Genomic DNA, 72089 nt, shown 5'->3' with positions numbered 1-72089 from the left:
TGACGATTTGATGGCAATATTGACTGCAGCTTATATTTTCTTTCATTCTTGCAGTAACTTGAATTCTTTTCCTTTTTAGTTTAATATTTCAAGTCAGTCTGTGTTTTAATCCCTTCTTCTCCAATTAAATTGATATCATGGAACCTTTAATGGCCATTCTACAGTTAAAGCTGTATTGAGGTAAAAAGTATGTAAGCATAGGCATGGTGTTACATTTAATGTAAAACATCCTAGAACCAATCAACATGTTGCATTAATGGACAGAAGTCCTTAATTTGATAAGACTGGTAGGATACTCAGAAGAATCTTGGTTCTCTAACTGTGGTGGGTTGGCCCAAGCCAGCAGCCAAGTGCCCACACAGCTGCTCACTCACTCCTCCACCTGCACCAGGACAGGCAAGAAAATGGGAAGAACAGGAGAGAGAAAACTCTTGGGTCAAACTAAAGACAAGGAGATCACTCAGTAGTTGCTCTCATGGACAAAGAAGACTGGACTTGGAGAACTTAGCTTACGTTATTGTCAGTTAACATAAACATTAAGTTATTGTTTCACATACTAGGAAACAAAGAGACAATCATTTAGACAGTTGGCAAAACACCTTTCCTCCCCCTTTCCAGGATCATCTTCACTTCAGACACCCCTCCTTCCCTGGTGTTATTGCTGCAGGTTACACTTGCTTCCTTCAGCTAGGCATAATGGTTTCTCTCCGCTGACCCTTCCTTATCACCCTTTTCCTATGCTCCAGCATGGGTCCTCCATGGGTGATGGTCGTTTTGGTGTGTGCTTGCTCTGCCATGGAGCACGTCCGCCTCCTCTGGCCTCGCTGCTTCCTCTGTTGTTTCTCACTATTTTTTCCCCTCCTTATCTCTCTCGCTGGTGTTTTCTTAAATATGTTATAACAGAGGTGCCACAAGCTTTGCTGATGGGCTTGGCTGTATCCTGTGGTGGATCCATTTTGGAGTGAGCTGGAACCTTCTGTATCTGACATGGGGCAGCTCCTGACCTCTTACAGAGAGGCCACCCTTGCAGACCACCCCACGCTACCAAAGCTTTGCAATTTACACCCAAAACATTAGTATTTTTCCGAGCTGAAATGAAAAGTTGTCTGGTATAGACAGGTACATAATAGTTGTAGTTAACAACATAGATGTCAATGACAGTGGTTCTTCTTTGGATTTCTGAAGCACTGTCCAGGAAAAGGACGTGAAAGTTACAGATCCCTGCAAAACGTATCAGAATAGATCAGCTAGTGTCCTGCTTAGTAGGCTTCTCACATTGTAAAAAGAAGGTTGATAAGATAGCTGCAGTCTTCATAAACTTTGTACCTCACATATTTATCACAAGGACAGAGACAATATTTTCTGGTAGACCACAGAAAGTTATTTTTCTTCATTTGGAATGCTTTATTTCACCACTTAAAAGAAAATAGTAGTCAGGTAAGCAGGCTGGCTAATCAATATAATTTCTCACATACATGCTTACTGCTACTGACTGATGTAATGGGAAACAGTGCACTAAGCCCACTGGGAGCAGAGATGGAGGTGATAGTTATGTAGCATTGAAATGTGGGATGAGTAATTATAAAAGCAGAACTCAAACCAAGACTTTTTTTCAGGGCACGTATGGTGAAAGAAGAAAGCAAGGGATGCCTTGGAAATATGGATACTGAATAACTCCTTTGGGGCAGCTGAGCATGTAAGCATGAACAGGGGACATGAACAAGAAAAGTGAACAAAATGGAAAGAAACTAAGGCATTTGCATATATTTTTCTTTATCATCCAATAGAGTCTTATGAGGAACCTATTGCTCATAAGAGTACGTCTGTTGCCCCATTTCCAGGAAATACCAGTCACTTCAACATAAAATAACAGATAACTGCCAGTACTTAATCTCACACACATGGATTCTGCATGGGAACTATTCTAGCATTGATCAAAACCAGATCAAAGTACTCAATTTTCTCTGACTTTAAAAAAAAAAGGTAATTTTTTATGCATTCCAATGTCTAGAATAGCATTTCTTTTCCAGAAGAGGAAAAAAAAAAAAGAAAAAAAGAAAAATATGTTAGCAGTAGCCCTTTGCTTTGAAAATATATGACAAGCACCTACACATCATCTCCAAAACTTGATACTTTGTTTTCCTGCTGAGAAGTGGAGAAATTTGATTACCAAGCATTTAAGAATTATAGCACCAATTCATTGTTCTGTGAAGAAATTGACAATGATGGTTCTTATGGCATATAGGCAGTATAATTAAACATCAATTTATGTTACTCCATGGAATATATGAAATATATAAAAATGTAAAAGTCTACAGAAGTTTCACAGCTAATCAAGAATGTATTATTCACACAGAGCACAGGAGATGACAAAGAAGAATGCCTCTGTATGTTCACTGATGTATAGTTTTATTTACTTGATAGATGATGAGGTTCTTTCCATCTATCTTCTTAATCTGTATTTAGCTAGTTTCAAAGGAAAAGTTTTAAATTATAGATTGTAATCGTATGTTGGCATGATACAGTACTGCGTATCAATTCACTTTATGGAGCTGTTATGAAGTTAACCTACATACGACACTGACTGTGTGAATATTAAAACTCTGATTAAAAAATGTTGACCTGATTCTTTCTTTCTAGCTCATATTCTACCAGTCTTACAGTAATGTAAATCAACTTAAACGAATGGATTTCAACTAGCCTAAGACTGAGATAAGTATTTAGAACTGCTTCTGATACATACGCAAGGAGTGACTTTTCTAGTATGGCTTATTTTGGAAAATATTAGCAGAGTATAACTCATATAATACAGAACAAAGGCAACTCTTTGATTATATATATGTATACTCTCTATATACACATTATATATATACACTTTCACTTGCCTTGTGAACTGATATGAAAGATTTGAATCAATACATTGCATTGATTTAATGATTGCAAAAATTTTCTAAATATCTGCATTTGTAAATGGTAGATGGCTGTAAAGAGAGAGGAAATTAATTTCCATATAGTTTTTGAGAAGAGAACGGCTTTTGCTGTTCTTCAAAGAAAGCTGTTCTAAGGAACCCTTTAGGTGTTCATAAATCTTCAGCTTGCAGTCCTGCTGCAAACAGCAAGGTGTCTGTGCAGTTACAGCTTCTATACTGAGCCTTATGTGAGCCATTTCAGAGAAGATAAAGAGCTCCAGGTGATTCCACAACAGGGCTGCATATTACCCTTCTGTGCAGTCTCAGCTATAGCTGCCTTCAATTTCCACCTGCCCTTGGGGCAGATGGGTTCAGAGCTCTTCTATCTGCCTTTTCTTCTCAGCATTCCCATTACAATGCCTTACTAAGGACAGATGGAAATAGTTTGGACGGTCAGAGTGTGCTGATAAATGTTCTGTCTAAGACTTCAGATATCATATATTCCAAGAGCTTCCTGTGCAATCTGCTCCAAAGTGTCCTGAATGGATTGAAGGGTGTAAACAGTCGCTGCATTTAGACACAAATCCAATCTTAATTCCATTCAATGAATGGCCTTAGACTGCTACTACATTAGACTGCTACTTCAGATGTGAATCCACAGACTACTCCTTTGTTCCCCTTACAAGATAGGCACAAAATGTTAGGACTAAGAATGGAGTTAAACAATAAACTTGGTAAGTAATGACCATAAATTCAATATCTGACAAAACTGTGTTTACTTCCTTCATTAAAATATTAGAAATCTCATAGTATCAAGAAGAATGCCGAAGGGCTAATCATATTGTATTCTTCATTAAACCAAAATTTTCCATGTGTTTAATGACTGAAATGTTGTTGTACAGCCATAGATAACTTTCCATTTATGATTCTGATTCCATATTTGTAAAAATGGAAAAAACCCCACCCAACCCAGATAAAAGAATTTCCATGTTAGTATAAATAAATACATGTAAATTGTATTTATGTATACACATATATATGTTTATATTTGTGTGCTCTTCTCTATTCATATAATTTTATGTAAACAATAAATTATATGCATATTTATGAATAGCTGACATTGCATCGTGGAAAGACATGAGGAATGTTTTAAAATATTTGCATATTCTCTTTTTGCGTATGTGTGCATGATATCTCTTTCTATATATAGTGTGTGTGTATGTTTGAAATCTTTCCTTTGTACGCCTTAGAAATGCAATGACTACATGACTGAAAACTACTGCTTTGTTTATTGAACCTTGGCACTGCAGGGCTATATCTAACTGCATTATTCAAAAAAGAACTATAATACTTTTTTGTTTCTAGTTTCCAGTGAAACAGAAATTTATTAAAGTGCAGATCTGGGAAACTGAAAGTTCTGTCTAGAGGCTAAGGCAGCATGAGTTGAAAATATTTTTTTAAAAAACATACTTTTTTCTGGTTTGATTTCCATATAAATTTCTAATTTGCTAGTTTTTATTTGTTCTTCATCAAGAGCTGTAATTTTTACCAAACCAACCTTCATGTATGTCTACAAATCACAGCGCAAATTCACTGCATCTAAGATTGAAGTGCATTTGAATCTAGGTCTCCAAAGACCTTGATAGTGTTTACCTACTAGAACCAAACTTTGATATTTTAAAAGGTCATATTCTTCAGTGGTATCAGTTTCCCTCCGATTGACAATGTGGGAAGATCTAGTTGGTGTTTTTGCATCATGACAGTTTCCATATGTGGAAATATATAAAGGAGGATTAGACAGGACCTAGGAGACTGATAGTGTTTGTTAACTCAATATTGTGACTAAATCTGTATTTCAAAGGCTTTGTGGGGGAGAATAAGCTGAGGTAAGGAGGTGAGAGAGTCAAATTTACCCCCTTTAATTATGATTCCCTTCATCCTTATTAGAATCCTAACTTCTGTTGTTGATCTTTTTTCTATCAAATCTAGGATTTTGATACTACACATTTTAACACCGTCACCCCGTATGGCCATCTTTCTACCTCTGACTGACATTTGTACTGTACACAGTGCAAATTGCTTGGTGTATATTTTGAAAATCAATGTCAAAAGAACAACCATGCCATTGATGTGTGTATTCTTACACCCTGTGGCTCCTGGAATTGTTTAGAAAAACCTTCAAGCAACCTCCAAATACTGATTTGACAATCCTTAACTTTGATACAACTTACATGTTTCATGCCTGCTTGTTTTACAGATGTTATCTTACTCACCTTGATTTGGGTGTGAAAATACACATTTAAAGGATCTGGTTCATAAAAAGTAGTAGAAAACTAACAGAAACAGAAACATGGGAAAGCTGAATGATTTATTCACAGTCTGTGGCTTTTCTGCTATGATTGCTATGATTGCTAAACCGGCATATCAATAGGGAAATCCATTATTTTGTGGGGCAGGGAAGGATATAGACATACATGTATTGCTGAACTATTTTGCTCTAATGTTTAGGATTCTGGTTAGCTATTGTGATAAAAATAGAGCAAGGCACAGTGTCTTTGCTTCATTAGTCCTTCAGCAGACCTTACTTTCAGTTTTTCGACTCCCTCAGTTTGCTTTGTGATCTTTCCCAGGTTTCACTTTTGACTGCCTTGCATGAGAGAGGTTCGCTAGGGAACATTTTAAAAAGACACCAGTGGCAATTTCAATAAAGACAATCTCTCTGCCAGCCTTCCCCATCTCAGGCAGTATTTGCAAAAGCAGGAGTCTCAATTTAGGTTACTAAAACCACATATCAACATTTGCTTAATTTCTAAAGAATGTTTATTAGACATTTTTTTTGCCCTTTTTTCTTCTCATCAACTTATCATCAGACTTGACACGCATAGTACAGGAAATATTTTTCAAGAATAGTACTTGAAGAATCTTATAAATCAGGATCATTCTTATGCTTCAGTTGGTTCCTTAATGGCTGAATTGGGAGCTACTGTGCAGATCTTTTCTAGCTTTTTTATTATTAAAAAATGTTTATTTTCCTTTGCCTAGTCAAACTAAACTTTGTGTTCTTGCACTGTTGTATAGTAGTGGAAATTTCCAGGTTCCAATGCCCATACAGTTTAATGTTGAAGTGCTTTCTTACCTCCCTACAATCTCAAAATCTGTTAAGACAGTGAAGCTGGCTAGGAAACTTTGGTGTAGAGCCTCGTAGATTTTGGTGTAGAGAGCTACTGACAATATTTGTTAGAAGTTAAGCTTTGTGTGGCCATTCATATATGTTTCCATTATTTTGCCTCATGGGATTCCTCAAAGGGAATATGTAAATATTTCCTTGGCTTTTTTGTTTTGATTAGAGCAGTATCTCACAAAACAATTTTTATTTTAGGGCAGTGTAATAATGACAGGCCTTAATACATGAGCGTACTACATTTAACTCCTATTTGAAGTTCCTGACAAAATATGTAGCTACTTATCACTGAACCCTTTAGTGTGAACACATCTCTAACACACTGTTAATGTTAACAGATCTATATTTGGAATCCCCAAATCCTTAAGCTGATAATTTTCTGTATACTAAGTTTATAGAGTATAAATTGTTCAGTGAATTTGCATTTTTCCTCCATTAGTACTAGCATCACCAAGAAGAATGCCTTGCTTGAACTTAATGAAGATTCTTTTTCTCCTTTGTCAATTACACCTCTTGATTTATTAGCAGCAGTGAGAAATTATTCCTCAGAAGAACACATTTTTTCCTGTAAAGGAATATAAAGTAGTATTTTAAAAAAGTAAACAAAACACAGCACGTGCTTATGTCCAGCATTAACTATAACTTCATTTCCAATACTAGAAGACACTGAGTTTTCTTCTTTTCAAAAAGTTATTTATTTAAAGGGAGCTTGGGAAGAAGGAATTCATTTCAGTGACTAGAGTCAGCAGCATTAGCCATCTGAGCACAGGTTACATACAATTATATCTGGCTGAAGCCAGGATAAAAAAGATGTGATCTCCCTAATATTTCTTTACTATTTATATTTATCACTTTATTATATATTACTTTGTGATTATAACCATATTGAATTCTATGAATTCTGGAATGTGAAACAGGTTCATTTACTTGTAAAGATTTTGCAAATGAAACGAGATGGCTTGTTTCCTTAGGCTGGAAAAGACCTGTACTAGTCAACATGTCTGCAAAAGACGTATACGCTGTCATTTGAGAGTTCAAACTCTAATTGTCACAATGGGTTTTACAATCCATTGTAGTGGAGATGCATAAGGAGAGGAACCTACTGTTCAGTTATTTGAAAAAAGGAAAAAACTACACAAAAAGGACTTCATGTCCTCCATGATCAGTGTTGGTTTTTAAATGCGTAAAGTAAATACAGGGTTTTGGTTTTTTACAGCTGAAGCAACTTGGCTGCAAGTAAAATTAATAGCATAAAACAAATGAATTGAAAATAAAAATGATAACTTGGATAACACATTACTGAGGGAAAATCATGGAATAGTTTGGGTTGGAAGGGACCTTTAGAGGTCATCTTGTCCAACTCCCCTGCAGTGAGCAGGGACACCTTTAACTAGACCAGGTTGTTCAGGGCCCCATCAACCTGACCTTGAATGTTTCCAGGGATGGGTGGGGCATCTACTGTCTCACTGGGTGACATATTCCTGTGTCTCAACACCCTCATCATAAAAAAATTATTCCTTATGTCCAATCTAAATCTACCCTCTTTTAGTTTAAAACCATTACCCCTTCTATTGTAACAGGCCCTACTAAAAAGTTTGTCCCCATCTTTCTTATAAGCCCCCTTTAAGTATAGAAAGGCCACAATAAGGTCTCCCCGCAGCCTTCTCTTCTCCAGACCAAATAACCACAACTCTCTCAGCCTTCCTTCATAAGGCAGGTGTACCATCCTTCCAATCATTTTTCTGGCCCTCCTCTGGACCCACTCTGATGGGTCCATGTCTTTCCTGTGCTGAGGGCTCCAGAGCTGGATGCAGTAACCCAGGTGGGGTCTCACCAGGGCAGGGTAGGGGGATAGAATCACCTCCGTTGACCTGTTGGCCATGCTTCTTTTGATGCAGCCCAGGATACGATTGGATTTCTGGGCTGCAGGTGCACGTTGTCAGCTCATACCTGATCTTTCATCTACTAGTACCCCCAAGTCCTTCTTGGCAGGACCGCTCTCAATCCCTTCACACACACACCCAGCCTGTAGACCGGTGGTTGTCCTGACCCAGGTGCAGGACCCTGCACTTAGCCTTGTTGAACCTCATGAGTTTCACACGTGTCCACTTCTTGAGCTTGTCTCTGGATGGCATTCCATCCCTCAGGCATGTCAACTCCACCACTCAGCTTGGTGTCATCTGCAAAATTGCTGAGGGTGCACTCAATCCCACTGTCTATATCACTGATTAAGATATTAAACAGTACTTGTCCCCATATGGACACCTGAGGGACACAACTTGTCACTGATCTCCATCTGGACGTTGAGCCATTGACCACTATCCTCTGGATGTGACCATCCAACCAATTCCTCATCCACCAAACAGCCTACCCATCAAAACCATACCTCTCCTATTTAGAGAGAAGGATGTTGTGGGGACTGTGTTAAAAGCCTTACAGAAGTCCAGACAGATGACATCCATAGCTCTTCCCTTGTCCACTGATGTAGTCACTCCGTCATAGAAGGCCACTAGGTTGGTCAGACAAGTCTTACCCTTGGTGAAGCCATGCTGGCTGCCTCAAATCACCTCCCTGTCCTCCATGTGCCTTAGAATATCTTCTAGGAGAATCTGTTCCAAGATCTTCCCAGGCACAGAGGTCAGGCTGACAGGACAGTCATTTCCAGGGTCCTGCTTCTATTCTTTTTAAACGTACGCACAATATTTCCCTTCTTCCAGGACCCAGGGACTTCACCTGACTGCCATGACTTTTTGAATGTCAAGGTGAGTATCTTGGCAAACACATCAGCCAATTCCCCCAGGACTCTGGGGTGCATCTCATCAGTTCCCATAGATTTGTGTATGTTCAGGTTCCTCGGGTGGTCAAGAGCCCGATCTTCTCTTACAGTGGGAGGGACTTTGCTCCCCCAGTTCCTGTCCTGCAGTCTGTCCACTCAAGGTGTGGGAAGAGAGGTTGCCAGTGAAGACTGAGGCAAAGAAGTTGTTGAATACCTCAGCCTTCTCCTCATCTGTTAGCAGTTTGCCAGTTCATCAAGGGGGTTACACTTTCTTTGACCTTTCAAGAGATAAAATTTATTTGAAGAGCAAGAAAATAGAACAATTAGAGCATTAAAACCAGTGAAAAATCATATATATATAAAATCTCTCATTAAGAACATACAAATACTGATAAGATAAAGGTTGGTATCACTGGTACTAGTCTCATTAACTGTAAATGTTGTGGGGTACAGTGGACTGTAGAAAGCTTTTTGGATATTTTGGTGACAGCCTGAACTGACCTTGTCCAGATGATTAATTTCTGGAAGAGTAGTAGAGAAATGAACTAGTAGCAAGGATTAAAGAGATGAAATTGCTGTGTAAGGTGAGATTTTATATATAAGTTTTGTGTCGTCGCACCCAATGGAACAAAGCCAGAAACATTCTGTGCAATTCCAAATCCCCTGTGGATTTTGAAGCTTAAATCCTCCTATTTTGGCCTGCTGTACAAAGTGTTGTCACAAGTAAAAGGTTTCAGAGAAACATATCTTAATTTCTCTGATCAGGTTATAATAATATTGCTAGAAAGAAGCTTTATGAATGAAAAGACAGAAAACATGAACCTCTCCTACCACAGGAAATGAAGTAGTGGGTATTTATGAGCACAATGATTATAAAGGTCATCAAAGATGTAGTGCATATATGTAATGACAAAAACCCTCACACCCATATTGTATCCATCCAGTATGGCTCTAATAAGGTAATTGTATATAAACACTGAAATTATGTAAGGCTCTATATTATTCTGTAACCGATGAATTGATTAAAAGTGCAGGCCCATTTAAAGCATTCTTAATGTTATCTTTTCTAGAGCACATTTTTCAAGCTCAGCTGTCAAGAACACTTGGTAGATAGATAGATATTTTAATCACGGCTGTTAATCTTGCTCGATGATCTTGAGAGCAATTGACTAGAGTCTGTTGCTAATGCTCATCAGTTATGCTTTCAGCTTACACCAGATACACTAGAGTGTAACAGTCCTGAAAGTATCTGCAAGAACAGTTATTATTTCCTACATGGAGGACAAAGTTATGAGATTTGTTCTGTAGAGGGAGAAAAGTCTAAATTAGGGAGATTTTAAATGGAGGACCAGCATCACCATTAGCATGCATATTAGACCTGGTTAAAAACTCTGATACCTTTAGGTAGCAGAATGGACAAAATTTATATTATTTTTGGAGAATTTACATAATTTTTTGGTTTATTTTAAGATTTTATTTTTTACTTTCATCTAGATCTATAAGACATTTATTTTGAAACGCATCTGTCAAATATGTTTGTGTCTCTTTTATTTAATATTTTATATTTCAGCATTTATTTTCAAAAATTTAATTTTCAAAATTTATTTCAAAGTATTGTTATCTATAAATTTCTTCACCGAAAAGGTTGTCAAGCATTGGAACAGGCTGCCCAAGGAAGTGTTTGATTCACCAGCCCTGGAGGTATTTAAAAGATGTGTAGATGTGGTGCTTAGAGACATGGTTTAGTCTTGGACTTGGCAGTATTAGGTTTACAGACTTGATGATCTTAAAGGCCTTTTCCAACCTAAATGATTCTATGATTCTATGATATAAAACAAGAAAATAATTTTATAAATGCATATTTGCATATCAGTTGTAGGGAGGGTGATTCTCTAACTAAAAGTGTAGATTTTTGATACGCACAGTGGATTTACTGGTTTATAAATTAGGATGCCAAGCAGAGAGCTAGGAGAATGAATGTACATTTGGGTTATATACATATATCTGTAGGTATATAGGAGTGTGAGTGTGTTTACATCTACTTATATTTATGCATTTACTTGTTCAAAATAATGTTAAATATTCTTATACTTCATTTATATAAATGGTCCACAATTTACATAAAATACAAAAGAAAAGACATTCTTAATTTTTGCAGAATAACATGAAAGATTTTTCAAAAACATGAAAACCAGTATATATAGTTAATTAGAAAGTCCTGTGAACATTTAATTAATGTTAAAAGTTAAAAGCATTTGGAGTCAGCTCTTTTCAGTTCCTAGACGCTAGGAAGGACCAGCTGTTGATGGCCCACTGAATTATGTTCTTCATAAATCTCACACCGAGAATAATGGCTTTCTGCAGGTCACTCCCAAGTTGTTATCATTAAGCTTCTGTCTGAAACAGAATTAAAAAAGGGTAGAGAATTAAATAGAGTTAACAAAAAGAAAGACTTCAGATACTTTGATGGTTTGTCATTTAAAGACAATATTTGGAAATGGCACTGATCATAAAATCAGTAAGTTAGAGTTAGAAAAAGAATAATAGCTCTTATAATAAGCTCCCAACAAAGCTCTGAAACAGAAGAATTGGTGCTCAGTGGATGCATCCTGAGGAGACAATTTACACTCTCTTCTGTAAGTGGCCACAGGGGTAACTGACACTTCTAGAAGGCTTGTGAAGCCTTGAAGCTTCCTAAGATTTCCATACACAAAACAAGTTGAGCTTAGAGGAAGTTAATCTTGGTGGTCTATAAGCCATTTCCATAGCTTACTTGTTTTGCTGTAAAGAACTATCAGTTACAAACACCAACTCTCATTTCAAATAACTACTAAGGAAAACCATGGATGTCACAAAATGTTATATCCACTTCCAAAAGCAATATTTCTAATAGCTAAAGGTTCTTCAGTTAAGGAATAAATATAGTGTAAGAATAAAAATTTAAAAAGACCAGTGGTGGAAATGGAGAAAGTGTCTGCAAAGATGATTTTAAGTAAACTGATGTCAGTTGTTTTTACCAGTGTAACATTCTGTGGAGAAGGAAGTATGTGGTGCAGCTTATTCCATGTTCTTCCTTACATGAAACAGAGTGTCTGTTTGATAATTCCCTGCAGCAAGCTTACAGGAATAGGTAGTGATACGCAAAATTATTCCCAAACCTGTTCTGATAGAGACCTGTGAGATCTCTTGTTGGTTCTTAAAGGTGGATAGGAGTAAGCAATTTGGGGAAGGGATAGATTGGGCAAGTACTATATGGACTTAGCTGCCTCCTTGAACAGTCTATTCTGGTGCGAATCACTCAGGAAGGATGACAAGCCTCTCTCACTGACCAAACTTCCAGTGAGAGGGCAGAGAGGAATTTGAATTCACCTTTTGTCAGGTTAAATATCATTCTTCTTTGCATGCAGTCTTGTAAAATAAATTTAAAAAAATATCTGCTATAATTGAAAATAACAGACCTGCTACTAGTCCTGCATGGGAGTACCCAGGGAAGTGTATCTCCAGCATACATGTATGCAAAGTCAGAACTAGTTATAATGCAGATAGCACATTGTGCAGCTGAACACCCATCTCTCTGTCAAATGACTGGGAACATTCATATCATGCTGACTGACTAATGCAGGAGTAAAAGCTCTCTAGGTTCTCTGGTAAATCCAAGCAGTTCTTTGCTTCAATAATCCAAAGTAGCAAGGCAGTCTGGTTTGCACTATATAATCAGTTTTTACACTGAAATATTGTGTTTTTTCTTGTTCTCTTATTTTTTCTTCATAAAAAAATGAATAGGTATAAGGTACATTACAGATAATGCCCTAAGATCTAGAGGAGAAAAACAAACAAACAAATTCCCCCCCAAAAAAAACCCACACAAAACAATCAAACAAACAACAAAATAAAACTAAAAAAAACCAACCAACCAAGCGAACAAAGAAAAAACCAGAGAGAAAAGAGGAGAAGAAAAAGAACTGGATGATAATACCCTATGGTTATAAATTCTTCTAACCTTGAGAATCCTATAGCATTACGCCAAAGGCAGTACTTTCTCCTCAGGTAAGGAATATGGGAGTGAAAGCTGGCTGACATTCTTCTGCTACTGGAGCACAGCAGTGTCTACTGTGTCTTTTACTGCAGGAAGAAACTGAGGCCATTTTAAAAATTACGGTGAAGAACAAGTGAAGATAATGTACAGCAGTTTCCCAGTATTTGATTCGTCAAGGACCTTTCATGGGAAGGTGCTTCCAATGTTGCTAAAAATGCAAGGCAGAAGTGGAAGAAAGGAAAACAAGCACTGATAAAAACATAACCCCAAATAAACCATAGCTTTTGAAGGAGCTTAGGTGATCTTGTCTTATTTAGTTGAAAGACACTTCAAAGATCATGGTTCTCCCTAGCTATACATTGAGGGTTGAAAGTGATGCTGAATCAAAGTCAGGGATTTCCAAGGGTCCAAAATGATTTCCTGCAAAGTCTAGGACTTTCTTGGAGATTTTATCTTGAAGTGCTGGATCCTGTTTGGCTGAGAAGATTTGACGAGCTGGTAACTCAGGTGCAGCTGGATCTGTGGAGATAGTAATCATAATCATTAAGAAATCAGTTATTGTAATGGTGTAACAGCAAAACTTTTCTCATGGTATGACAGAAATGTGCAAGAATAAAGAGACAATGGAACTCCAGTGCATTATGTTTTGAAACATTACACAGACAAGTGGCTTTTAAAATGTCTCCCATTGAAAGTAATGGATCTGATTTGCTTTCAAGCTCTGTTGTGGAGGGCAGGAATCAATAATGCTCCTTTCTCTTAAATCAAGACTGTTTCTACTTTCTAGTATTCCTTTCAGTATTGCCCATAATTTTATTACTCCACGCTTTTCTCACAGGCTTCAGTAATTGACTGGCAAAACTACAGCATTTAGGAAAGTTTTTTGCACTTGGAATCAGGAGACACAGAGTTCCTAAGCTCATTTCATTTGTGACTCTTGAAAGCTTACAGTCAAGTCATGTCTCTTCAGCATGAAGCTCCAAGGAATTGCACAGTAAAGCTCAAAGAGCAGAGGAAAACTAAAAGAGATAGAAAAAGCAAGGGGGACTAGAAGAGGATACAGGCAACACAGAAGCAACAGACAGCATAAGCTTCAAAAGGTAAGACATGGAATCTCGTGGTACATAGGAAAATCAAAAAAGAAAATAAAAGGTAACATTTTGGTGCTCACCTAACCTTCAAAAGGCAGCCTACAGAGGCACTGAAAAGAATGCTTGCAGCTATGCCCACCTCTGAGATTTCATCTTGTGTGAAAGGTGTAGATTGAGATGAATAATAAGATTGTCCTTTCAGGACCAAGACTCTGCCTATCAATCAGTTAAAAAAAAAAAAAACAAAAACCCAAAAAAACCCCACAACCAAACAACAACAAAAGAGCAAAACAAAACCAAAACAACAATAAGGAAAACTTAACAATCCCATGGCTATCATTGATTCAGTTAAACACATAATTAGCTTTTTTCTTTAATGTTTCAGGCAGCTTCGCTTGTCTGACTGTTCCTATTTTGCTGTCAGACACTCAGCTGTCTTTAATACATAGTGTCCCCAGGACACCTATCCTTTACCCAGAATATACCCAGGATACCTGTCCTTTGGAACATTTAGCCTTTACAGTGTATCTTCCTTTCTGTTGTGGAAAATGAAACTTGCTCCTTTCTGCATGTTGCCATAATATGTTCTGATCAGTAGAATTCATATGTCATTTTCATTTTCAACAGTAGCAGGGCACAGAAAGGTACACAGCTGGTGCCAGGAAACCAGTTTCCCCTTACTGTTCTCTGATGGGAGCTTATTAGTGACATTGTGCACTCTTCAACTGAGCCACTGAATTACAAGGTGCGTGTAGAGCCCAGTTCTTCTCCCAGTGTCATCAATGACAAAACACCCAGATTATACTGAAACCTGTGTAAAAAAATTTGGCAGTATCAGGACCTTGCCTTTTTAGATTTCACTTTCCTCTTTCTGAATCACTTGTATAATGCAAAAAAATAAAAATAGTAGCCAAAACCTGGACAAGAAATATATGAAGAATGTAGTATAATGCTTTTTATGCGACAAGAACAGCTATGTGAAGCTTCAGATGGGGTTATGGTCAAGGGCTAGGACCACTAGGGCTGCCATTAGATGGCTTTTCAAATGTGCTCGGAGCTAGACTGTCCCTCTGACATCATGAGTCCAGAGTTGCCCCATCAATAAGTACACACTTTCAGAGCATTTTCAGTCAAAATAGGAAAGAAATTAGGGGACAAAGAGAAGACAGAAAGGCAAGAAACCAAGCTGTGACCTGAAGTTAAAGGAACAACATCTAAGAAATCTCATAAATGATAGATTAGGACTGATTTCTTGTTATATTTCCCTTAAATAGAACTGAGCTACAAAAATGCCCTTGATTTTGCTCTTAACACTGTGAAGGTCTTTCCAGTGCACGTTGTACCTCAGCAGTGTTAAAATGTTACAAACAATGTGACTAGTTTCTAATTTAAATAGAAGTCTTTTTCTTAGCACATGTGGACAGATACTCATTCTGTTTTAAGGAGGCATGAGAACCAGTACTGGCAGAAAACAATAAAGACTGTTATCACAGGATGGTCATGCCTGTACTTCTGAGTATGTCCCATCAGTTTACAGATTCTCCTAATACCAGGTCTTGCTTTAAAATATAAGAATGTGATTCTTAAGAAGGTATGGGAAATAAAAATAATATCTAAAAAGGCAACACAAGTTGCAGCACACTAGCAGAATGAAAAATCTAAAAGAGAAGGGCCAAAGGTTTCTTATACTGGTCTGAAATGAATATATACATCAAAGAATCTGTTAAAGCCTATTGAAACTACAGAGCAAGTCAAACAAAAGAACATATATTGATAGTGGAGAAAGTTTTATCTCTTTGAAACAAACACAATACAGATTTTATGAGGTCTGTGGGGGGAATAAAAAGGCTTTGTATTTCTTCTGCACTATTATTCTTACTTCCCTGATGTAGTGTCTCTTGAAAATGCTTCAGTGAAAGAGAAGTTAACATATACCAAACCTATCATGCCAAAATCTTGTGAAAAGGCAGCACGCCAACATACTGAACTTCTCAACACAGATCATACTTCATAAAACATCAATTCATGTAATTTTCAGGGAAGTGGGAGTTTAAGCACATGACTGATGGCATTCATAACGCCTGGTCGGGCAGGCAATTAGAAATCTCAGTCAGAGAGAGAATTTGCTAACAAGTCTGTGGACTACAGCTCTGATTAGTTTTTAACGTTGACATTAAGAAACAGAATCACTGAACTAAAAACCGCTAGTTGTCAACATATTGTTCAACAGAGCTAAAAATAAAAGTGGTTTCAATGTTAGAATTCTGATGTTAGAATCACTGGAGACTTGTAGATAGAAACATAAGGTAAGACGAAACATTAATCTGGTTTGGGATTGAAGGATCTACCATCATTTCATTAAAATAATGCCATTATGGCTACAAGCTATGAAAAAGTCACACAGACTAGTCCTGCAGTCAAATAAGAATTTCACCATTTAAGCACAACTTGTGATGGTATAGGCTGCCCTTTCCCAAATAGTAAATTGGAGAAAAAGAGGCAGATAGACTTTCTCAGGGAACCGCTTCACCAATTTGACAAATGCCACATTATGCACAAAATAAGAATAACAGACTTCCTACTGCCATACAATAGTTCTGAGGGCTCAGGAACAACCTGTGGACCTTAGAACTATAGAATTATTCTGGTCAGAAGGGGCCTCAGGGGGTCCCTAGTGCAGCCTTCTACTCCAAGCAGGAGTAGATGACTCAATGACCCTCACTGACTAGCTGCTCAGGGCTTTGACCACAGAGGTCTTGAAAACCTCTGAGAACCTCGCTTCCATAAACTCTCTGAACAACATGCTCTAATGCTTAATTATCTTCAGGGTGACAAATTTTCCTTAGATCCAGTTGGAATGTTCCCCATTGCAATTTATGATCACTATCTGTCATTCTCTCCCTGACCTCATTTGCACTTCAGTAAAGAGCCTGGTCCCATCTTCTTGATGACCTCCCTGAAAGTATGGGAGGACTGCTGTTAGGTCTGCTCAAAGCCATCTCTTCTCCAGGCTTAATAAGTCCCACTTTCTTAGCCTTTCCTCAGAGAATAAGTGCTACAGCCCCTGACCAGATGAACTTGCTTCCATTTATCAAAACCCTTATTGCCCTGGAGCTCCCAAAAGAGAATGCAATATTTCACATGTGACCTAGTCAATGCTTCTCAGAGGGGAATAATCATGTCCTTCAATATACTGGCTGCAGTTTTCTGAAGAGGATTATTTCATCCCAGGTACAGGACTTTGCATTTTTCCTTGTTGAATTGCATGAGGTTCATATCAATCCAGTGCTCCAGCCTGTTTAAATCCTTCTGAATGGCTCTTCTATAACCAGTTTGGGGTTGTCCCCAGATGTGATAAGGGTGCACCCCATCTCCTTTTCTAGGTTAAAGTTATTGAACAGAATGAAAGATATTGAATAGTCCTAGAATTGACCCCCGAGGAACTCTCTTAACTGGCAAGATACAGACCATTAACCACACCACTTTGAGTCTGACAACCCAGCCAGATTTTCACCCATCTAGTTGTCCCCTTATCTATCACCTTAATGTCCTAACTTGGATACAGGGATGCTGTGGGGTACCATGAGGAAAGTACTACTATAGCTAAGGTAAACAACGTCTACCACTCTTCTCTCTTCCACAGTCATTTCATCATAAAAAGTGGCCAGGTTCATCTGGCAAGATTCACCATTGGTCAGCCTATGTTTGCTATTCCAAAAAAACCCCATGTGCTTCATGTGCTCAGAAAGGGCTTTCAAAAGGCAAAATCTTCCTCCAACACAAAATCTTTTAGTGATTAATTATGCTTTTAAAATCTAGTTGGAATTAAGAATAGCAGATATGAAAATGCAAAGAAGATTTTAATGCAAATAGACTGAATCAGTAATCCTCCTCTCAGAATGAGGTACTTTTCAACACAGGAGCTTGATGTGGTTGTGCAGTTCTCAAGGGAGTGAAAAATGGGAAGCAATTAAAAAAAGTTACAAAAAATTCCCATCCATCTTTTCTCCCTTTCTATTTCTTATTTCTTTTTCTCTTTCTGAGTATTCTGTCCTTCTGAATAGAATAGTAGGTTCTTCAGACACGTGAAGCTGGGGACAAAAGAGAGAAGTCCAAAGCAAGATCTCAAGCCTGAGGGCAGATTCAGAAATTTTAGGGATGGAAAAACATACCTTTGTAAGCTAAATGCCTGTGTGCTTGAAGATACCACAGGGACTGAAAGAAGCCCTTGTTGGTACACCATGCACAGGCACAGATGGGATTTCTTACAGATGCTTCTTAGAGCCACCTAGGCACTGGAAATTGGGGTGAGAATTTTGACACTAAGTTTAATTTGGTCAGATCTAGGGTCAGGATTTTTACAGATTGCTGAAGGGAGAGGGACTGAAGTATAAGTATGAGAATTTGTGTTGGTGGCAGGTAGTGGGTCTGCATGACTGTGTGCATGTGTATATGTAAATGTGGCATGGAACGAATATCTACAAAAAGTAAGAGCCCTGTATAGAACAGCAACACTCATGTAACTTAAGAGCCACACATGTAATGTGTAATTTTTGGATTTACAACTGTAAAGCTGGCAGAATTTGGCACTTTTTTTCAGTTTAAAACTTAAAAATGCTTTTATCTGTGCTTGCCTACACTAAAATTTTGTTTCTCTGCCATCCCTTCAGTAACTGAGTCAAGTACCAGAAAAATTTTAATAGATTATACTTTTAAATAATCCTCAGGCATACTTGTCTGACAACTTTTCATTGACAGACCCAAGCCATGGGGTGTAAGCAGCCATGGAGTTATCACAACCTTTGCCATGAAGAGTCAGAGAGATGCCTCCTCCCTCAGATGGGGCTGCACGATCTTGGAGCTCCCTATACACTTTACTTACAGCTTGCCTGATCACCTTGAGAGGCAGTGATGAGTGACATCAGCCTACCTTGGTCTCCCCTGTGCTGAAACAGACTCTGTTTTTCAGTCTGACTTTAACATGCTCCATTGGATTTCAGTAAACAAGTCTGTTTATGAGCCTGGCAAACCTAGAGAACAGCTTAAAACTATGCTCAAAGAAATTTATTCCCAGTCAGCCTATCATATGTCAGGGAGTCCCATATATTGCTCCCATTCATGACTCCCAAGTCACCATTTAATTCTTATCTCCTGAGGCCATGTATCTCAAAAGTACTCTCCTCTGTACTCTGAACTATTTTGCAGAGAAAATGATTAAAAAAAAAAAGAGGTTTATTGATGCCTTTTATTCTCCCAGTGGTCCTTTTGGTTATGAATTGCTCTTTCCCTCTTTTTATGCTGCTATTATCCAGCCATGTAGCTGGTAGTCCAGTTTCCCCCTGTAACCTCTCCCATGCTGCCTGTATCATTTTCCCTCAGGACTCTTACTGCTTTTTCAATTGCTTGCTGCTCTCCTGCATTGCACTTCCACCCACAACATCCTCTGTTTGCAACAGGTTTGACATTGCTCTACATATGCTCATATACACATGGGACTTCATATGATTGCTGGACTGAGCAACTCAAATATGCTCAGTAGATATGCTCCAGATCAAATCCTTATAAAATATGCTGATCCCACATATGTTGTTTACAACAAGAAAGGAATGTCAGAATAGCAGCAGGAGCAATTGCAAAGAAAGGTTTCTCCATTTCAGTTACATTTGAATACATCCTAGAAAAGATATTAAGTTTATGTTTGGGATATTTTCAATAGCCACAGGAATATTATTGCTAAAGATCCACTGCAGCTCCCTTGAATTCCTGTCTTCTATTGCTAGAATTAATGCTACATAAGTAACTACAAAGGCTAACCAAATAGACAAAAAGACCTTTAGATATTTACACTTCCCTATTTTTGATCTTTTCCTGAAAAGGAATTTTCAGTAATTTCTCATTTGCAATAACTGATTTTCATCTGGAGAGTGCTTAAGATAAGACACAACACTGTTATAAATGTGCACTGAATAAAGTCAGAGTGAGTTTCCAGATATCCCTTTGCCACTTAGAAATAACTTTCCTGAATGTTGAGGGGAACATATCAGTAGATCTACCTGGATTCAAAACTGTGTGGCATTTTTAAACTTGTGATCACAGAAGCAACTGGATGGAAGCAGACCCTTACATTTACCTCCAGCTTTTGTTTCATTGTCAGGAACAGTCCACCATTAGCAATAATAACATACTATGAGTACACACAAAATATTGATTCATGTATGGAAGTCATATCTTGTATCTTTTTTATTTCTTGTAAGACAAATTCTCAGGATAAACAAAAATTTGCATGGTATAAGAGAACTAAAGTGAACAAGTTGATTCTGTACTTAAAATTAGTTTGTATTTCAACTGGACAGGGTTGTAATTTCAAAATTTATTAATCTAGTACAGCTGGAAAAATAAATACAACTTGTTGATCTTTTAAAGGACAATTTTGTACCTGAATTCCAAAATACTGAGGCTTTATGTTGGACTTTATTCTTTGCTGATATACACAGTAGCAAGAAAAAAACAGTTCTTGAAATGTTGTCTCTGTAAGAGAAAGGAAAAGGAAAAGGAAAAGGAAGAAGGAAGGAAGGAAGGAAGGAAGGAAGGAAGAGAAGGAAGGAAGGAAGGAAGGAAGGAAGGAAGGAAGGAAGGAAGGAAGGAAGGAAGGAAGGAAGGAAGGAAGGAAGGAAGGAAGGAAGGAAGGAAAGAAAGAAAGAAAGAAAGAAAGAAAAGAAAGAAAGAAAAGAAAGAAAGAAAGAAAGAAAGAAAGGAAGAAAGGAAAGAAAGGAAAGAAAGAAAGAAGAAGAAAGAAAGAAAGAAAGAAAGAAAGAAAGAAAGAAAGAAAGAAAGAAAGAAAGAAAGAAAGAAAGAAAGAAAGAAAGAAAGAAAGAAAGAAAGAAAGAAAGAAAGAAAGAAAGAAAGAAAGAAAGAAAGAAAAGAAAGAAAGAAGAAAGAAAGGAAAGAAAGAAAGAAAGAAAGAAAGAAAGAAAGAAAGAAAGAAAGAAAGAAAGAAAGAAAGAAGAAAGAGAAGAAAGAAAGGAAGAAAGAAAGAAAGAAAGAAAGAGAAGAAAGAGAAAGGAAGAAGAAGAAAGGAAGAAAGGAAGAAAGGAAGAAAGGAAGAAAGGAAAGAAAGAAGAAAGGAAGAAAGGAAGAAAGAAAGAAAGGAAGAAAGAAAGGAAGAAAGAAAGAAAGGAAGAAAGAAAGAAAGAAAGAAAGAAAGAAAGAAAGGAAGAAAGAAAGAAAGAAAGAAAGAAAGAAAGAAAGAAAGAAAGAAAGAAAGAAAGAAAGAAAGAAAGAAAGAAAGAAAGAAAGAAAGAAAGAAAGAAAGAAAGAAAGAAAGAAAGAAAGAAAGAAGAAGAAAGAAAGAAAGAAAGAAAGAAAGAAAGAAAGAAAGAAAGAGAAAGAAAGAAAGAAAGAAAGAAAGAAAGAAAGAAAGAAAGAAAGAAAGAAAGAAAGAAAGAAAGGAAGAAAGAAAGGAAGAAAGGAAGAAAGAAAGAAAGAAAGGAAGAAAGAAAGAAAGAAAGGAAGAAAGAAAGGAAGAAAGGAAGAAAGGAAGAAAGGAAGAAAGGAAGAAAGGAAGAAAGGAAGAAAGGAAGAAAGGAAGGAAGAAAGGAAGAAAGGAAGAAAGAAAGGAAGAAAGAAAGAAAGAAAGAAAGAAAGAAAGAAAGAAAGAAAGAAAGAAAGAAAGAAAGAAAGAAAGAGAAAGAAAGAAGAAAGAAAGAAAAGAAAGAAAGAAAGAAAGGAAAGGAAGAAAGGAAGAAAGAAGAAAGAAAGAAAGAAAGAAAGAAAGAAAGAAAGAAAGAAAGAAAGAAAGGAAAGAAAGAAGAAGAAAGAAAGAAAGAAAGAAAGAAAGAAAGAAAGAAAGAAAGAAAGAAAGAAAGAAAGAAAAGAAAGAAAGAAAGAAAGAAAGAAAGAAAGAAAGAAAGAAAGAGAAGAAAGAAAGAAAGAAAGAAAGAAAGAAAGGAAGAAAGAAAGAAAGAAAGAAAGAAAGGAAGAAGAAGAAAGAAAGGAAGAAAGAAAGAAAGGAAGAAAGGAAGGAAGAAAGGAGAAAAGAAAAGAAAAGAAAAGAAAAGAAAAGAAAAGAAAAGAAAAGAAAAGAAAAGAAAAGAAAAGAAAAGAAAAGAAAAGAAAAGAAAAGAAAAGAAAAGAAAAGAAAAGAAAAGAAAAGAAAAGAAAAGAAAAGAAAAGAAAAGAAAAGAAAAGAAAAGAAAAGAAAAGAAAAGAAAAGAAAAGAAAAGAAAAGAAAAAAAAGGAACAATGTCCTGGTTAAACTGAGTGCAATAGAAGTAGAAGTAGGTGGTGTGACTCTAAGCATGTAGGTTGGAAAGAATGTTTTCATTACTTGCAAATTGTAGATCTACCACATAGGCTGGAAACTTGCCCTTACTAATGAGAGCCAAGTGGAAGAAAATAATCTAGGCTGTGAAGCAGAGTTAATCATGTGAGTGTTACTAAACCATATTGATGTCACAGTGGAGATGGGCTGGCTGAACTGCAGGAAGGCTTTTATCCTTATTATGAAAAGGCAACAAACACCCAGGCTAGCTGTATACATGTCTAAATGGACAAGATGTTTGACCCATCTGTCAAATGGCAAATGTATCTTCTGAAATCAGTGAATACTGATTTACGTGGTGAGACAAAGATATAACATCGTTCCATCAGAAGCAGTAATATCTCCAGGTCCAGGAAATGAAGTCCAATTTCTTACCAGCATTCCCTAATGAATGATATCAGAAATAACCAAAGCCGTAACTAACTAAACCCCAAGCATCTTTTAGTGCATAGGCAGAAAGGAGGTTTCTGAAGAATTTCCAAATATTGTATTTTGCAGTTGGAGTGCAAAAGAGACTGAAATATACTAGGCAGGAAAATTGCTATAAATTTAAATAATTACTTGAGCTGTGTAAGCCTGTGAATCAGGAAAAGATTTTGTCTTGATAAGAACACTAAGAACAGACCAAGACCATTGACCTGCACTCTGAGTGTGCATTGTGTGAATTAGAATATTAACAAAAAATAAATTTTGTTAGAGGCTGTCACATCCCAACCTGAGAGGAGGAGGGAGAGTGACCACGGTTCTAATGATCCCCTGGGACTAAATTAAGATGAAATGACACAAAACAATCAAATAAATATTTTATTTCAACACAGAAGTAACTTGAACTTGAAAAGGCAACTCAAACTTGAAAACATGCAAAAGCATGGGGGTTCTGATTAAGAATATTTGTAAAAGAAGAAAAGAAAGGAAAGAGGGGAGGGGGAGAGAGAGAGACAGAGATAGGGAAAGGTAGGGAGGTATCCCCACCCTTGGATCCAGCACTGATGATGACAGCTGTGACAATCCTCCAGTGGTGGGCTCTCACCTGTCTCTCTGTTGTAGTGTCTTTTATAGTCTAAGCCTTGCATTCAGTTATGCCTCCTGTGAGCTTATACGGTTCTTGCTCCAGAAGTTTCTTGATCTTCTGTACAGGTGCCCAGACGAGGGGTCTGTCGGACAGTCCTCAAATAAACTTTGTATGACCTCTGCAAGTTGCTATGTGAGGCACAGGAGTACCTGCAACTGCACATCCTCTGACACACTGCCCATACCCTGTGTCCATCAGTTTCCCACCTGCAGTTCTCTATATCCCACTTTACAATGTTTGAGACATTAACTCTTTCGGTCCCTCACAAAGGTACTGTCAATTTACTAAAATCCTGACCAAAATAAAGTTATTGTGTGATATAGACTTGACTTTGCAAAGATTAGAACCTATCAAGGGTGAGGAAAGGGAGTTGTAACCATCAGTTACTATTGAAAATGCTGTTGCCATGAAAGAACTCAAATACCAAGCTCATACCAAAGTAAAGGTATCACAGGCAAACCAGAATCAAATATAAAGAACAGTTTTGTTAACAAAAATTCAGAGGCTTATATACCAAAATCAGGTGTCATGTTTTTAATATAAGTCACTATTTTGTAGAAATGTAGATTTCCTATTCATGCATGCTAAAGACCAAAACATAAAAACATATTCATAGACCCATAGCCAGGCACCACCCCCCTCCCCGACCCCCCGACCCCCCAATTCTAGGCCATTATATTCCAGGTCATTATTGTGAAATCCTTTATTAAAGCATAGAAACAAAAGGTCTGTAGTAGATTGGTCTGTTGTAGCAGCACAAATGATTAATAGGTTAATATTAGAGATGAAAAATATATCACCAAGGTGAAAAGGTATATACAGAAGCTGAGCTGGCTCCAGTCTGTAATGAATTCTTTTGTCTTAATTTGGGTGTAGCAATGTAAAAATCTGATTCAGCTAGGGCATTTTGGTTATATGTGAACACTTAAAAAACTTACTCTTGAAATTAGGCCAGTCGGGGAAAGGTACAAGTCCGATATGGCAGAAATGGGGGACTGTGCAACTTGCCTCGTTGGGCTTTTTTCATTTCTGAAATGTTTGTCATAATATCTTCATTTTTATATTTAGCTAGTCTGTTATCTAAGAAGGATACATTGTTTATTGATGAGGTTCTGCATCTGAGATTTTTCCCATTGCTTTAGTCTTTTTTGGAGACGGAGGAGAATTATGAAATGCCTATGACACTTAAAGTGATCAGAGCCTTGGGGCTACAAAAGCATCTACAAAAATGAGAGGCAGAGTTTTGTGTAGTGCCACAGAATATGTCCTTCCTCTAGAAAGAAAACAACATGCATGCAAGATCCCCATATCTCATTATTGTACCCTTTACAGTAAACAAGGGAATTAATAAGTACATGCATGTACATGAGTTTGAAATGCAGAAAGTTCACTGCACTCCTGTTGAAAACCAAGTTTTAGTCCAGGTGGTCAGGTAGAGAATATAGGCTATGTATCTATATTCACAACATAAAAGATAATACCAAAGAATTAGAGGTATTAGAAATTATATTATTACAGACTTTGATAAGCTACTAAAATATATGTATCACAAAATGTCTTATTATAGTGCAAAGAAGGTAAAAACCAGAGATAACAACTCGTTTGTATCACATTTTTGTTGAGAGAAATCAAGTGCTTGAGTTCAACAGTACTTGTAAGACTAAGTCTGGAATCATCTGTAAAACAGGGTGATAATAAGCTAGAAATAGCAACATCTATGGAGTAAGATTTTATCCTTAAAACAAGACGAGAAAATCTAAAGTAGGGGAGAAGTGATAAATATATATTGTCGTGAGAGGTGGAAAGTGAAGTGAAAGAGCACAAGAAGATATTCTGAAATGGAAAGAACTAAAACAGTGCAGAAATTTTCCTCCCTAAGGCATTTGATGTTGCTCTTAGTTGAATAAGATGATGGATTTTGAAATTGATAAAACATCTCAGTCACAGGCTTATTTATGGTCTTCTGATAACCTTGCATGGCTAGATCCTGGAAATGTTTTAGTCTTTAGGATTTTCCCCCTCTTTGTCTGGTATCTAATCTCATAAAGAATGTCTACAATATATGTTCATTTGGGTAAATGCTGTAGTAGGCAAGCTGTATACACCTTGGCTGCTGAGTTTGCACAATTCAGAAAGGTTTAAATCAGAAGGCAACAGAGCAGCGAGAATATGTGTTTAGAATAATGAGAAAGGGACTGAAATAATGAATGCACATTTTAATGTTTTATTCTGATATATCAAAAGATGAAGGATATTGAGAAAATCTTAGGCAACATATTCAATTTCCCATTTTATAAAGTTATTTAAACACATCTATCAAATATATTAACACGTTAGAGGTTAATAACTTTACAGGGGAAGGAAAAAAGGTGTTATGATACTTTACAGAAAATAAAAATATTTTCCAAAATGTAAATGGAATAAAGTGGTATAAACATGAAAATCTGTACCTCTGTACTTATTTGAAATACGGAAACTCCAGCAGATTGATAAAATAGCATGTTATAAAGCAATGGCTTTTCATGTGACTGCAAAAGGAGGAGTTAATAACAGTTTAATCCACAGATGTCATGAGGGGTTCAGAAATCTCTCAGGAGGATAGAGGTTGATTAAAAGAAAGATGGTCTCTGATCCTGCAAATGCAGGGTGTGGGAAGGCTGAACTGGAGACCATTAAAATATGATGGCTTGTTCAATTTTTTATATATATATATATGTATAGTGCCTACAGATTTTCAGGTTTAAATAAGTTAAGGCCTAAGTAACTTATTTCAGTTTTGAATTCTTTGCTTTAAGTTGTTTCTAGAAGAGAAAAGAAAATTAGACAAGAGCTCCCACAGATTTTTGTTCTGTAGAGAAGCTTATACCACCATGTTCAACTGTGCTTTCACTGTAGCAGCATAACTGGGACTACATAACTTATGTCCTTTGACACAGAGACCAGCTTCCCATGTTCTGAGTAGAAGCTGTGGTAGGGATAAAGCAAGAGCACTAAACTCTAGAGGTTGAGACAGCTTTGTATCCTTGCAATGATACCTGTAGGGAAAAAGAGCAGTTCATCAGAGCGCTCCATCAAGTTCTGCATATTAGTGGTGGCAAACCAGTCTGCCCTTCACAAGAGAAACTTCTTGTTATCCCTATGCCTGACAGATAAAACAAGTGTTTTACCATGCTTTTTAGTAGTTGAGTCATGCAGAGCTGGTATTTTAGATAGCATGATATACTTGGCTAAAAACCAGCTCTTGCGCTTGCAAGTATTTTTTTGCTGTCTTTTAGACTTAGTAGAGTTGATTAGATGAGTCTTTGCAAAGAAGCTAAAATTCCTTTTTATTGTCCTCAATTCATGGATCAGCAAAATTTAGTCCTGCGTTGTCTTCAGGGCATCTCCCTGAGTATGTCTCTTCCTAAAGAATCGAGACCCGGCAAGTCCCTTGTCCACAGTACTAAATGCCTTTAATCATGTTAGCTATCCACACAGCACCAGTCAGGCTGACTCTCTCTCTGCCACTGCCAAGTGCACTAATTCAGAAACGCCCAGACAAGCATAATGCTGCCAAACATGAAGAGAAGAGATGAGAGGAATCTCCTTCCTCCTTCTCCCTCTCCTTCTCTCTCTCTTTCCTGGGTTGATTCTCACTCCTGCAGCAACTGGGAGAGCAGAGCTTGGAGAAGTAGATCATTGGAGCCTATGAGGCCCTGGGTGCTTTAATTCATGCCCAGAATATGTTCCAAAAAATGTTTGTGATGGAGTAGGTCTGGCAGCTACTAATGCACTTACATGCTTTCAGACATTTTGAGTGCATGTGAAATGAGCACAAGGCTGCTTCTAATTAGCCTAGCAAGTAAATATAAAAGTCCAGCTACCACGTACTGACTCTGTTTATGGCTGGTGTTAGCTGGCTGTGTCACACAACATTGTTTTTGTCTTTGGGTCTTGTGGCCCTGAGACACAGATAGTAAAATATGTGTTTTTTCTTACTTCAAAGCGCTTGCAAGCATATGCTAGACTAGTGCTTTATAACACTGATTCGAGGGTGTAGCATCATTCAAGATGTGAACAGTGGCAAAGCCTGCTAGAACAGAGCTAGAACACTGTTTCAGGCAGCCCACTATGATGAGCTACGTTCAGTATGATGCTACATCACTTAGTATTGCCTTTTGGAAGAAGTCAGGAGCTACAGCCATGCCAAAGTCATGCCTGTGTTTTGTTATGAATACACAGTGTTTAAGTGGTATAAACAAGAGCCTTGGAGCAAAAATTAATTAGTTTAGATGAGCTGGCATCCAGTGCCCAAGGTTTTCCCACTTCCTTTCTTAAATTTTTTTTATTTTATTTTTTATTTAGCCAGGTAGATGTATACAGAAGGTCTATTTTTTTTACATAAGAATGTAATTCTACTACTATCACTGGTTTTCTGTCCAGGACACTTTCCTATTTTACTCATGCCTGATGCAGGCTGTGGCTTCCAGGAACTGTACAGCAGTTTAAAAATCTCTGAACTTGTTAGTTATAAAGTGTTTCAAATTCCACATGGAATTTGGAATTAAATTAATTGTGCCAGAGGAAATCTGCATGATCCCACTGACTGCAGGAACTGAAGAACTGACACTTCACCACGGGGCATACAAAGAATCAAGGAGTCAGTGCTGAATTTTTGGTTTAAACTTGAATTTAGGATTGATCTTTAAACTCAGAAGCTAACCACCTAGAGCTACAGTGGATATTCCTGAGTGAGATCCAAAGCACTTTGTGACAGCAGTTTCTTTAAAATCTTGAAGGCTAAAAAAGACCAGTGGGAAACTTCAGACAGTTTTCTGACTGGAGAAAGTGATTTTCAGAATTCTAGTATATCCTAACTTCCCCTTTGTATATATAACTCACCCTTTTGAAAAGTTTCCTGGTAGAAATTAGTATGTGTATCTAGTCCCTAGCTCACTTAAATGTAGACATTAGAATTTTAATACTTCTGTGCTTGCCAAACTGGGCATCTGAGCATTTTCATAAAGGTTGTTTCATAAAGGTGTTGCTGTTCATCTGAGTAAATTCTGCAAAATCATCTTTAGCAACAGAAGACTGGGGCTGACTCAGAGATTTATGCAAAAGTCATAAAGGGGTTCCCTGGTAGTGTGATTCATAAAGTGCCCTTATCCTTTAAGAATGTCAGTGGATACTGAAAACACTGTTCAGTCCACAACTGGCATAATCAGGGTCTTTCCTGATAGTACCCTCTCCAAACAATTCAGAAAACTGCCTCTTCATTTTCTGTGTTATCAGTGGGCTTTGGACCATGTCCAAACATATTTATTGACCATTTATTAAGGGTACAGAGAAAAAAAGCAACAACCATACTGTGGTGGGTTAACCTTGGCTGGATGCCAAACCCACCGCCCAGCTGCTCTCTCACTCTTCCTTCTCAACAGAACAGGTGTAGAAAATAAGATGGAGAAGCTCACAGGCTGAGATACAGACAGGAAGATTGCTTACCAGCTACCATCACAAGCAAAACAGACTTGATTTGGGGAAAGCTAATTTATTGCCAATGAAAAATAGAGCAGGGTAGTGAGAAACAAAGAAAAAATTAGAACACCTTCCTCCTATCCTCCCCCGCACAAGGGGTGCAGGGGGTGCAGAATGGGGGTTGCGGTCAGTTCATAACATTAAGTCTCTGCCCCTGCTTCCTCCCCACACTCTTCCCCTGGTTCCAGTGTGGGGTCCCTCCCACAGGATACAATCTTTGATCAGCTGCTCCAGTGTGGGTCCCTCCCAGGGGCTGCAGTTTTTCTCGAACTGCTCCAGTATGGGTCCTTTCTATGGGGTACAGCCCTTCAGAAACAGACTGCTCCAGTGTGGGTGCCCTGTGGACCACAAGTCCTGCCCGAAGACCTGCTCCTGCTTGGGCTCCTTTCCACAGGCTGCAGCTCCTACCAGGAGCCTACTCTGGTGTGGGCTCTCTATGGGCTGCAGCTTCCTTCAGGGCACATCCACCTTCTCCGGCGTGGGGTCCTCCACAGGCTGAAATGTGAATATTAGCTCCAACATGGTCCTTCATGGGCTGCAGAGGGACAGCCTGCCTCACCAGGGTCTTCACCCCAGGCTGCAGGGGAATCTCTGCTCTGGTACCTGGAGCACCTCCTCCCTGTCCTTCCTCACTGATCTTGGTGTCTGCAGGGCTGTTTCTTTCACATTTTTCTCACTCCTCTCTCTTTCACAGCTGCTACACAGTGGTTTTTACCCTTTCTTAAATACGTTATCACAGAGGAGCCACCAGTGTTGTTGAGGGGCTCAGCTTTGGGCAACAGCAGGTCTGTTTTGGAGCCAGCTGGAAATGTCTCTGCCTGACAGGGGCAACTGCCGGTCTTTTCTCACAGAAGCTATTCCTCCAGCCCCCCTGCTACCAAAACCTTGCCACATAAACCCAATACACATACATATATGAGAGAGAAAAGGAAAAAAAGTTGTAATGGTAATTCAGCATATAAATAATTTTGTTAATGTGATTTCAAGTATAGGCTGATGTTATTCCACTAATGAGTCTAATTCAGTTCTATTTTTTGTACAATCTTAACACTATAAAATGATTTTTTTTCTGTCAGTCTTGCTCTCATAACTTATTACTGCACTTGCATTTGCTACATTATGAATTGCTCCCACGGCTGTAAAAGTAAGATATTTCATTCACTTTGACTCCAGTTTTTTCTATTAAACTCAAGTCACTTACTTTTATTGTTGAAGGACTACAAAATTAAACTGCATTACGAAAATGCAATAACATACTCTGTATGCTATTGGTTCATATCTGTTTCATTTTTAGCCACTGCTGAACAACAGTTTCATAATATCACTTTCCATTACAAGCAGTCTTTATTAACCTTTGAGAACTATTTTTATCCATTGAAATTCCAAATATTTGATAGCAAGATTTGTTTTGGTTTTAACTTATTTTCTTTGTAAAAGAGCTGAGTTAGCAACAATGGTCAAATATAGTAAACTAAGAGTAATTTTCTGTATTATTTCCTCCTCCACTTTCAGCTTTAATATGCTGTTTTATCACAGAGAAAGATGAAATGTTGTGTGGCAGCCTGATAGTTTCATTAGATGTCTGATCCTTTTCATGCCAGTGTCTGTTGAAATGCTGCTGTTCACATCAGTGCAAAAGGAGAAAGGCACCTATGCATACGTCTTTGAGCTAAACCGAAAATCAAATGCCCTCAAGACAGAAATTTTACACATCTGTTTTAGAAACCATGTATATCTGATAATCTAACTAATACCCAGAGTATGGGTTCATTGCACTGTGCTCATAAGTTAAATTTAATACAAATGAATACATTAAGTTTGGCACATATCAACTTCAACAGAAGTCACAAAACTACTGTAAATCCCTATAGGTGTTACATATTTGCAGTTAGAGATGACAAATGTGAGATGTTTTGACCAAATATAATCTTTCAATGAGTATAATATTTTGCTTGCCAGAAATCACTCAATTTACACAAATGGTTTAATTAGAAATTCATTTAGTTTAATGATGCTTTATCACTATAAGCATGATGATACATATATGGGAGGAGAACATGAGTATAATTTAATTACCTGAGTTAAAATATCAGGGATCATCTTCAGTGATCCATCAGGAAAAACATAGAGCAAGCAAACAGCGTGAGTAATTGTTCTTTACTTTCTCTGACAAACTGGACAAGCCAACATTAATGGCTCCCTGTGGTCTAGTAGAGTGAGGCAGGAGCTCAGGGGCAGTAACTTTTGTGGGGACCACATGATCTACTTTTTCAACTATTACAAGCAAATAAACAAAAGGCAGCAATAAGGCCTTTATCTGGTCTGGGGTAGGCAATTGCCTTGATGTGATGACAATTTAATAAAAAAAACCCAACTAATATCTCATGAAGATAACTGGAAAGAGCATCATCTCAAATGACTCATTCTTCTCAAGGCATTTCATAAGCAACAGAAAGGGCAAATATCTCATGCCCTTTCCCAGACTTTTTCTATGTCTGGGCAAAGCTAGTTTATAAATTAACCTTCTGGTTTAAATTAAATTAAATTTAATTAAATAGACTGAAATACACACCTAGCAAAACCTAATAGTACTCCTGTGGCAGCTCGTTCACTCATTTGAAATGCATATATTGGTCCTACTCCTTTGTTACCAATGAAAGGTGGCTTGTGCTGCTCCAATACTATAGGAATGGTCTTGCCTGAAAAGAAAAGTTCTTTTTCTCTCAGGAAGAAAGTTCTTTGCCCATGTTGAAAATTTCGTGTTGCATATTTATATTTCTTTTTATACTAGCGAGAGCATATAATCCTATATTTACTCTATCCATTTTGTGAAAGTAAGATGTTTTATCCAGACTTCATATGATGTAGTTAAAAATGTTCAGACCCACACATGGATTAAAAAAAAAGTTAATTTGATTTCCAATGAATAAGAGGGAAAAGGAAAGAGTGAAATTTCTATTCTCTTTTTAAGAGCTAGACATTTTCTCCTTTTTTTCTTTTTAAGAATAGTTATAATATCTGTGATTTGATGAACTCTAAAAAAATCTTTCTTTTCCAATTTGAGTGTCTAGATAAGAGAACTTTTCTCATACATGTGTAACTATTTAGCTTAGAGGTTTAGGAGAGCAGAGCAAGTGAGGAGGAAAAGGGGAAAAAAAAAGAATGAATCATGAGGAACTGTGTAACTGAAATGTTAATGATAGAGTTATAGCTTCTTAAAAACCTACTTGACACCTTGCAGGAGAGCACATTTTATCCACAAAATAGAATGAGGAAAATGGAAACCAAGACTGAGTGCAGTGTGACTGAAAAAATTATTAATTAGTGGACTAAACGGCATAGTAACTTGCAGCCTCAGCTATATATTGACAAATTAGTCAGCTTTCCAGTTCTATTACCACCATTTCTTGAGTCCTTCACCTAGCAATCCCAGTTCGACTTAATCTGATTCCTGAACACATTGCAACTGTTTTCCAGTCACTGTGACCATACCTTATTTTAAGAAGCATTAACTTGAAAAGCACTGGGTGGGATCTGAGGAGGAAAAGGAGAATCCTCTTATATTTTGTTTGGAGCTAGGAAGAGAAATAGAACTGGATGGTAATAGAAGCAGCTGTTCTTTTTACACATTTTGTGACCTCTTAAATTTAAATCTAAGTGATTTAAATTGTATATGATTTTAAATTCACAGATAGAACTCCATATGAACGATTATAAATTTGTTTAAAAAGCTAAATATAGAATTGCATTCCTAAACTAGTGAAAATGCGAGATTATTTTATCTGTATCTACTGTAGCTATTTTCTAAACTAGCCCTGGGCTGCTGCATGCCACTTAGTACCAGTACATAAGAAAGTAGAAAATTGTAGATGCAAATATATAGCATTTGTCTATTTCTTCTTTTTCTCTGACTCCAACACTCCTGGAGGTTTTCAAGGGTTCAAATTAAGTTAGAAAACAACAGTGGGAAGCAAAACTCTAATAAAGAATTATCTAATGATTTCATGTCTGCTTTCTGAAAATTTTATTAAAAATAAAGTTTTTCTAGATAAAATATTGAACTACTCTCATGATGAAAGAAATCACCACCTGGCACAGTTTAAATGGTCATTATCCTGAGGTTCAAATTAACACCTGGAAGAAAATACTCTGAGCACTGCTTGATTAACAAAAGTAGTGGTAAATGGTAGCAATAGAATGTATTTTGTTAAATCCATTCCTTCTGATAAAATTTACCATAATAATAAGTACTTAACTATAGTGAAATATTTTGCAAGTTAGAATCCATAATACAATCTTGATAATCACTATTTTTTGTGGTGGTGGTGGTGGGTTAGCTATTTTCATTCCTAATAAAAATAAAATAACTATAAAATGGTATTGCTATAAAATTAAGTAGGTTGGGTAATGTTCATGCTGTCAGACATACAGCATGGTTTGGAATTTTTTTTTTCCCAAAGGAGAATCTGCACTGAGGTTCAGTAGGAAGGTACTAGATATGAAATTGCCCTTAGAGCTTCTTGAGAACATCTTCAGGCTCCTCTCCTGATGATCTGATTCATCACATCACAGTACTTTTCAGTCCTTCACATTGACCTGTGCATGCTACACTGATGGGTGGTGTTTAATGGACAAGTGAGCTGCAGTCAGCTGTCCGGCCTTTCATTCTGAATATTTTCATACATGCTAGTCCTCCTGAATCAAAAATTAAACAACAAAAAATACTGAGAAATCACAAAGCAAGCTGCAGTTAGTTTTTTTTTTGTGGATATGTCCTGAAACACACTTTCTTACAGCAAAACTCATCTTTTAATGACAAATGTCACCTGTCCTAATTCACTGAGTGGAAAGCTAAAAGTAATTAGGTACTGATTATTACAGCTGTAGCTGGCACATCTATAGCCACAAAAGCATCAGAATTTCCATTATAAACCCTGTTATTTTAGGTTCTAAAAATTTGCAGACTACTGAAACTTGGCACAAAAGTTAGAAGATTAGAAGCAACCTGTCTGAAAGGAAATTTTGGTGTCCAGCCATTTGCAGATTCCATAATGGAAGAATAATAGTTTGCTATTTGAACATGTATTTTGTGGGCTTTTCAGTTTGGAAGGACTTCACTGCAAAGAATTACATTTACCTTACACTCAGGACTCCTTGTACTATTTAAAACATTACAACTTGTCTTTCTTTAAATTATATAAACATCACATGGTAGTTCCAGTAACAGTCTGGATGACATCATGAAGGATTAAATTTTATCTTCTACTGTAATAATTGTCCCTTCTTATTGTTGATAGTAATTAGTCCTGTTCTGTACTGCATCCAGCCAACACTCCTTTGGAAAAGCAGAGGGTGTTCTTTTTGTGAAGAATGGGTTTCTGAAGCTTCTGGCTTGAGCTTTTTTGAAGGAAAATGGACAAGTACTTGCAGAGGTATGTCACATATTGCCAAGTCTGTCAAACACAAGAGAGGTATGAATCTTTCTGATATATCTTCTGATTTATTTTGTCCTAAACCTATGAAGACTTTCTCCTAAACCTATGGAGGTACTCTCAGTTTGTGAAAAACAACCAATCCAGTTCCATGGAAGGACTGAAATATGTAGTAAACTATCTAAAAATCAAAAGTAACACATGATAAGCCGATTAAAACCTATGTTAAACTTTTTACAGATTCATCTGATTGGGAAAGCTCTTTTTACCTGTCTGACCTCATGCTTATAATAAAAGTGTTGGGAGAAAAAGGACAGACAGGCTTGGTAGCAGAGGAACAATAAGAAAAGACAAGAATGATATGCCAACTGCCAAAGGTGTAGAAATAGTACTAGCCAAGAGTCAAATCTGCAGCCAATCACATTCAAATTGCCATATTGCATACTGAAGTATTTTTTTCTTTGAAAGATAATGTGTTGGAAAAAAACACATGAAAACCAAAAACACATTCAAATGGGCTAAAGCCAAAAAACCAGAGCCAAGCCATGTTAAAGCTGTGGTATCTTGGCACTATAATACTCAGTTATGCCCCAACTGGTGGCAAGCCAATATTGCTATTTCCTGAATGCTAAGAAGCATGGCTTTTTACATTCAATATTTTGTCCTAGATTATTTTAAAATACTACAAATACAATCAGACAAGTCTTAGGCATATCAACCACAAAGAGTAGGACATTTCTTAAGGAAAAAAATAAGTCCTTCCATTATTCTAACATTCATAATGTTTCTGTTTTTAAAACATGAACATATTATCTAAACATACTAAGTAAGCAACAGTATCTAAATAGTTTATCTGAAATGAAAACAAAATTAAAACTATGAAGAAATGAAATTTGGCAGCAGTGAAACAGAACAGAAAAATCCTGCAGTTCTGAAAGAAATTTGTGGTTCATGAAGTAAATGATAAGTCTCAGTTCCTATGTTAGCAGTTATCTTTTTTCTACTGCATCCTTTTCTGAGATCTGTGAGGCTTTTTCTTCTTGTCATCTTCAGCACTTAACAATTCTGTATGGTGGGGTCAGTATACATGAGATGTAGCATGGACTGATTTTCAACAGAGTAACAAAAGTGCATACTTAGAAGAACAAGTAAATATATAATCAGGAATTTGTGTCCTATAATCTTTTTTTTGTTGTTGTTGTTGTTGAATTAGACTGGCACAGGATGAAAACAGTTTGACAGATTAGCTAAAAATGAAAAAGTAATGTAACATTTCATTCTTGTATTTTCACTGACAATTTTTCAGCTTATGTTCAATTTCAACAGAAGATTTTGTAACAATTCAGAGAAAACCGCGCAATCTTGGTAGCATTGTCTATAGCATATTAAGTCTTGTTGTAGAGGAAAGTATTGTTAGGATGTTATATTACAGCTACTGTTGATTGGTAGCTGTGGTCACTCAGCTCCCTGAAGGCATAACAAGTACTCCACAAAACAGCTGTCTCATGCACAAATTGACTATACCATATTGTTTTGATTATTGAGTTTGGCAGAGACAGTTAATGGAAGTTGCAATGCATTTTTAGTAAGCACTTATAAATACATGTTCAGAGGATTAATTTTAACTCCTTCAGTTATCTGTTTTTGATAAAGGTTAAAAGTTTATGCAATAGCAGGGATTTTTATTATGGCAGAAATGCTTTACAGGGTAGCATTTTGTCATTCTCTATGATCTCAATTAACTTGCTGTGGCCATTTGAGTGAGCATGATGACATCTTATATTACAAATTTAATGACTGATTGCTGATGCTTTTCTTTTGGTTCCTTCATGGACTGTGTTTGGTCCAATGAGTTGAAAGGAAAGTACTTGATAATTCAGGCGCTAGCTAGAAAACCTCTGCAAGACTAGGGCTTATCAAGAGGATACAGGGCTGATACACATGATTAATCTACTGATTGTATGGTTCAAATGCACTCTTATACCTTCAAAACTTTAAGTTTTACTGACCCAATAACAGTATAATAATCACTGCTTGTTTCCAAATCTGACAAGTTTAGCTATGCTTTTACTAATATCATTGCTGGCCTACTTCTGAAGATAAAAATTCAGATCTGGGGACAGGTTCAGATTTTGACATCTTAAAGATACATAGGGGTAAATCAGTAGTTAGTGAAGTACAGTGAAATTATTGCAGTACGACACTTCAGGGAAATGTAGAGCAAAAAAGAACTTTTTCCTCATACTATTGGTATCTCAGATACATTTCTGTTGTGTTTTCATAAGATAAATAGAATCTGTGCAGCTAACTATTACTGAAGAAAAAAATTGTTGTGTTTTACAAGTTAACTGATCTATAAACTGGCAAATCCAAAAGAGATAGTCTTCCTTTATTAGTGAAGTAGATGACCTCAAATTTCCTCTCTAGAGATCAACAGAGTGCGAATTATTTATCTATTCTTGGGAAATATGGGGGGGAAAAGGCAAACCTACTGTTGTCCAAGCATTGCTAATAAAATTTAACAAGAAAGTACTTTACTGGACTTTATAAAATAATAGCTGAAAATAGATGTAGAGCAATGACTATTGGAAAAAAGTACTTCAAAAGGCAACCCACATTGCTGGCTCTAAATCACCTCTTCATTGTCTGAAAGAAGACTTGGATGGCCTTTCAGTTATCTTGGCACTACAAAACAGTATCAAATTTTAGTGTTCTGAAAGTAATCTTAAAGATATTATTAAGTCATCAAATAGATCAATAGTACAGATTCATCCTAGAGACCCCAGTCATAGAGAATATGTGGATAATGTTGCCAGGTGTAGATGGTTTGGGATTTGCCATTAAGGAATGATGTGGTTGTTCTCTCTGACCTGCTTCTCCCTTTCCCCTTCTCAAACTTCCTCTTCCTTTCCATCTATGTTGGAGAAATTACCCAACTTCAGCTTTATGGCAGTTTTCACAATTAGAAAGCTTAAGGAGCCTTCATCAATGTTTATACCTGACTGTCTTCCTCAGTGATGTTGCAAAACCAGAGTTCCATGCTATGAAAGCATTATCAAAGTCTGATGAAAATGTTGACACTGAAACCTGAAGGAAAAGGTATTTAATCCGTACCCCTCAAAAACTGTGCAATAAATATTACTTATGAATAACAACAACAAAAAAATGGATATGCATTTGGATGAAGAGCAGCAGTTATGGATAGGAAGGAAAAATATTTGGATGAATATTTTGAGATAAGTGAAGTGCCTGAGCATAATCATCTGAGATATAAGCACATATGAAACTGCAGAATTACAAGGTATGAACAGACAGTGAGAAGGGTACCTATTTTTTTCCTGTTCAGGCACTAGGAAAAGAGAACATCCAATAAAATAATTTAAAAAAAAAGTCAGAAACTGATTTATTGAATACAAAATGAAGTTTTAAATTAATTGACAAATTTGATCTTTAAGGTCAAAATATATTAAATGTAATGTGGACAAAATAAACTATCTGTCTGCTGTAAAATGTAGAAAACACAAACTTCTACTGATGTCTTTAGAGCAATAAAGCATATTTGTCTAGTAAGGAATTTATTCTAGAATCCTTGGTGGCATCTTCACTACAAAATCTGAAATAGGTGGACATTTGATCTGTTTGACAAACTCTGTGTTAAATGTGTTTTTTCTTTTTGATTAAACACTTTATATGTAAAAAGATACTTTTTAAAATTTTTGTTTATATTTTATATTTAACAACCTTATTCTGTTTTAACAGGCATTCTCTAACTATAGAGCTTGTCTTCTAGAACCCCCAAATTCCCAAAAGGGAATCTGTTCTTTGAAAACTGAACCAAAACCAACTCAGCTACCAATGAGCACCAGAATGAGTAAAACACAGTATCCTATAGTTTTGGGTAAAAGCATCTGCTTATTTTTTTCCTATGTATTTTTACTCCATTGGTTGAGGTATCTGCATGGGTTCTCTCCCATGCAGATTATCTGGCATTTAAGAATATTTGGAGTGATGCTAAACCTGTTTGTTAAGGTGGCACACACACCTTTTATACTACATGTTCGTTTTGCATTTTTCCCGTAGTTCCTTTAAAGCACTTAGGAATATGTCTAAATACAGTTGAAATCCCTGGGATTTAAGTCCCTAATAATTTTAGTACTTGCTAACACACTCCTCAGTTAGAAGCTCAGTAGATAAAGTTACACAGTTGCTGCTGTCTTATCAAGGAGGTCTACAGAAGAAAACAGTGCAGAGGGTATTGTTGCAAGCATTACAGTTATTACAGTCTAAGTCTATTCATTCAGCATGTGTTGGCTGATAAAATACATGCACCTGGTATCAGACATTTCTGATGTTCCTCTCAGAGACACAGACTAGTCTAAACTTAATAATGAAGAGAAGCTATTAGGGCACATCTTTGGACTACTTACTCCAGTATCTTCAGTCATTTCCCTAATGTTATGCATTGTTTTTTGGTGAGCATTTATATTTTCATTAAAAATTATACACAATGGAATAAGAAAATTTTATAAAACTACTCATAAAGACTATAATTACTTACTTTGTCACAAATGCTGAGGATTGATTAAACTCATGCAATAGCATCTTGCTCTCTGTGGGTTGCTTGTGAACTTCCTGCAGTAATTATTCTTTCTTGAAAGATATATTTTTATAGCTTGCTCTTTATTTTGTGTAAGGCTCATCCAAGTCAGAGAATATTGTTTCTTCTCTGAGATAGAAAATTTTCTAAACTGATAAAGAGATTCAAGAAGGCCATCTTAATACCTTGACAGAATACTCAAACAAATCCATACGAACAACATTCTTTGTCAGGTCATATTCTTGCTCACTTGTTGTTTGTTCTCTTTCCACAACAGTTCTTAGAAACCAGGCTCACAAATGTTCACAAACAGCATAAAGCAAAATGTCTGGATAACACTATAAAATCAGATGAACAGATTTTCTTCAGAGAAGTGTTTACAAATACTCTTTTCTTGCTATCTATCCATTTCTTGAAACAGGAAAATACAGAATGAAAAAGTCAAAGCTCTGTCTCTTTCTCCTCATTTTAAAATGGTATTTTAAAATACATTTTAAAAATAAAATTTCAGTTCACTGACATAACCATAAGGGATGTATTTCTCAGTATTTTCAATTTCCACAGTAATCATGGGTTGTACAGTTACATATATCATCTGATCAAGAAAACATATAGTGGTCACAGTCATATATTGATTAAGAGCATTGCAAAATGCATACATAAATATTTGCTCACCATTCATGCTGTGTTATTCACACAAGTAATATAGTGGTAATCTGCTTCTTCACTGGCCAACATTATGAACATATGGAAAATGTTGCTGTCAACTATGAGATACAGATAACATAAAAAGATAATAAATTCCAAAGAAGAAACAGCATATAGAGAAATTAATAAAAATTGAGTGAATTATATGCCATGAATACTAAAAATTAAATATTTTAAGAACATCTGGAAACCAGCTTTTCTTTTTTTAAGCTTTTTGTGATTAGTTGTGCATAATGCTTTTTAAAACCAAAATTGAATGTTTAATATCTTTATTTTCAGTTTGGATCATGTTGTGTTTGCTCTATATGTAGATTTTTTAATGTGATTCATTTTCCCAGAACTATGAAGATTATCTTTTAAGACTGTAGGAGATAATTTTAATAACTACTTGTTATCAATGTCCTCTGTCAGTTGTGATAGGTAGTGCCACCTTTGTTGATTACACAGCAGATCCAAAGCATAATCAGAAGATTTTTAAGCCAAACCAAATGTTCTTATTAAATGTTTCAGTACATTTCATTCATTAGTATCAGTCACAATAACGCAGTGTAACTTATAAAAACACACTTTATTTTTAGTGAGTTGATTAAATAGTATGTTTTTCTTCAGGTAGCACAATGATTTTACCCATGAGAAAAGAAAACAATTTTGGTCTTATTGACTAACTGAAAAGCTTAAAAATTAAACAAACAATTGAATAATTAATTAATTAAAACTTTAGAAAAGATCTGGAGCTGTTGTACCATATGACAGGAACACTAGCAATCACAGGCTTTTCCAAGCATAAACTAAGTGTGAATAGCTGTATAAGGACCAGAAGATATGGGAAGCAGATTTGAAACAGACTTATTTCTGCCAAATATATTTCAGGATAGCCTTAAAGGTATGCATGTACCTTTATCCCCATTTACACAGTTGATGCTTGGCCCTAATTTAACACTATTAATGTTTCATACCTTAAATAGAAACTCCCATTCCATCATATTTCTTCCTCTAGAGGCCAAGGAAGACTTCTTCCTTTCCTTTCCTCAGGTATTTCCTAATTTTCAGCTGAAATAACATGCTGCATGTGATAGTATGCAGAAAAGAAGTAGGATCACCACCACTAAAAACCATCTCCCACTAAGTTGTTCAACAGGGCAAAGGAGACATCATTTTTCCACCCCTTCAGCAAACATACCTGAAAAACCTACAGGACCAAAAGGACAGAAATAACAGGCAGGCACTAATAAACCAGTTTATGAACAAAGCGGAGCAGAAGCTTTGTTCATCCCTCCCATTTGTTCCAGAAAGATCCAAAGACCTTTAATACAGACTCATACCCAAACATAAGAGGATGATCAGAAAGTTAGTCTGAATTATAATTTGAAGCCTAGAGCCAAAACAGTTTTAAGGTCTTTGATTCCAGTCCAAGGTCTTAACCTTCAGTCTGGAGGGGTAGTTCTGGCTGTACTTTCCCCACAGGAGGAACTGCTCAGCAGTAAAATGTATAAATTGTTAAAAAGCTCCTTGATGCCATTGCATACATCTAATTCTTTTTTAAAAAACCTCAAGAACATGGACCAGAACCGAGGCATACTCCAGCTCAGTTACACTGAGTTACATCTGAAAATGAGGGTCCAAATCCTTTTAGACACCTACTATTTGACTGGGAGAATATATTGTTCAGATGTACAAATGAAACTGTGATCCTGGTGGTGGTGTTGCACTGGTAAAAGAAAACTAGCAGAGAGACAAGAAAACTTTTTGGTGTGTGTGTCTGTATTCCAAAAACGTTGAATATATATAACCAAACCAAATAGCTGCTCTTTGCAATGGGTTTTTGTGAAACATGATTGGTGTAGCATATTTTGGAAAGAATTACACCCCAAATACAGTCAGCCATTGAGATGACAATGTACAACTTCCCATGCCATAATATGTTGAAGAATAGTGTGATTTTTCCTCCCTTTTTTTTAATGCAGGTAAGAAGAAATATCCTTTCCCAAGTACTTCAAAGTCACATTGCACACAGGTGGTCAGAGATGATCAAAATATACCATGTGAAAAAGCCATTGGCAAAATCAGAAATCAGTCAAGCTGGTGATATTTTAAAGCGGGAAGACAAAATTCAGGATCTCAGCATCTCCCACATGAACTTATCTGTAACACTGTGAAGATGGTTGTTAACGCTGAATAAAAGATTGTAGAACTCTCGAGGATGCAGCAAACATCCAACAGCCGCCTCCATCTCATTCACTAATCTACAGGTGTACAGATGTGTGATATTTCTGAAGCAAAAGGAAATCATTGTAATATCCAAATTAATTATCCTAACATTTTTGCCTAACAGGCGAGAAAGTTAGCTTTTAGAATACTATGATACATCTACAGTCATCACATCATATTCATATGTTCAGTATTATTCTACAAGAAAAAAGATCTAATCATAATACTTAATAGCTGTTTTATTGGTTTGTAGAATTAGATTGATTTGTGAATAAAACAAAACAGTCTAGTTTATCATTCATCTTGGGAATACTCTTTCAGGTATCTGACTTGTAACTGTTTGTATGAACTACTGTTCTTAAAATTCTAAATGCAAAGCCTTTTTAAATGCCAATAAAACCCCTATTCTGTATTTTGAACTACTATTTTTCTCTTTCCTGCTCTTAACTGTCATTTAGTGGGAGTTCGTATGATTAAAAATTGTACTGAGAAGAATTTTGGCAAAACTATTTATTATTTGTTTTCTCTCCAGTGAATATCCCTGCAGAAACTAGAGAGTAACATCTTATTTTCTCTAGACACATACTTCAAGTTGATGTTTGGCGCTTTCAAAGGCTACAATTTCCAGGACCCCCTTATTTTCTAAGATACTTTAAGTAGCAGGGCACTCATTTTCTAAAAAAAAGACTTGTTTCCAGATTTTATGTAGAAAGATATATTTGATGTTCTTTGAAAACCATTGTAAGACTTCAGAGTGTGGCACCGACATCTACCAGAAGCAACGGTGCGAAGAGCCATTGTGCAAGCATAACACTTAGCTGCTTCGAGAACTGGGAAAGGGAGACAGTAGAAGTCTGACTTTTCAAAAAAACCATTCCCACAGTCATCGTTCACATGAAACATTATGAATCCATGCATAACACACAAGTGGTGTGATACACTACTTCTGTCCCACACCCTCTGCTACACAAATTAAAAAAAAAAATTAAATTAAGCTAATATTTTCAAACTGTTTCTTTGAGCAGTGCCTGAAATTCAGACCTTTCTCTGTGGGTTGGCAAATTCATCGCAAGTAGTATTCTGCTTCTTTGTTTGTGCTTCTGGGCATAGGTAACAAAATTATACCTGTCTGCAGGACAGTGTTTGCATTGGTTTGAAAAAGAGTTTTTGTCAGAACAAACTGATAGAGCCATGATCTAGCACAGTAGGCTTCAAGCAAACTGCTCTTCATTGGATTTTATAATATTCGTAATATTACTAGAATAAATTATTTGGTTATTGAAGATTTATTCCCTGTGCCCAGCAGTAATTCACACCTAAGTAAGTCTTTATCTTTAGCTCTCTAGACATATTTCTGCTAGGGAGAGAAAAACAGTCTTGTCATATGCACCCTTACATCCACAACTTCCCTCTAAGGATAGGAACATGCAAAGAACACCAGGCAGGAGATTAGGATTCAAAACGAAGCAGCAGATTGATATCTGTTTTTCCATAATTGATAGAAGGGTTACTTCACCTTACTATTTTTTTCTAAAAAGCCTATTATTTTCTCTCATTATATTGGCTGGGCTTTTTTTAACATTTAGCAGCAATTTTTTTCCCTTTTTAATGAGATTTTTAAAACCAGGATCTACATAACTAGCTTTTCATGTGCTTGAATTTGTATAATTGGTGCTGACATTAGTTTTATTGGCAGAGAAAAGAGCTGTGATAACTTGGATTTCCTCGGTGGATGTAAATGTATATGGTAGACCTCTTAGTGGAAAGAGAGCAGAAGGCAAAGAACTTGAGATAGAAATATACTAAGAATCAGGTAAATTCTTCAATTAACAGACAATTAAATTTAGTAATTATTTTAAAGTGATTGATACCGAACTTCTTTCAGAATGTGCCTTTAACAAGAAAATGGGGTATGAATTATTCAATCTTGCCCACACTTAGATTGCTTATGTAGATAAGCTAGTAGAGCATCAGCTTAAGCTAGTTATTCAAATAGAATCAAACATATTAGAAAAAGATCTTTTCTGCCAATATAGATATGGTTACTCTAGGGGTTTTCTCTGATTTTTTTGTCTGGTTGTTTGGTTGTTTGGGGTTTTTTAACACTCTATTAGGACAGGGCTTTTTACACCCTATATCAAAAGACTTGTGCTGAAAAAAAAATGTATAACCTTCATCAGATCTGACAATATATCAAAAATCTTTTTTTTATAAATATCTTAGTAAAGGTCTGGAAGGACAAGCCTGAACAGGTTCAGCAGCTACTCTTTTGGAAAGGTGAAAATATCACAGGGATATTATATGTGTGCACCTGTGAACATGAGAGAAGAACTGCAGATTTTCTCTACTAGGAGTGCAGAGAAAGCTAAGCAGAAGAATGGACAAAATAGAAAATAAAAATATTCTTATGCAAGCTTGGAAATTATCCTAATTCCCTTTTAATGAAAAAACAAACCATATTTTGTAGAATACTGCATGATTATCCGTTTCATTGCAAGTAAAAAGGCTTTTCTCCATTCAAATAGCCTGCATTGTAGACCAACTCGGCAGAAGTGCAACTCAGGGCTGATGCAGTGATGGGACTTCTAGACTTCTACCATTCCTGCTTAATTCAGAGCTGAATATGCATTTCGTATTTTATCCTTTGTGCAAAACAGTACGGTAATGATTGCAGGTTCTTTTATGCTGAAACTCAGAGCCTTGCATGCACCGCCTGGCTCTGCAGCCTCTCCCACCCAGGGGCCTGACTGCCTGCTCCCAAAGCTAGGGCTGGCATGGCAGAACTTGCCTCTTGCAGTGGTACCATGGACTGCACTGGTATTGGTGAGGGCACTGCCCTACTGGCTGTGCTGCCACCCCCAGCTCCCTGCTCCCCAAATGCTGCGGCCCAGGCTGCTCTTTGTGCTTGCTGAGGACTGTCCTGCAATATGTGAAAACCTGAAATAGGTGGCATCCTGTGATGCCTGATGTTTTGAAATAGCACTGAACTACCTATACACAGCTCAGTGCATGACAAGGGAAAAAAAATAGCATCAAGCTGGGGTGGGTGTGCACCTTTAGTACATGTCAGCCTCTACAACGACATCCAGTGGTTTTTCTGAGACCCCAGCATAAAGCTTGAAAGTTATTTCTTTTTTTAAAAAATATCCTTAAGTAAATAGGAAATGAACTGATCTTAGGAAACATCATGCTCACTTTCATTCCTTAAACTTCTTTCTAAGAACAGCATGGTAGAATTTATCCATAGCTAAGCCAACAGGAAAAAACTTGTTTTCTTTCTGCTCTGTCTTAGATTGCTGTCCCAAGGGATGATGATCATTAAAAAACCTTAATTTTCATGTAGACAAAGAGTTGCATTTTTGTATTGGGTGTGGCTGGGATGGAGCTAACTTTCCCCATAGCAGCCCCCAGTGCTGTGCTCTGTATTTGTAGCTAGAAGGGTGTTGATAACACACCAGTGTTTTAATTACTGCTGAGCAGTGCTCACACAGCATCAAGGCTGTCTCTCCAACCCCACCCCAAAGGCCAGTAGGCTGGGGGTGGGCAAGAGGTTGGGAGGGGACATAGCCAGGACAGCTGACTCCACCTGACCAAAGCCATGCTTCATACCATATGACATCATGCTCAGAAATATAAAGGTACAGGAAAGGAGGAGGAGGGCAGGCATTTGTCTGCCAAAGCAACCACTATTACCATGCATACTGAGCTCTACTTCCCAGAAAGTGGTTGGACGTTGCCCCCTGATGGGAAGCAAAGAATAAACTTTTATTGTTTCCTCTGCTTCTGCATGCAACCTTTGCTTTTATTAAAGGACACACATGGAATTTATTAAACTGCCTTTATCTTGACCCACAAGTTCTTAATCTTATTTTGTTGCCCTGTCCCACTGCAGAGTGGAGTAATAGAGTGGCTTGGTGAGCACCTGGCAGCCAGCCAAAGTTAACCCACAACACCAGTGCAAACCATATTATTCAAAACTGCCTTGCACACTGAAATAACCAAATTGTATGTCAGCATGGGAAAGAGGATCAAGAAAATGAGGCCAGTCATGAAACCATGAAGGAAAAGGTCTTTCTCCAGTACTTCTAAAGCAATAGAGGAAGATGACAAACAAAAACAAAAACCCAAACCCAAACCCAAAATCAAAAACCAAACAACCAAACAAAAAACAACACAAACCAAAACAAAACACACACACACACCCCCAACCAAAATGAAACGAGTAAGCAAAATACCCCTAAAAAGCCCAAGCCATACAGAAGAAGAAAGCAAGACTTGGTGGGTGAAGGAGCAAGAGGTGACAGATGAGATGGAAAATAGACGAGAATGACTCTGGACTTCATTGAGAAATCTAATGTGAGCAGAAAGAGCAGGTGAGGACAATGAGGTCGCAGAGGCAGAAATATGTGCACTGGTGTTCTGTTATTCTGCCTACAGCTGTATGTATCCCGTGCTCTTTGAAGTGTAATTGTTCTACAAGCAGAAGTCTATGTGCTATATGCATCAGCTTCTATGAGATCTTGAGAAATAAACTGTGAAACAAGGTTGAGTTTGCTAAAACTGATGCTCAGTTTTTTGTGAGGATACACATTGATATTAGACATGACTAAGCTGGGTAGTATCTTGTCCCATTTTTATGAAGCCTTTGCAACAGCTATTTAATTTTCTCTTTGACTATATTTACATGCAGTCTTCTTTTGTATTCTGAGGCTGTGGGTTCTCACATCTTTTCAGTTTTCCCTTCTAAAAATCAATTACATACTGCTTCTCAGACTCTTTTCCAACACTTTCTTTTCAGCCTCCTGCTGACTTAAAATGGCATTGTTGCAGCACCTTCAGTTATCTTCACTTAAATTCACTCTTTCCTTTACAGAATTTCAGTTCACTTCTGTAAAGCAGAGATGTCCATCTCCTTTTTGAATTTTTAAATATAACCTTTAAGTTTCATGCTGAGCTTTGACAAGCACAACTGGATGTGCATGAGAAAGCTTCAATACACTAAGCATGTCCATCCTAGCATGAATCTTAGATGCTGCTCAGTTTAAAGTGTCTTTGGGAAATCTTGTAGCTACATTGTACTGCTAAAATTCTGCACATCTGTAACCTGAGAAACTTTATGAAGCTTAAAAGTTTTTCATTTTAATTTTTCATGTTTCTGGAATCTGTTAGAGAATATTTTCTCCTAGTGGATATACATTTGGTTTCCTTTAAATAAATATTGTCTTCTTTTGGCAAACCACATCTATTTGGCCAAAATGATCCTTTTTCATGCTCTTATTGATATTTATCATTTTATCTGTAAATGACAATGAACTTTGAAATTTTTGTGTATTTGGGCTTGGTTTTTTTCTTTTCCTTTTTGTAACAAACATGGTAGAAACACTATCCAGCTAATTGTGGGCATGATGAAGCATCAGAATTCTTTTACGTTTTAATCTAATGTTCCTAATTGAGGCATTAAATTCTGGAAGAAAAGCCTGCTTGCTGTTAGTTCTCTAATTGTGAATTTATTTTCTATGCTCTGTAATTTGACATCTCTATCTCTGATATCGTTGTATCTTACCTAGTATCTGAAGTATGTCTGACACAACTCAAGCTCAGTTAAGAATACAATAAGTGATTTCAGTGATGAAAAATATTGCACAATTTTGCATCTTTGACAATCTAAGGCAACAAGCCATCTGGTGATTTCAGTTGTCGTGTTCTAGAGTAAGGCCTGGTCTGTTTTTTGTCATTGGAATGTAGCAACCGATGCCTTATGCGGTTAATACCACCTCCCTGGAAAACAGTGTTCTATCTTAATTTTAAAATATTAAGTTTTCATTTCAGTTTTCTTTCATGCTGAAGCCGTCAAATATTTGGGCTTCCCAAATAGACCTATTTTCTTTAGTTTCTCTTCCATTCTTGCCATCACTGTCCTCCACTTTCACATTAAAACTTCTTAAGAATTTTTTTCTGCTTTTCTTTATATTTTCTTAATAAGTGGCTGGAATTATAGTTTTCAAAAAGTACTTTTAAAATATAGCTCAGCAGATTTTTAGTTATGTTTTGTCTTGTTTGAGATAATTCCTTTGCACTTACCAGGTACCGACTGCAAACCAGAATTTCTTTAGCTGCCCTGAAGCAGATGGGCATGTGTAGAATTTTGTGAAGAAAGGTACATTAACACCCCAAGAGAACTTGTGCTTGTCAGATAAAAAGCAATAGATATACCTGAAAACAAATTTTAATGTAAGAATGACTAAATCTTCCAATAAAATTAAAATGTTGACTGCATCAGTGTAGCTTTACTATAACTTGCCACTTTTTAAAGATGATGTTATTTTTATAAATTTCATATTTAACTGTACCCGATTCTTTATTAGTTAATCTGAGATATTTCTGTCATGGTTAAAACGGGATGAGTTGTTAATGCATAACTAAGCACTTTATTTCCGTTGCAGTGGAACATCCCTCTTTCCCCCCCAGCTCCCCCCCACCTCTCTTTCTCTTTTTCACTCACTCCACTCAACCTTTTCTTTATCATTCATTTATTAACTTTTTATTTTATAAAGAAATTGCATTGAACTAAAGATAGCCAGAAGGATTGGATGGATGAATCATTCCGGCTGTCCCAAGTGGTAATTTCAACTTTTTATGTTGGTATAAGGCTGCATCAGAAATGTTGCCTAGTAGGTTTATTTTGAACCTCCTGTCATGAGGAGTACAGAACATGATACATTACTACTTTAAAGAGAATTTAAAGGAAATATTGGCATTCTCAGGGATTAAAAATACTAACTACAGCAACAGCCACAGAATAAATGTTGATACAGCAGAGTGGCATATACTTATACTCATGACTAAACTCTTAGGTAATGGTCAACAACAGTTCAACAGTTCTATTGTATCAACTAATCCAAAGATACACGAACAAATGTAGGACAGGGAGCAACTGATATGATAGGACACAGCACTAAAATGTGAATCCACAGAAGTAGACAAGATTCTGAAAAAATAATCACCCCAGCTGCAGAGATCTTTAGTGTTGTCCAGTGAATCTTGAAGACTACCTGTAATTCTACCTACTGCCTCACTTGATACAAACAGACTGCTAGATTAGGTCCTTCTTTTGCTGGCCAAAAGTCACTCAAGCAGCAACTCCTTGCTAAATTGCTATGCATTTTTGACTGGACTTATAAGGCCCAACATTTTATGTAATGCTTTAGACTACAGCTAAGCAGTTATTCTCAGGAATACTTCAACTGTTCTCACTCTCATCCCCCCCACTGCACCACTGCCCCTTTTCCACTTAGGTGAATAAAATTAGTTTTAAGCAGATCTAAATTACTATAAGAATGGAATTCTAGCAGTTTATGTACATTTATCAATGCATTATCTTGATATGCTTTCAGAGATGTTCCACAACAAAGAAGTATGTAAATAGATGTGGTGACGATGAGTAAGAAAGAAACAGAGAAAATAAATGAATGAAAAATGTTATACCAAAAAGGTCAATAAAATAGGCACTGGTGACAATAAGCACTGATAAAGTTTAAGAGACAGGTGGCATTTTCAGTTCTGTGTTTTATATCTGAAGGTGTCACTACCTTTCAGGACAGCTACAATGGTCTTTGCGAAAAACTGATTACTCTATAGCAAAAAGTTTTTCCTATTTATAGGCTTGAAGCAACACAGACCTAGTAAGAGTTCATATCAGCATATATATGAAGGCATTTATATGTATATAGAAGCATGCTTCTCCAATATGCATGGAATAAGACATGCTCTAGTGGTAGTTCATATATTCCCATTTTATAGCCAGATCAGAAGGAAAAAAAGAGGAAATAGGTGAAGTAAGGGAGAGCTGTTGATGTTATAGATTGTAGCAAAACAGCAGGGAACCACAGATATGATCTGTAATTGGGAACTGAAGGAGTAGATTGACATTTTACCAAGACTGATACAACTCTTAAGTTTGAAAGTGGGGAAAACATTACTAGCAACAGATACCATAGACTAAATTGGTTTTATTTACACTGCCCTAGTTCCTTGTAGATATGATTCCACTAACAATGTCTGGTCAATGTCAATTATTTCCCCTGATGAAAATTAATTAGCAACTGCATACTCTAGTAGCTAGGCTACAAGAACTTTCTCTTTTATTTTCCTTAGTTTTTAATATTAGCAAATGAAATCTACTCTGATTTCTGTGGATAACCATGGGACTGAAGTTATTTACTGAAGATGGTATTTGGGTTTACTAGTAGAAGGATTAGATTCTGCATATTTAATATTTGCAAGGTTTTAATAGTAATTTACACTGATCAAGGGAGATAGCTGTTCAGAATATTGATAATCATTAATTACACAACAATTTGTTTGTGGATTAATTTTAATAGAAGTTAATCATTGTTCTTGGGTGTGTAAGAATAGACTTTTATGAGCTACATGCTAGAAACCTTTGGATATTTCAAGGGTGTGTATCAAGCACTGTCATCTCATAGAAGGGCTCCAAAATTCTGAGGTCCACACTCATAAAACTTAGCACATATTTAATACACCACATTTTCAAAGTTTTTGGGCACTGGCAGTTTTTTACCCACTGATTTTTGCTCCTAATCTTTTGTCTAGGAGAAAATTTAGCTGTGCACACTGTGCCTGAGTTCAGAGGCTAAAGAACTGAAAATCTAATTCCCTGACTTTCATGCGTGTTTTATGTGCAGAGAACTGAGAATTGAATGGTGCACATCTTGATATGTAAAACTTTGATTTTGAGATTTGATATAATATAACACAGAAAGCTCTCCTTTCTCAGTCTGTTCCTGCACACCTACTGACATTTAAGCCCTGTAATCTTTGACTCTTACCTCCTCAGTTGCACCTGTTTAAAGATTCTTCAGCAAGATAGGCTAAAGTCAGGCAGGGAGAAGCCTTCTTCTGGTCATGTTATACACTTAAGGAGGATCTAAAGGATTCATCAATCTTCCACTGAGTTAATGCTGCTATTTGCTAATCTTTAAACCAGGAAATCTCTTTCCCTTAAACCTGAATGACAGTTCAATGTCTGTGTCAGCTGTTTCTATTGAGTAGATGGCCTCAAAGGAATACAGAGTTTGTAAAGGCATATCAAAACTGGTTTCTGTGATAATGAGATGCATGCTTCTAGAAAGTGTCCTCTCATATTCTTTAATAAACTTCCCATGTGTGGTATTCCTTCCAGAGGGAAGGGACCAGCAGAAGGAGGAGGATCTTGCTGTATCAAGTTAGTAAGACAGTACAAACAAATCCATTAAACAACAAGAAAAATTATTTTATTTCACATATGCAGTCTAGATTGATTACCGCAAGCAGTTTTTAGAATCACCCTGGTATGTCTTAGTGTCACCAAGACAAAAGGATAACACTCAACCTTACATGTGCATATAAAGATGCTTGAAAAAATAGAAATTTAAAATGCAAATCCAAATTAATCTGTCACATTGGCCAAATGGTGAGACTATCTTCTAAGTTCCAAACTTGCAATGTGAGAGTTAAAACATTTTTAGCATTGTGAATTGGCATCAGTACTGAAGAAGGTGAAGACAAGCAAAAAAGAAATACTTCTACCTCAGTTATGTCAAGGGCTATTGTTCATTAGCTGGCTATGCCTAAAATTATCTTGCAGAATAAAGGGGTAATTTCTTTGCAGCTAGTGTAACATGTAGCATGTGTTTGTCTGTCTGTGACAATTTTTACTTATTCTCTGCAAGTCTTTATCTGAAGCTGCTCTTCAGCAGGGTCCTTAATTTTAATGACTAGCAGGGATTTGATCATTACATGATGAATCTTTACCTCTCAGATGTGAATGGCTTTTTAAAAAATGTTCTCAAATTCAACAAGTAGTCCAGTGCAGAATGACATTTGCAAATTGAATACTTTTCAATTTTCCAGCTGTATTACATGAGGGTTAATATATTTTTGCCACTAGAAATGCGTTTAAAAATCAACACTTTTGATCTTTTGGAACAGTATGTAAGGTAGGAGAAGGAAAGGGATAAATTCAAAAGACATATCTCTGAAAAAGATATCATTATTTATAAAATATTGGAATTTTGTAACTTTAGGATTCTGACATTTTTTTCATAAATTTTGACATCAAAAGGCTTATTTAACTTTTTTACTTTTGTGAAATGACCGTGCATCAGAAATTTGGATCAGAGAAGTATGTCATTTTGCTGCTAGTCATGATGATTTTTTTTAATTATGGTTCCTTCTGAACTAACTCTTCTGAAGAGCTAGTTCAGTCATTTATTATGAATAACATTCATTTAAGCCAACACAGTTTTGATTACTCACCTATTCTGAATCTCATTTGCTTTGGTATTTGCTGTTTGTAAAAGGTTATTGAATATTTTGGCCAACTGTGCTATCTGCAGATTGTACAAACTTCATTCCAATTGTTCTGTATTCTCTATTAATGGAAAGTTTAAGATCACTCTGCAGCAGTCATTTCTGCTCCCAGCCAAGTTATTGAAAACTTTTCAATTTAAAATTTCCAGAGTATAATCCTCTGTAACTGGGTGCCTAGATGACATGGCAAATTCTCCTCACTGATTTGCTAACTGTAATTTTTGAGATGTGTGAATGACGAATAACAGTTTCAGACACTTGTAATGAATACATGCACACTTAGAAATTTTTGACCTATGCTGACTGCTGTGACTCTCGGAAGCTCAGTGACTTTGTTATCACTGTTCTGGCAGCATAAATGGGCTTTAGAGTGTGCTTAAATTACTTTTACAAGTATTTCCAAACCTCTCTGTAGTAGTAGAGTAGTATAAAACTGTGTAATATGAATTAGAATTAGGGTCACTGTATTTTGCTTATTTCAGTTTGGCTCTGGGTTTTTGTGGATTTTTTCATTAATTATGAAAATTTTCTTCATAATCTAAATTTCATTATAAAATTACTTAGGAGAATCTTAGTTTAAAATTTTAAAAATAACATCATCAGGCACATTTAGCTTTTCCTTCCACTTTTCTAAGCTTTACCTCTAAAACTGTCAAAAGTTAGTAAATCAGAACTCTAAGATTTATTTCTCCTATATATTGGGCCAAACCTCATCTTTTCCTTTCATGTTAATGGAACTATGAAGTAGACTCAACTGGTTCAAACAGCCAGGCTTTAATTTCCTTTACGTGCAGGTTCCCCCCAGGTTATAGAGCTGGCAAGTTTTGTTCTGCATCACACCTGCTCCACAGTCCCTGACTATCAGAGAGCTCTTGTTCTGGATGCCAGATTAGTCCCTTTGGGTTGGTTGCTGCAGGAAACAAAGCAGAGCTTCAAGTTGTGAACAGGCATAATTTGGCTCCAGTTGAGAAGCTATCAGGATGGTTGACAGCTGTCATATTCCACTTCCCCCACTACACCTTCATGTTGGTCTCTCTGGCAATGGATCCCCATTAACCCTGAGTCTTTTCCCCTAAAGAATCATTGCTTTTGCAGAACGGTTAAAATATGACCTAGAAAACTTTATGTCCCAAAGGTATGGAATTCAGGGTGCAATTCGGACTACTTTATATGGCAAAGTCGTAATATTAGATATTTCTTGCCTGAAGTTATAGAATTAGTATAGACTCATAAATTACCTTTTAAGTCAGAAATATAATTGGTGTATGATTTTTCTTCAGTAGTAGAAAATCATTTTAAAAACGGATTGCATTTGCCCATGGTATTACAAACAGATTGATCTTTTGATGATGGTTGAAAAAAACGACCACAATAACAAGAAAGAGAAAACTGGTGTGTTGCCATGAAAGAAATTGCTTTATATGATCAAGAATAGTGACCTATTTGAAGAAATTCATGTGATGTGGGAAAAATGTGTTTTATATCCCAATCAAAACAAGATGTATAAGAAACATGTGAGATCTCTAGGGAGATTTTATGGGGGAGAAGTAGTACAACAGTTCAGAACAATATTTTACAAAGAATTTATTTTGCTGCATGTCCACAAAGCTTTTTAATGCACCATTTTTTCTTTTGTCAGTATTTTGAAGTCAATAGACATTTATTATGAAAAAGATAAGCATGTTAATGGGCTTATCTTTACCCTCCCCTGTAAAAGTATGACTAACACATGAAGTATATGCAGGGTTAATGTGGTGTTACTGTCTAATAGTCAACATTCTTCAACCCTTTCCCCTCCTTCTTAATCTTTTTGTTAAAACATTATTTGCTATAGAACTAGGATTTCTCTGGTTTTACTTGCAGCAAATCCTTTTATAATTATTCTTGGCTTGATACCGCTCAAAAATTCCTTGTTTCTGTGGACAATGCCTCAAGAAGGAAATGAGCACAAATATTTTAAATCAGAAGATTATGCCAAAGGAAAAGGGGAAAAGAAAAGCTGTTTCATGTTTTAAGTACCCACATCCAAGTCCTGGATTACTAGTGCATAATATCTGTAGCTCTAATCATACTGTGGAAGTGAATAAGTTGTTGATTATGTGAAATGGATGGATGGGATACTGACGCTCTCTCAGAAGAATCTGAACTCCAAATTGAAGTTGAAGACCATTGCTTTGACTTTGGTTGCAATAATCCATGAGGATTTATATATTTACACATTTACACAAATTCCTCAGGATTTGGTAGTTTACTGGAACTAATGACCACTGTCAGACCCCAAGTTGCGTTCAAAGACTTCTGATTGGACAAGCTCATCTGAACCTGTTAAAGGAAGTTAAAACATGTTCTTTGAGTTCTTCAACTCCTCTCCCTCAGTTTTTTTTTTCTTTAGTATGCCTACAAATAAATAAAAAAAGAATGTCAATGAATAACAGGTGACCTCTCATTATTTTCTTGTCTACTTATCTGCTCTTCTGGATTTTTTATCTTACACTGAAAAGACACAGATACTATTTAGTGTCCCACTTGTCCTCCAGCTGCTGGGCCAGAAGAGGACAAGTTTTCTACAGATCATATGCCATTATTTCCAACATTGTGCTCTAATATCCCTCCTGAGAAATCTTAAATATGGTAGAGCTTCTCAAAATATGTCCATGCAACTGAATCTATACCTACCTACCCAACTGTGAAGAGAGAAATTACTCTCCAGATTACATCAACTATATTTGATTAACTCTCCTCTGCATTTATTGGAAGGCAAGACATCCATCTCATACATTGACACCTACGTTGTAGAAATTTAAAGAGTAAAGTTGAATCCTGCCCTATGGTGCTGGAGGCAAGCTGTCTTTTTCTTCTTTGTTCACTGCCTGACACAAAGCGAACTTGAAAGCCAAGTCCAATTATGTTGTTACTTCAGAAGTTATCAATGATGTGGTCACTATTCACACTCTTAGTCCAGGATCTGTCCCACACTGAAAGGGCTACACAAGTAAGATGAGTTCGCCTAATGCTTAAAGTACACTAACTAGTAATTTCTGGGACTTTGAATTTATCGCATTAATGATACCAAAAGACTTATTGATTGCAAGAAAGTGCTGCAGTTATTAGTAATAGGGCTTGGATCTTCATTTTGCACAAAGATAATAGAAGTCGTTTCATTTTTTTGAAAACTCATATTTTTCCCTTTTGAGCACAGAGGCATTTCTTGGATTAGAAAATGAGATTACTGAAGACAAAGTTTTTCTGGGGATGTCTGTTTGAAATGCTAATCTTTAATCCATATATCTCTTCAATGCCTAAAGGTGCTCTGTGAATTCATTACTTGATCTGGAAGTTCTATGCTACATGTCATGACCCAAGTGGAGTTGTGCTGGTTACAAATTAGATTTCTTGTTTAACAGAAACTTAGTTACTCATGCCAGTGTTTAACATCATAACACTGATGGAAATAGAACCCATTTTGCAAAAGTGGCTCCATAATTAAGTCTGGAAACCTATAGTAGTGGTTACTGCAAATAATTGCAATTAATCAGCTCACAAGTAGTCAAAGAGAAATCTTACTAACCCATAGGTAAATAACTATAACATACTAAGTAAATTCTAAAACTGAGGCATCAAAAATAAGTGAGAAGTTTTTGGAACTAATGAAACTCATGCATGTCTTACTTATTTTCTGCTGGCTTTAGTTGTTCAACATTATTCTTTTCTTGTTCGTGCTGTCAATTAGACTGAAAACCTTTTTAGCAGGGAATCTTTATTGCTTCATATCTTTAGCGTGTGTGCAAAGTACGGTCAGTACTACAGAGATCAATATCATTATTGTTAATAAGCTCTGTCCACATGTATTTAGCAATGTTAAATCTAATTATCACAACACATAAAATGCTTAGAGAATCTGCAGGTTATTTAGAATTAGAAGTGTTGACTTATTTATGGGTAACTAGCATTTGAGCTGTATTCCTCTCCTTGGAATTGCTTTTTCAAGATTCAAGTTTGCTTAGGCAAATAATCACTGAAGGTCAAACTTGTTATAGGTTAGTAAGAACACAGGAGAGATCAGTGCATTGAGCACCGGTTCTCTTATACTGGACTCTATTCATCTTTGGGTTGTATATTCAGCCTCCAGTTTTCTGGATAGAAACGCTAAGGTTTCTGAAACTTTATTTTAGTACAGTTATTCTCTGCATTTGGGAAGGAGACAAAAAAATAAATAAATAAAAAATATATTGGTCTGTGGTAATCGACAGCGAACTTACACCTTTTGGGTACTTAGATATAGCTCTTTTGCAAGTTTGACTTAGCTGTTTTCTTGTTGGACTTTGGGAAAAATTCCCAGGATGGAGTAAAAACCATCATAATCTTCGAACAGTGAAAAATATTTATGTAGAGATGGATTCATCAAGCAGGAGGTGTCTGCAATATAGATGTCTACATCTGGACTAGTTACCCTGCTGTCAATTTGTAGTTAGTCAAGAGAAACAGGCACTTTTAAGTAAAGTAGATATACTCAAGTCTATGAACAGAGAATTGTGCCCTAGATGTGCCTCTTTCTTACAAACAAAGCCCCCATCATAGATGTCTTCTTTGTTAATATGTTGTGTGATGTATCTCACTTCAGGTATCTTTAAAATATTTGCTGAGTATTAGCAAGTAGATACTTTAGGAAATTAGATGAGATCTTTACCTCGACATTTGAAAAGGGCCAGAACATAATAAAACATCACATAGTAAGTGAGATAAGCTTGATCTCAAATGCATACCAATATTTCATGCCCAAAGCCTTTTTCTCTTTCATCAAGAAAAAGTCCTTGTCACATCAAAATGCAGACCTCGGCCTCCCTTTACCTGCAGCGTAAATTGTCCTGGCCAGACATTAGTATGTATCTCACCTAACCTAATGGCAGTGATACAAGCCTATAGATTACTGCGCAGACAATTTTGTTGACATCTTACAAGAAAACTGATTTACAGGTAACCTGAGTTGAAGCTGTCTTGCTTGGCATTCAGTGAAAAGCCAGATCCCCTGCCCTTACCTAAGTGTCAAGGAAGCACAAAGCTGGATCTGAGAAAGGCCAAATATTAGACTGATTCATGAAGAAGGACAGTGTAGGCATAATCATTAAAGGGTATTAAAGGCACAATCACCAAAGAAGGCTCCTTGCTGAGGTATTCCCACAAAATCCAGATAAAGTCTTGAAGAAAATTCTGGAGCTAGGTCTACAATATACAGAACTGCAAATGTTTTCAGAAGGTATGTAGCTCCTGCTGAGGTGGTTGAACCTGGTTACAATAATTAAAACCAGTCCTTGTTGCTGTCTAAATCCTGCTAAAGGTAGTCTCTGAAAAGATCAAGGCAAAAAAATGCCTTTGTCCCCAGAGCTGTGAATTCTGTGCTATGGGATAAAGGAGTGTAATATAGAAACTACAGACCTGTTAGTTTAACCTCAGCACCCAGAAAAATTATGGAGGAGATCTTACTGGGTGCCAATGAAAAGCATTTAAAGGACAATGCAATCATCAGGCACAGTCAACATGAATTCATGAAAGGAAGGTCCTAACTAATTTGATATCCTTCTACGATAAGGTCACCCGGCTAGTGGATGAGGGAAAGGCAATGGATGCAGTTTTTCAGGATTTTAGTAAGGCTTTTGATACTGCCCCTCAGAGTCTCCTCCTGGACAAGTTGTCCAACAGTGAGATGAGCAGGTACATGGTGTACTGGGTGAAGAACTGGCTGAAGAGCAGGATCTAAAGGGTTGTAGTGAATGGGGCTACATCTGGCTGTCAATCGGTCATCCACAGTGTTCCTCAGGGATCAGTTCTAGGGCCAGTTCTGTTCATTATACTTATCAACAATCTGGATACAGGAGTTGAATGCAGCTTCAGTAAATTTGCTGATGATACCAAACCAGAAGGTGCTATCTTGAGGGACAAAAGTAGCTTGTAGGGTGCTCTGGTTTGCATTTGTGATAAACACACTAATGTTTTAGTTACAGCTGAACAGTTTTTACGCAATCATCAATGGCATGAACTTTAACAAAAAATGCTGGATTCTGTACCTGGGATGGCATAATGCCAGATGTGAGTATAAATTGGGAGAGGAGTGGCTGGAGAGCAGCCCTGCAGAAAGGGACCTGGAGGTGCTGGTCGGCAGCAGGCTCAGTATGAGTCGGCAGCGTGCCCTGGCAGCCAGGAGGGCAAACCCCATCCCGGGGTGCATCAAACACAGAATAACCAGCTGGTCAAAAGAGGTGATTATGCTGCTCTGTTCAGCATTGGTGCAGTCTCACCTTGAGTACTGTGTGCAGTTTGGGGGCCCCAATTTAAGAAGGATGTTATGGTTCCTGAATGCATCCAGAGGAGGAGGACAACACAGATGGTGGAAGGGCTGAAAGGCATGTCCTGCAAGGTGGGGCTAAGCACTCTGTGTTTGTCTAGTTTGGAGAAAAGGAGGCTGAGGGGTGACCTCATTGCTCTCTACAGCTTCCTGAGGAGGGGAAGTGGAGAGGGAGGTGCTGATCTCTTCTCCCTGGGATCCAGTGACAAGATGCATGGGAATAGTTCAAAGCTGCATCGGGGAGGTTCAGATTTGATATTAGGAAGCATCTCTTTACTGAGAGGGTGGTCAAACACTAGAACAGGCTTCCTAGAGAGGTGATTGCTGCCCCGTGCCTGTCAGTGTTTAAGAGGAATTTGGACAATGCCCTTAATAACATGCTTTAAATTTTGGTCAGCCTTGAAGTTGTCAGGCAGTTGGACTGGATGGTCGTTGTAGGTCCCTTTCAACTGAAATATTCTGTCCTATTCTATTCTATTCTATTCTATTCTATTCTATTCTATTCTATTCTATTCTATTCTATTCTATTCTAATGATCATCACCAGTGAGCTTCAGATATTTTCAATTTGTCTGAAAATCGTGCGAATATTGGGAAAATAAGATTACATCAGTAATTTCAAATATTTGTGACTATTTTAAGTGATGTGAGAAGTACTTTGAAATAGATTTCTTTATTAGGAAAGTTACTTTGACAGTTCAATCAGATTACTTTTTTGTACAGGTTTTTTGTAGGGTACAGTTAATTTTCTTTATTGTAACTTGTATGGTGCTATGGTTTGGATTTGTGATGAAAAAAGTATTGATAACACACTGATGTGTTAGTTATTGCCGAAGAGTTCTTTCACAGAGTCAAGACATTTTCTTCTTCTCATGTTGCCCTGCCATCAATCAGGCTGAGGTTGCACAAGAAGCTGGGAGGGGGCACAGCTGGGACCCCAACTGACCAAAAGATATCCCATATCATACGATGTCATGCTATGCAATAAAAGCTGGAGGTAGATATCAAAAAAGAAAATTTAGGATATATAAAGATATAAAAATATTTTTAATATTGCTGAATATGAAATTCATTTATAAAAATGGAGATAGAGAACTGTGTTCAATATTACTTTCTCCTGTAAGGATTCAGATATACTTAAAAGTGTTACACTCTTGTATTTGCCCTAATGACATCCATCTCTACTTTTCTATGTAGCAGTATAATTGTACTACCCTTCATATGAATCCATGTCTAATATGTACCTGGGTCTCCCAAGACTTTTGTTCAACTACTAAAAATATACATTGTATAGGTTCCTAAAATTGTACAAATTTAAAAGAAGGTCAAACATTATTTCATGAAATGTTCTCTTTTTTCAGTTTCTCATTCTTCTTACTCTTCTTGTACCTCCCTCTCCTGATGTATCTTCCATTTTTCAAAATAGAATGACTGACAGGCAATGTAAGGAAATGGAGAAAAATGGCAAATGCTTTTTTCAACTTTCTTCATAAAATTTTTAAAAGCAAGTCTTTAACACTTAAAATAAGCTGCTTAGCTTTTGAAAATAGATCATTTATTTACCAGCTTCACTTTTATTTCCTATGTTATGATTGGTCTACATATTTTTGCAGATTAAAAACAACCTAAATATAAAATTCTACTAATGATTAATACCCGATCTTCCTTTCTCTCACACTACTTCCAAAATAGTGTCACAAATTGGCTTTCAAAATAATCCTTACAAGCAATTTGTTCATGTGCACATACAAAATTCTCTGAAGCTATAAATGCAATGGGATGTATCAAGGAGGGTGAAAATTTAGGCCTCATCTTATTATTTCCCTGTCCTTATGGTGTTCTAATGGAGAAAATCTATATAAATACCTTCTTCTCCTTTTTTTTCTTCCAGAAACTGAACCTAAGAAATTGGTACCATGTTATCCTCCATATCTTTTTGTAATGTGGTGCACAAGGAATCTTCGAAGCAGAACAAAAGAATATCACTTCTCTTTCCTTAAGGCTTTTTGTTAATTTTCTCCCTTTTCAGAGGTGGAGAAAAACATTAATTTGCCTAGCAGGATCAAATCCTGCCAACAGGAAAACAGTGCCATTAAACTGGAGAGTTACTCACATTTGTCTGAAAAAAGAAGTCTGAATCTGAATGTGTATTATCCTGAAACAAATTAAGTGATATACAATACACACAAGTGTCTGTCAAGCAGGATCACATGCTAAAATTTCCTACGTATAATCACATTTAATGTATTTTGCTTTCTTTTCTTTTTACATTACAGGAGATATAATTTAGATTTGAGTTGCAGTAACTTAAAAAGTCATTATACTGGAAATGAAGTACAATTGATCAACATAAGCCATGTCAGTGGGAGAAAAGCAAAGGTATGGAGAGTTGCTCTTTTTAATTTTTTTTTACTCAATTCTGTATCAGTCAGAATGGTCTAATATTTGGTTTTTATCTTTTTTTATCTAATCTCACATTCATTTCTTATCCCCTTGGGGATATTCTTTATTTTATTCAAAATGCAGTAGATGTACTTATGTCAGTGTTGAGCATCCTTTTTACTTTGTTAATTAGTTACAAGTCTACAAATATACAGACCTATTTTAAGCATTTGATTTATTTTTTTTTAATTGTAAGAAGGACCAGGACTCATTAATTTTAGGTATTTATTTCTATCAGTACTGCCCTTCTATAGATTCACTTTGTGGATTAAATCAGGGAGCTTTAGGAAGAACATTTTTCCAGATCAATGTGTGGAGCTTTGATTTTGTAAAGATTCACTTGTAGATGGACTCCTTTCTGGTTATAGTTCCTATTACCTATTCAGTTGTGACGCTGACATGATTGATTTACAGCAAAAATAGAGCTGGGTGGAGCACATGTAGGAGTATGAGTGGTGCATTTCAAGAGAACAGAGGTTCTCTTAGTCAAGAGACAGACTAATGAAGATAAGTCCTAGGATTACAGGAAATTTAACAGAAGGAAATCAAATACATGAAACATATCCTTGCCCATTATTAGGTCACACAAAAATGCAGAAAATTAATCACTGATACCATCTGTTCATTTCCAAATGCAGTTTTCAGGCATAATAATAGTCCATTTTGGTTTCATTCTAAACAGGATGAATATTAGTCTAGAATGAGTTCTCAAAGATTAAGCTTGAATTAGTGGTTATTCATCTCTAGCTTCAGCCATTTATATTTGTCTACTAATGGCCTAATTAAATTAAGAAATTCCTCATATCAGCAGTGTCAGAAAGTTACAGTTACTTGAAAGCTGTTTGGTGGCTCGTGAAATAAATTGGTCATGTTATTCTACCTGCTATAATGTAAATGGGGTCAGCATAAAAGTCACATCATATTTGCCCTAATTCTTACTTCTATTGGCTGAATCCTGACCGCATCTTCATAACATGTAACACAGCACAAGGCAAACAGCTCTGAGTAAGATTCAGGGCAATTGTTGGTTCACAAAATATGTTTCAAAATTCTGGATAAACACTAGGGCAAGTCGCAGAAAATATAAATCATTATGCTGAGTCTGAGCTACCAAGCCTTCCCTCTGAAAGGCTATTTAACGGAAGTATGTTGTACTGACCCATGTATCTTCCAGTTTCAGGCTTAGTTTAACCACACCTGGATTGTGAAATCTCCCTTCTGCAGTGAAGACCCTGAGGCTGCAGTTCAGACGTTTAGGTTCTTTGCTGAGTAAGACTGTATTGCCCGAGAGGCGAATGATGGAGAAATTTAAACCACCCCTGTTTTCCACTGCTAGTACATATAATACTGGAGAGGGCTTTGGTTTCCAAAGTTGTCCATTAGGAATCTGTGTTGGTGAGGAAATTAATGCAAAATTAAATTAAACACTTAAAAATACAATTTTGTACGTAGAACAAAAAGCTTTTCCAGAAGAGACCACTATATGTGCAAAGGGAATGCAGGCAATGATTACAGCCTCATGAGACACATGGTAGTACACATACTTCACTCTGGCACATTGTTTACCCAAAATATATTTTAGCTTGAGGGGTTTCAGAATTTTAATGTAAAATTTCTTGATGTACTTTTTATTATTTAAAAGGAAGATGCTGTCGAGAACATCACAAGCACTGTAAATTATTGTTTATATGTCAGGACGTAGGTGCCACTGTCAAACCTATTTACAAACATCAGTGTTCCTTTTTAGAACTAGAAAAAAATATTTGGATAAGCAGAATATATTACTGAACATATATGTGGTTGTATCAAACATGCACTACATTACACACTAAAATGAACTACCTGGACGGATAGTTAATTGTACCAAACATAAACTAAATGTGGGGCTTCGGAAAACGGACTACTTTGAATTTTAGTCCTTTTATAAGCCTGATGGGATGACGGAATATTTGGTTTTGTATTCAAAGAAATCTTGTACCTAAAGGAAGGAACGAATTACATATAAAATAACTTTAATCCCTGAGTACCATCTATCCTTATGGAAATGAGTGGTGGAAGAGAAAGGACTGCTTCTGCAGAGTGATATGGTATCATTGTTTAATCTTATAACTGAACTTTCGGTATATTCTTAAATATATGTCTTCATCACTAAAGATAAAGACCAATGCAAAATATGTATTTCAGCAGAATAGGAAGTATTAAAGTGGGAAAAAATATGATAGAATAATGGCTTGCCTTGCAGTTTCTAACACTGTTTTAAAAGATAGGTATTGTAAAATTAATCAGAATTACACTCTCACATAAGACCTCAACAAAACCATTGAGAGCAAACTCTGTTGTGCTATCACACAGCAGTTTGGCAGTATAGCAATATCAGCCTGAAGGTATGTTTTTCCAACAGAGCTGATGTAGCTACCCTGGGAAAACTTTCCCTTTTATATAAAGAGGCATGGACTATGCCTAAATATAACCATGTGTTTAGCCACAGTTATTTCAGCTTTTTAAACTGACAGATGGAGGAATCAAGGTCTGCATAAATATGTGTCAATCACAAAAAGGGTAAGGTCAAGTCTTATGCTAATATGCAAGGAACAATATCACTAATAATAGAAGTGTTTACTGACTATTGGATCTCCTACTGGAGAATGGGGGATATTAAAGGATACTGAGTATTAGATTGGTCCCTTCCTTATTTAGGCCTACTGAATCAAAAAAAAGGTAAGTACAGTAGGCATTAGGACAAACTAGAAAAAAAAAAGTGCAAAATATGTTATCTATATTACACATAAAATGTGCATGACTTCCTGTCTTTGAATTAGTGAGTTTTGCCATTAATTCACATACAGTAATATATCAACAATTTTTTAATTTTTGTCACTCAGCATAGTGGAAGTAGGTCTTGCCCTGGAAATTCATAATTTAAAGGGAATTACTGCTTTTCTGAAACTACATACAGTAGCAATCAGAATTAAATGGGAAGGTAAAAAGCTAAGGTCACTTTTGAGAATTGTATTTAACATTCCTAGACCCCTTTCCTGCTTTGAAGCATTAGCCTAAGTGTTTATCAAAGAAGACACAGCCTTTACCTCTGGCTATTTAAACTGAATAAAGACCAGATGTTATAATTCCAGGTTTGGGTGCAAATGACATTTCTTTTTAAGAAGCAATGCATTTTGTTATAGCAATTTGTGTAAAGATAAGAAGTCATGAAGTAGTCTGCCAAGTTCTCTCTGGTTCATTTGTTATGAATTTTGCTTCTGACATAATGACATGGGTTCAAGTCTCAAAGTGGCACTCTGTAGTGCTCTACTGATAGGAGAGCTATCTGTACTTTAGGTGACATTTTAAAATAAGCTCTCTGGCAGTTATCCAAATGTATGCTAAAAATTGTAAGAGGCATTTTCAGATAAGAGTTGGAGATAATAGCTCTCTCATGGGCAGCATCTCTTGTCTCTATAAAACTCACTCTGATACCCAAGATTGTCTGTGAGCTATTGCTGAGCACATCTGTAATGGCCGCTTCATTTACTGCAATGTCATTTTGCAACAAATAACTCATTATCCTTCAGAGATGTTCAATATCTGGGATTCGAGGACCATTTGAAAATCAAATTCTATTCATAAGCCACTAATCTATGCCACACAAGCTTTTGTCACTTATTATAAATTAACTCCTTGATCCTAGCAACTGTTTCACTCTTTATATGCCAAGGCAACATACCCAAATTCAGTGAAGAACAGCTAGTTCAGTGATGAGTTAGTAGGCAGTGGGGAAGTACAATACCTGGGCATATGCAGGAGGGATAAGTAGGTTACTGTGAGGGTGAGCGTTCTCCTAAGAGACTGTCAAGCACCATGTTTTCTCTACAGGTCTGGTTACTCCTGGCAAGAAGGGAAGCTAGGTCACCCAAAGTAACAAGAATGAATAAGACTGGTGACATGGACTATTTTATATTGATTTTTTTTTGTAAAATGCTCGTTTGCAGTCGTCAGTCATTGTCATTTCCCCTTTCAAGTCAGATTTTTTTTCTTTTCTTGGGTGTGTAGAGTTGTCTGTTTATTTTGCTATGACATGTTTGAATATTACTGTCACTGTTGGTGACATTTTTGTGGTGAGAGCTACAGAGTATATGTTTTTTCTCTACCTAACAAAAATCTTTTTTGCAGCTAGAGTAGGAAAACCATGGAACGTTCCCATAAACTTTATCATATTTTGGATAGTAATAAATGTTTAGGAACTTTATGAAATCTTTAGGATGTTAATTAGGAAGGCATACTTGACACACCTGAATGTGTACAATAAATGTACTTGATACTGAGGAAACCGCAGGAGGTGTTATCTGTATCCACCCCGATAACTGATTCTCCTCTCACATTATTATCCTCCTGATAAACTCTTCATTAGGCTTTCCACTGACCTGTGTAAAAGGAAGAGACCAGAAAAATAAAGTCCCTGTATTCTGACCCTCAAATATCTTATATGTGAGGATGTCCTTATTCCTCCTGTGATAAGAAAATAAATTATTTTGACTGATGGGAACTATTGAACTATTCATCTTCAAATTTATGTTGTTTCCTTTCTTAACACTTTCTGATTCTACAGATAATTCTCTGATAAAAGATTTTTGAGCAGTTATGTTTTGATAGCTGATGGAATGGTATTTTTCATCTTGCGTCAAGGGCTTTGTGTACTTTAATCTTCAGCATCTGGGATAATAGTGTGTTAAGTACCATCCAGTCAGGAAATAGAATTCAAGTCAAGAAATATGAGTAAAATCAGTTACTCCTTTGTGTCTAACTCAGCCGAACCTGTGTTGAAGGTTGTGGTGCCACAGAGTTAATAGGTATCCCTATGAATTGCCTAATGCACACACAATAAGTAGCCTGAAGTATGAGGAAAAATGGGTAATTTATCTTTATCAGACTACAGTTACAGCTGTGTTTGAGAGAGTCTATGAGGCTGTAGGGGTCTAAATGGATTTGCTCTTCTATTGACTAAATTCTTCAAGAAAAATTTTTTTAAAAGAAGAGGTTAATTAAAAAAAAATCCCCAGGGTGGTGGGGGGGGTCACATGACCAACACCAAACAAAACAAACCTCTTAACTTTGTTTACATCAAGAATGGATTTCCGTATATGTTCCAAACGCCAGATTTGCAAACAGATTATCTCTTTTAGGTTCAGCTTGGCACTATATTTTTTTTAAATACTACTTTCTAGGCACCTTCAGAAAGTGAAGTTATCAGTCTTTTAAGTCTCATGCTGTATGATTTTTCATTCAGATCCCAGAGAATTGATTGGTATGGAAAATAATTGAAAATTTGTCCGGTTCATATGCTTTTAATTTGTGATATTGAAAATAAGACACCTTAGTCAAGGTATGTGTTCAAACTATAAAATATTTGATAAAGGACAGTGGGAAGGTGCTCACTAATTCAGCATCTCATAATTGCTGGTGTTCACCAATGCAAATAAAAAGATGCAGTCCTATTTTTTACCTGAACATCCCTTCCTGCCTCAAACATACATAGTTTTAATGGAGTTAGGCTGGGACTGAGAACTACACAATGGAATAAGATGGTGTTGAAGAGACCTTTGAATAAGAATTGGGAGGATAGTCATATGTTAAGGACAACTGATTGGGTATAACATAGAGGTAGCTGCTTGATAGTAGTTTTCTGTGATACACAGGAGGTCGGCCTGTAAGACATTTTTTGACTTATTAAGAAACAGTTACAAATAAGAGTAAAAGAATACCTAGCCAAAGTATAAAATAATGTTAATGAAAAAAATACAACAACAGAAAATGAATTAGGGAAAAGATGAAAGTAGCACAGAATAGCTATGCAGTATTTCAAAGGTGAAGACAATGATTTTGAATTTTTCACTGGAAGAGGTGAAGTCACTGAGACTGATGGGTTTTGATGAATATATTTTGTAAAGACTAAAAATAAAAAAATCTGCTTAAGAAAGGCTCATTACAGAGCATAGCCACCCAGTAAACTGTACTGTGACCTCTATTATTTATCTGTACCTTGTTGAAATGTTTCTCCTGTATCTCACTGATATATCTTTCCTTCATTATCTCTTTAACTTACAGGACATGTTAAAGAAATTAAGAAACCATTATGGTTCTTGTGCACATTTCAGTAATAAATTCCAGTGATCTGTAACTTAGGTGATAAATAATTTTGTTACACATCAGGTTTTATTTGACTGTTGCATACTTATATAATATGTACAAAACAGGTTCAGTACTAGGTTTTTTTTCTTAGGATATGATATTCAGAATTGAATGAATAAATGAATGAATATTCAGAGCATAGCATGATGTTAAGAAACTTGCTTTGCTAAGACTACACATAAATCCACTGAATGAATGGACCAGCACAGGTCTATAATTTATAATTTTATTACAAATTACTTAAAAGTTAACTCTAGCAGCACTACCTACATTTTTATTATACTGTGTTTCAGACAAACAAATACAATCAATGTATGTTATTCCAAAGGGTTTCCAGAATTAAATAAGTTGCATTAGACGCCCTAACTGCAAGGAAGAGATGTTGCCTCAGCAACTTTCTTGACTCTGCCAGAAAGGTTTGCTGTGATGTCAGAATTAGAGTCACACTACCCTAGCAATCTTGGAAAAAAGAAACTCTTGGGACTGAGAACTCTTCACAGAATCCACATCTGTGTCTGGAGGATTATATGAAATAGGAATGCCAAATTTAAAATGTAGGAAAACAAAAATGTGTACTCTAAGTTTGATGAAGGGAAATGGCTTTAAAATGTTCCTCTGCAGCCTGACTGCAGCTACTATTTGATTGTATCACATGTAATAACATCAGATGCTTAATGTACACACACACAACTTAGGTGACAATGTTACTAGTAGTAGATAATTAACATAGCTAAGATATATTGGCCAATAACTGGAAATAATCTGTGATTCTAACTTTACTGATATGCAAAATAGGAAGTGGTTTCAAATGACATATAAGAAGTTTCTGACAAAACTGAACTAACACACTTAACAGTTCTAGGTAACATGTGGTATAATTTTGGTGAGCCAAGCCTGTGGTATAATTTAGTGCATGTTGACATCTCTTCCTATTCTGCTTAGGTCTGTGATGCTTTAAAAGCTTACTTCATACACAAACAGTCTAACAAAGCTAAGGACAGATTGATAGTGGTAGCTGAGATCACATGTGGCAGATGTTAGACTTTGAAGGCTTATATTTCCTTTAAAAAGCCCAACTGTGTATGACTGTGTATGTCTGATTTCCCCTTGCAGTGTAAGTCTGTAGGGGAACAAGGGCAAGGCCCCCCCACTAGACCCCAGTTACTTTCTGTCACTCCAGTCTGGTAACTTGGGTTTGCTGCTGTTGTGCTCCAGGGAAGTAACATGCTGCAGCGCCGAGCAGCATGCTGCTCGGTCTGGCCTCTGCTTTATTAAGCGTCAGGTGTAAGATCACCCGTTATTTTCATTTTTCTTTTCTCAAGGTTTTCTCTGGGATTTAAGAAATGAAAAGGGTGAGTAGGTTGTTGCTTAATTTATTTTGTCAGCACGACTTTTGGATTCAGATTTCCAGAGCTGATTAGGGGATTAAGCTGCACAACTGCCATTAAAGTCAACCTCTTTTTAGTTAGTTTGAGAATTAAAACATGCATCTTTGGGTTTTACAGCTGAATGATGGTATAAATCTTATATACAAATTATGGGTTTCTATAACAAAGAACATTTGGGACCAACGTTTTCTCGGCTAGTTCTACAAGAAACTTTTGCCGGACAATGGTGGAACAAGTCAAGGTGAAGAAAGGAAGTAGAATGTGTCCTCTAATAATAAATTAATTAATCCAACTTTCTGAATTTTAGTGATATATACATAAAAATTTGATAAAATTCGTACTTCAGTGAGAAATGAACACCTGAGAACCCATATGAACCACCTTGGGTTAAGGAAAGCTTTGAAAAAATGATGACCAGAAAAAAAAATATTTGTAATAAAATATTTTTAAAAATCTTACTTCAATTTTAAATATTGTAGTCCAAATGAAACAAAAAAAAGTTGTGCTATTCCTAACGAATCAATATTTAACTTTTTTTGTATTTTTGTCACATTGATCAAGATTACAAATGTCAGACTTGAATCTATATTTCCAGCTTCCATACGTAAAGTGCATTAAACAAACTGCATGATCTGCCAGCACAGTAGTCTTTTGTTCCTAAAGAACAAAAGAATAATTAACTACACTCATGCCTGGGATGTCTGACTTTTCATTTGAGATATTGCTCCTATTATTTCAATGGCATTTCTTATTTTTTGTCCTCTGGACTGTCATTGGATTTGATTGCAAAGACTGAGAAGTCTGTCTTGTTTTTCTGGCCATCATTGATACAGATCATTTGAACTGTTCTCTTCATATGTTTTTAAAATATATTAATTTCCATTATGTCTGCTCAGCAAAATAGAGCACTTAATTGTAAAGAACTCTACCTGAATTTCATTTCTCCTTCATACTTCTTATAAAATGTTAACTTCAACAACAATGAAATAGTACACGGGACAAAAGTTGAACCTAATAATTGCCATTTACGGATTTAAATTATCTTTAACATTTTATAAAGTACCATATTTATGTACTGATATATATCAAGCATTAAGCTGTTCTATGAAATACTCAGAATACTTTACAAAGCTCATATAAGGAAAGGTGATAACAAGAATGCTTTGGTATTGTGGTTGAATCTTGTGTATATATATGTAAGGGGAAGTCAGATTTTTGAAGGGTGTCATCCACTTCAAAATATGGGAATGACGTACGTAATGTATGGATATGCATAATTAAATGGCTTAAATTTTGAGACAAGGCTCCCAGACTGGAAGCACAGTGTAACTAATCTCTGTTGCAGGGTGTTCTTCCTTCATACAAAGGCTTTCTAAGAGGTGAAAGCATTGTTGATATTATTAGTATTTGTTATGCACTCAACAAATTAATCTGGTAGTTTCAATAAGAATGGGAATCTGAAATTAATTCGCTTTAGTTGTGGTTTCAGATCAGTATCCTATGAATGTATTTAGACTCATTTTATAGTGATTAATTTTGACTTTATTTTTTTATTCCTATGCTGTTGATTTACAGTGATCTTCCCTTCAGTTACTAAATAGAATTGGTAATCGTGTTTGCATAGAATAAAATTTCTGAAATGACAATGTGGCCATTAGATGTACTAAAATTTAGACCAATATAATTATACATGCAGCTGTTTCAATTGCTAGTACAAAAGAGAAGCTCATTCCAGTGTCTGGAAATCTCACATGAATTCTATGAAGTATGTCTTCACCAACACTTGATTTCCAATTTCACAAATAGAAATTAAACTTTGGGTTTCAAATTAGGAAATATTACATTATCTCATTAAATTGCAGAGAATTAAATTAATAAAAGAGGAATTTTATACACTAATATGAAATTATGCCTCAGATGTCAAAAAAATCTTTTTGTACACTCTGATGTGCAAAATCTTTTTGTAGTCAGTACCACTAAAAGGATGATGGATATTGTATTGTACTGTATCATATTATATTGTAGTAAATTATATTAAGTTATGTTATATTGTATATTACACAATGATAAGCAAAACTAAATTGAAAATCTATGTCTATATCTGAAAATCTTTTTATGTACTATTACACCAAAATATTTTTTTCTGAGGGCAATGTTGTTCATAAAAATGAAACCGTATTTTTACAATATTTTGAAGAAAAGCAGAATAAATAAGAGGAAAGAATACGAACAAGGAGCCCAATATGAAACCTATTTTACAGTAAATGTATTTGCTCTGGGGTGAATATTATCACAATTACATGAACACAAAAAATACCATTTGTAATTTGCTTATACTAAACCTGACCCTAGAGCTTGCATTTGCTCTAAATTATTTAAGATGACAGTGGTCTCAAGAAGCCTACACACTCCTCACCCCAGTGCCATGGAGCTCCAGGAAAACATCACCACTCTGAGGGAGGCAGAAATAGCTCTGTAACCAGTAGCAAAACAGTAGGGTCAGTGTGTTATAGCTCCCCAATGTGCTAAGACCTCCAGACCACTGAACATGTAACGCTGGACTTTCAGAGCTTGTACTTAAACTTTCATGTCAAATCACCCCTAATAGTCTGCCTTTCCCAATGCTTTCTACCACTCTTGACTTCGAACATGCCTGCCCTGTCTGACGTTTAGAGGGTTGGTTTTGTGGAGAACAGTTTCGTCCAGGACCTTTCATTTTATCACTACCTTGGTTGTGCGGGAGAATTAAACAAGCAGCAGAGCTCTTCTGTGGTGGTCAATTATTTTTAAGCTCTGTTCAAAACTTTGCATGGTGAGACTGACACACATGACGTTGTGCATTTCTGTATGTCTACTATATTCACTATTCCAGTCCATTTAATAGACCAGTCTCCTTGTAGATATGCCTGGAGTAGATCTTGTTTGCTCTTTTGTTATAAAAAATAACATACTAGGTTGCAACTAAAAAGCAGGTGTTGTCAAGGCAGAAGGTTTTGGAGGGTTTTTTAATTGAGAAATAAATGAAATCTCAACGGTAAGTTAAAATCAGCCTTTTCCACAAGACCTTTTTCTTTTGTTCAAAAGTGTATTTTGGTTCCATGGAGGATTCCCTCTCAGCTTTAGCCAATGGCTGTATGCCTAATATTCTCAAATCTCTAATTGTGCAATAAGAACTGTATCTCAAGGTGAGAATGGAAAAATTAAAAATTCCATACAGTTCCTTGTTTTGATATTTGAAGCATTTTGAACTCCAAAGCAAATACAAACATAACTGTACCAAAAAAATGTTTTTAATGTTTTTTTCAGCCTGAATTTTTTATCTAGATTTAAAAAAAGAAAGTAGGTGAAAAACATTTTCTGTAGGATGAAAACCTACAGAATTCCTCCCAACCTGGAACTCCAACACATGTAACTACCCTTCAAAACAAAACTCCCTGCCTCTTCACCTGCTGTACAAGACCTGCTGTATAAGACTGTAGCTTTCATTCCATTACCTAAAAAACAAGATTAATGTGATGA

This window comes from Phalacrocorax carbo, chromosome 2 (assembly GCF_963921805.1).
Source record: "Phalacrocorax carbo chromosome 2, bPhaCar2.1, whole genome shotgun sequence".
Classification (NCBI taxonomy): domain Eukaryota; kingdom Metazoa; phylum Chordata; class Aves; order Suliformes; family Phalacrocoracidae; genus Phalacrocorax; species Phalacrocorax carbo.
Note: the sequence above shows the minus strand (reverse complement) of the source record.